Source organism: Cydia strobilella, chromosome 6 (assembly GCF_947568885.1).
Source record: "Cydia strobilella chromosome 6, ilCydStro3.1, whole genome shotgun sequence".
Classification (NCBI taxonomy): Eukaryota; Metazoa; Arthropoda; class Insecta; order Lepidoptera; family Tortricidae; genus Cydia; species Cydia strobilella.
Window position 1 is genome coordinate 6919760 of NC_086046.1, and position 53482 is coordinate 6973241.

At 36.3% G+C, this 53482-nt stretch overlaps 1 protein-coding gene across 1 annotated transcript; it reads left to right on the plus strand.

Moving 5' to 3' along the window:
- The first annotated feature begins 1103 nt into the window (after positions 1-1103).
- On the plus strand, positions 1104-44318 carry LOC134742406 (ras-related protein Rap-2b). The gene is made up of 3 exons (XM_063675546.1): positions 1104-1393; positions 28055-28487; positions 37332-44318. The coding sequence occupies exons 1-3, from the start codon at positions 1305-1307 to the stop codon at positions 37641-37643; spliced, it is 834 nt and encodes a 277-aa protein (XP_063531616.1). The 5' UTR covers positions 1104-1304; the 3' UTR covers positions 37644-44318.
- Positions 44319-53482: the final 9164 nt, after the last annotated feature.

Below are 53482 nucleotides of genomic sequence, written 5' to 3' on the forward strand. Positions count from 1 at the left end.
TCTCTTATCTGGAAGTGACCATTTCTTACGTTGTGTGTGTGTTTTTTTTTTGTAATCTGTCCTTACTTTATTATTACTTTAAATGCGATTAAAATATTTACTTAATATGTTTCTGAGAAATTAAACGATTTCTTTTAACAAGCACCCGGAAAAATATTACTACTTAATGTTTATGTTTATTAGATGGGGTCCCTTTGTTTGACATAATTATAGAAAGTCATAAAGGCCTAGGGGGAGTGATCCTGCCTGTGAAGCCGATGGTCCTGGGTTCGAATCACGGTAAGGGCATATATTTGTGTGATGAGCACAGATATTTGTTCCTGAGTCATGGGTGTATTTATATATTATGATTGTCATATTATTATATTAGTCATAATTCTGAAACCGTTACCTTTTCAGGATTTCCTCAGGTGATAACTACAGATAGGTTAGGTTAGGTTTGTTTTATGGCAATCCTGAAAAGTTACGCGTTTCTAAAAAAAGTGGACAAACAATATATTATGACTTTAAACTATATGGGAAACAAAAGAGACCCTTATTAGATACAGTCGAAGGCAAAAATATCGATCCAGACAAATGACTCAAAAATATGTGAACAGGACTTTATTGTCTAAGGTGTAAGAGCGTACACATATTTTTGAAACTTTGGAAATGTATATATATTTATGCCCTTGGTTAGATTAGATTAGATTAGATTAGATTAGATTAGATATATGTATTTATTTCTTAAAGAAAAAGGCACAGTATATTAGAAAAACCGGCCAAGTGCGAGTCGGATTCGCGCACCGAGGGTTCCGTACTTTTTAGTTGTTATAGCGGCAACAGAAATACATCATCTGTGAAAATTTCAACTGTCTAGCTATCACGGTTCATGAGATACAGCCTGGTGACAGACAGACAGACGGAGAGCGCAGTCTTAGTAATAGGGTCCCGTTTTTACCCTTTGGGTACGGAACCCTAAAAAGGGATAAAACAAAGGCTTTCACTAAAAGATCGTCTACTTAACATTAGAACAGTGTGTGACTTGACTGTACATCAAAGAAACAATTCTGTACAAGTAATGAATTTTTGGGAAAGTCGCTTCACGAATCCGTGACAAAGGCCTCCGTCCATATTGGATGCGTTGAAGTGCGTTATTATGCTTCTACGAGAGTACGGCGGGCACAGGCGGAGGCACGGCCCGGCGGCGGCGGCACACTCGCCGCCGGACCGCCCGGCGCCGCGCACGTATCGCCGCATGCGAGCACGCAACTTACGCGCCTCCAGTGACAAACTCGAAACATGTGCTAAGTGACCACTCCAAAATGAAGGGCCGACATCAATTCCGACGCAGGTTCAGCTTGCAACCGTCATTTTTAAAGGAAGAACACGAAGACGAAAGGAGGCCCCACAGGTATCTTTGAAAATTTGTTTATGTAAATGTGTTACACGCCGTAGAGGTATCTACGGCGCCTCGTAGCGCGTACACGTTTTGTTTGAGCGCGACGGCGCGAGATTAAAACTTTGGACGTTTAAGAAACTTAATACCCCTATTAAATATTATATGCAACACGCTTGCTACTTGATCCCCGCGAAGTTGGCAGCGTAGTTGAATGAGAATGTTTGTACTTTGCTAATATTTTATCCGCCTTTTTCCGCGTGGCTACTGTTATTATTTTTCACGTTGTAGTTAATAGTTTCTAGAGTTAGGCCAAGAAAAGTCTGCAACGATTTTTATAGCATACGCAGTGCAAGTGTTATTTATACGTCATAATTTCATAGAAGTTTGACGTTTAAAATAACACTTGCACTGCGTGTGCAATCAAAATCGTTGGGCGACGACATAACAGCGTGGCTACGTTGCGTCGTCTGACTTGGTGTAGGATTCGGCAAGTTGCCCCGGAACCGGCGAAATACCACACCCTTCGGCTAGAAGTCCGCGCTTGCGATGGTGTCCTGCCGGGCTAGCACATGATTGGCGCGAGAGTATCTCGCCGCAACATAGACTACCCGTCCCCCTTTCATTAATACAGTTAGTAAAAGAGGGATAGTCAAACTCGCGGCGAGATACTGTCGCGTCAATCGTCAATCGCTAGGCCTACTGCAGCGGCAGCGGCACGTGCAGTCGTGCACCACAAATGAACTGAAGGGCACATAGTAAGGCGAATGTAGCTGGTGCACCCTCAGCGTACATACATATACGAAGAGGTTGAAGAGATGTGGTTACCGACATTCATTTTGCTAAGCCTGTAGTCCTTTAAGGCAGTGGAGGACGTGATCATTGTGCAGGCTCGTCTTTGAGGGTCGTTCGTTATCAGACAATTTTCTTCAATTTCACGTCGTCCGAAATAAATGCGTAATGCTTAACGTTTTCCCATTGCCCCACTTACTTTGAAATTTGACGTAGATTTTACGATTAATTTCACGGCGTTTCTTTAACAAGAGTCTCTCGATAATTGTGCTTTCAGCTTTTTTTTCGTTTTAGAATAAATGCCCTATTTCACTGAGTAACTATAGAAGGATTTTTGGGGCTACTTTAGTACTAGGATATCATCTTTCACTGTGCTTATTCAGAGCTAAAACAATTAGACTTTTGAGAAATTTTAGTTAAAAAAACAAAATGCTAATGCAAAATAGGGTCTAAAATTAAAAAAAGTTGATATGAATCATTCCAATTATTTTTTCTACAAATTACCTAAACAAATATGATTCATTAAATAAAACTATGAAAACTGATTATATCGCGTATAATGAATTTATAATACATGCCGACGTTTCGAACCCTGCGGACAGCGTTCGGGGTCAACGGATGACTCAGGAAAAACTACAAAGTGCAAAAATACCCACATACAAAAAATAATGAACAATCATAGACTATAAACTTTAAGGCTGGTTGTACATGCAAAATCGGTTCATAAGGCTAGTGTAAGGTAACAGGCATGTGAAATTTAAAATTAAAATAATATAATTAATTGCATTTTAAGCAACATAAACTTTTTTTTTCTACTCCAGCTGCGGTATCATGGTCGCATTTTTATCACCATGTCATGCCATGCGTCACTTTCGCACTTACATATTTGTTAGAACGTGACAGGCATGGTGACAAATGATAAAGAGCCGACCATCTAAGCCCTACAGCAATCTTATTTGTAGATTAATTGAGATCGAAATCAACTTCATAAGAAGCGAGGCGCACGGGGCCCCGGCGCAGTGTTATAAGGATCCTTACAGCAGTAGTGTTCTTAGGGATATTCATACAATATTATTACATTATGCAACTGTTGTTTTTTTTTTCACTTCTAGGCAAAGATCTACAAAGTAATTTACTTTGATTTAATTTTTAACTTAAGGCGTTTGTCGCTGTCTTAGAAAAAATGTGTTAATATCTATAAAAAGGGACCTTATTGTCGATGGCGCCATAATTAACGATGCTCCGGTATAAAAACAATGCAGCGCAACGCTGTGCGGCGTACGCGCCATCGACAATAAGGTCCCTTTTCATAGAAAATGCCCCAAATATTGTGTGCAACGGTACATAATTAGGTCTTTCTCGTTTCTCTCAACTTCGTTTCGTTTTGTTACTTCGGCCCTTGAATTTTAAGAACCCTTATTATGTACCTGTTGCACAAAATACTTTTTAAAGTAAAGTAAAAGTATACATACATAATAAGGGTAGGCGTCAGTAGATAGTTATCTACATACACACGAATTTAATATGGACAAAAGCACATTTTGCACCCGAAATACGTATTTGAGTATAATGGGATAGTTATAAAACATATGATTAGTATTGGCTGTTTATTTTGCTTTTTCTGTAACTACCAATAGGCGGACTAATCGGCCTTTTTTGCCGACTAATTGCCGACTACAAATGTGGCCGGATAGTCGGCTTTCCCGACTAGTCGGTACATCCCTAGTAGAAACTTTATCGCAAAGACATACTTAAGCGATATCTTTTTATTTATTTATATATATTTAAATTTACAACTTACTAAACATTTACATTCTCGCCAAATTGCAACATTTGATGGCGAGATGAGATGGAGAGATCTATCTGCTTAATTCATACCCTTCCTAAAAGCACTTTTTTACATTCCAACTATAGTACCACTACTAGGTAGTTCAGTTTACCATAAGCCATCTCCCATAGCAGTCTGACACTTTCATAATCCATTATTTTTTTTGTTTCTGAACGAGAGGGCTTCACTACTGTTTTCGTAAATAAGTTTGCTTACATGAACCTTATACAAGTTTATGAGCAGAGAACTCCTGTGTTCGAAAGACACTGAATGTGAAACACTCACCAGGGCCGGACTGCATAATAAAGTACCTACAAGCTAATATTATTAGTGATTTTACATACAAAATCTGTGATATTGCGAAACTTATTGCATCTTGCTCATATAGTCTTAGCGATATCAAAGAGGATATAATAAGATAGAGCGGTACTGTCATAGTAAATTTTGTAACCACTGTAAATTCACTGCCATCTATAGACATACTTTAAAACTAAAAATGAAGATTTCTAAAATTACGTTAAAATATATTTAAATATGGATAAATGATTTTTTTATTTGCATTAATTATTTTTATATGATTTCGACCCATGTTCTTTAACGGATATGCGTTAAAATTATAAATAACAAACGAAACCGTCAACGCCCTCTATACGAGAGTTGGCCAAAGCTAGTGGCGCCATCTGATCGAGAATCAAATTTTCGAGGCACGTTTTTTCCTCAGACTGTATCCATCTATTACGGAGTTATATTTATCTTTGGTAAAGAGCGAGATAAATTCGCAAGTACTATTGCAGATTTCTTTAAATTCCGCCTATGTAATCGTAAAGGTTTGGATTTATTGTGTAACAGGTTCTACACATGACATGATGGGAGTCATAAACTAAAGCCTAAGAAAGGTCACGTAAAATAATCACGTATCGTATTTTTGCCAGGAATAGTTCCGTTAGACACGTTCAGCGTATCAGCATTCGGTGAAAAGATACATTACGTGCGATTTACAAGCCGTGCAAATTGGAAAAGGGGTTCTGGTTGATCCTTTTCATCTCACAATGCCGGTAAAGTCTACATATAATAATATTGTTGAATAACAAAGATAAGAGAATCTGTCTAATTTAAGTAGGGAAAACCGGAGTTAAATGGAACCACTTTAGGAATGAAATGTCAAAATGAGTTGAGTAGTGGGTACCTACGGATAAAACAATTAAAATAATATGTTATTACTGATTGTTGCATATTATAATGAAGTTATATTTACATATATTTATTAAATATTTTCATTTGCTGTTGGTTTCGAGGATGTACGTACTTTACTGTATATAACAAATTTAGTTTTTTATTTGTTTATCATAAATGCATTATTGTAAAATAGTAGTAATCTAATTGAAATGTTTTTTAATCCGAATACGACATTAATCCGAATACGGCGGTAATGTAATGCCAATGTTTTAGTAGCGCCACAATGGCCACAATGCAAAAATAAATATGGAGTGAGCCGCGCCTGGAAATTCTACAATCCACCAACAGTGATTAGGTCAACTTGGTTACTTTGTTTTATGGTACGTGTATATTGCGACGAAACATGTTTTTTTTAATGCAAAAGTCACTAATAAAATTGTTTTGTTTGTTCCCTAGTTGGTACTCTCTCGCAATACCCTTAATCCAGTAAAGGATTCATATAGATAGGAGGTGCAAGCATACACTGCTCGCCCTTAGAGTTAGTCAAAGGCGCCTTTCAAAGATAGCAGACACCAGAGAACTTGGGACGGGTACCGCCGTGGCCGGGTGGTCTAGTGGTCAGGACGCGGGTTCGATTCCCGTCTCGGCCACCGGTGGACTAGGTCACTTTTTCTTTAGTGTATGATATCTATTTCAGTTTATAAAGTCACTTAATCAAGCGTGACACGGTTTTACTACCAGAGCTTGTGTATCAGCAAAAAAATATAGTGCTTTGATCAGTTCAATCATATCTTGCATTGTCATTCCCCATTTGATGGAGAACAACACGCCAAGTTTGCGTGATGCGTCAGTGGCTCAACGAACTAGCCTTTTATGTTCTTAATAAAGCTGCCGACAACGCACCTCCTTTCAGCGACTTTTGATTATTGCCCTTTCATGCAGAATTAATGATTTTTTTAAAGGCGTCCGAGCTTCGACCGACGTAGGGCAATCCCTGTCAAGGTTTTGTCTCAAATTAGAATATCCACGTGTAAATTAATATACTTTTTTTCCTTTTCGGCGGAAAATGACATTTTGTTGTTTGAGCATTTTCATTTAAAACTGGACCATCAACGGGTCGTTAACGACCGTTACAAACGAGGTATAAATGCTTTGTAAAACTTAAATAAATATGCCTGTAGGCGTATTATGGATGGCTTTATCCACGTGATAAAATAACTGTCACTTTTTAACACAGCGGGATAGAAAGTGACGGACACCGTTTTATCATGCTGTCACGTAGACAAGAACAACCATCATATCCGTACTGATTTAATAAACTATCAAAAGGACTGTATTAAAAAGTTATTTAAGTATTTTAAACATGAAATTTCAAAATTAAAACACAGAACTGTAAACATAAAACCGCTCGCATACATAATCAAATATACTATAGCCCTTAGTTAGCTCCTAGTCATTAATTTGCATGTTAATTTGTTTTGTAATTGTACTCTAACATTATTTTTATTAGCTATGTAAGTTACTAACACATATGGGTGTATTATGCTAGAAATAAATGATAATTTAATTTAATTTTAATTTTTTAATTTTACCTAGTAACTTACTTACCCTCGGAAAATCTGACACACCGTAAAGATGTTCTAAAAAGTTATTATAAATCGCGACTACGTCCTAGACAGACTTAGATAATATAGTCATCGCAAAAATCGCATAGTATTTTTTTTAACCCTCTTAAGACTAAAAGTAAATAAACTTAATACATCTCAAGTTGAAACCATTCATGACAATATTAAATATATTAATAACGGGTCACTCTCGTATTTACTACACCGACAACTTTCGACTTAAAATACGTGAGTAATCTGTTATTTTATAATAATGTTAGCAATTTATGTCTTGAGTTCGAGTAATGACGACGCATTACACGTTTTGAGTTCTCATTACATATTAACCAATTTGAAACCCTGTATCAAGTTAAATTGAATTTCACTCTCGCGGCTTATTGTCGTTAAGAACGATTTGGTTTACTTTTGTCAAAACCACATCAATACTTCATATGAATATTTGAGCAAACATTAATAATTCAGTTCGTAGGTAAGTATATTTAAGAACAATAAATGAAGTAAAGCCTTATGTCATTCCCACGATTAATTCAATAAGACTTAATGAATCAACACCTTACACTGGCTTTTACGGCTGTTATGTATGTGAGATGAGGTAGATATAGACACAGTTGGCAAATTCTGATAATGTTGTAGAAATGTTAGTATTTAAATGTGAAAAATGATTTGTACATAGGTACAAATTGATGACGATTTAATGTAGTTTTGCTCTCGTTTGCCCATAAAACTCACTTTGTAGCGAGATGCGCTGAGATTTTTATGGTATAATCCGACTCGTCGAGCTCAAAGTAAGAAAGCATACAACTTGTCATGCACTTAGCTTGCGTAGGTAAGAAACAAATAGAAGGGGAAGCAACCTGTCAAGCGGGTATTTCCCACATTTCTTTCCACTTTTGTGTCCCATTTTGCTGTTTTTCATTGTTCAAGTTACAACAAAACTACCAATGAATAATATACTATTTATGTCTATAATACTTGCCTTGAAAGTATGTCCTTTTTTCCAAAAACAATGAAAAACTGGAAAATCCAAAATAAAAGTGGAAAGGAGGAAGCATCCACTTCATAAGTTGCTTTCCCTTAAGTTTTTTCTTACCTACATAAGGCTAAGGCGTGACAAGTTTCAGGCTTTCTTCCGGGTGGGACTATACTTTTGAAATTTGTTAGAGAAATGGGCCGGACTGTTCCCTTACTTAGTTATAAAATATACGCCAGGAGGAACTATAAAAAACAATACTGCGACCCAACCCGTTTACCAATTAGGATACAGGCAGTCGGCTCTGATTTAGCGCGCCTCAGGGCCGCATCTAGGTGTGAGTCAGGAGCATGGCTTCATGCATTACTTTCCCCCCAGTTAGGCACGCTGCTGGATAATGATTCTTTAAGGATTTCGGCTACCTTACGATTGGGTTCGAAGGTTTGCGAGGTGCATAGGTAGTCCGCAGGGCTTTGGTCTCAGCCAACGTTCCCTGCGTCCTGGAGCCTCCGGGTTTGTGCCGTTCGGACGGCAAAACGCCAGATGGTCTTACGTTGGTTCCTTGGCAGAAGGGTCGGTGCCTCTTATGGGACGCAACGTGTTTTAGCACTTTTGCCCGTTCCATCTGAATCACACCATCAGTACTACTGGTTCGGAGTATGCGGCCAAACAGAAGCATATAAAGTACTCTGCCTTGGAACCAACGTATGATTTCATACCGGTGGCGGTGGAGACTGCAGGATCTTGGGGTGCGGAGGCTAAGGAGTTTGTGTGGCAATTGGGTCGGCGACTAAGAGAAAGGGGTTGCGATCCTCGCTCCGGATTGTATCTGGTCTAACAGATCTCCTTGGCAATTTAACGGGGCAACGCTGCCAGTGTCATGGGGACTTTTGGGCCGGCTACGGTCCGAAGTGGGGACGGCCTAGTTTAATTTAGTTTTTAAGATTGACAAAGCCTGTTGCGGATTATATCATTTGGTAGTAGATGACGAAGACTGTAGCTGATTTGTTGTTGTAAGCACTTGACGAAGCCTGCGTTGCTGATCATGAACTATGTATATTTGCTACTATTGGACACTAAAATACACAGAAATAAAATAAAAATAAAAATTAGGATATTTAGGACTTGAAACGTCAGCATGAATAAAACGAGTTAGAGCATTCAAATGATAAGTAATAAGAGATGAACGAAATAAGTACAAAGAGAGATATTTAATGGCCAGTCGGCATCGGGCGGAGAACCTAAGCACCACGCAAAAGGTTTTTAAGGCAACTTCAAATTTCAATGCATTCTTTCATAAAAGATTTCCCTAAAAACAAATATTTGATCATTTTGTGCGCGTTTCAAATAGTACGTGTTAGTTACGTAAAGAATTTTTAAAATTGTTTTAAATTTATTAAATCACATTTACAAACGGGTCTATCGCGAATTTATTTTGTTACCTTTATTTACCGACGTTTCGACACAGGTTTCACTGGTCGTGGTCGCGGCTAACTGACGTCCCAGCAAAATGCTAAATACTTGATAAATGCTTGTGTTAAATTTGCTGTATATTGCACTGTACGTCTTGCATCTACCGTGGAAGTTTACAACTTTGCCCTTTCAACATAACTTTGCCCACCACGTCACAGATATCTGTAGAGACATTTGCGGAAGATTTTCTAGCTCTCCGAAGGTTATTTTGAACTGTGTATTTTTATTTGAATAATGAAGACAATATTAAATCATTTTACGGTTTAGACTCACTTGTTTTAGTCACTCGCGCGACATGTTTCGGAGAGCGTAGGTCTCCTTTCACAAGCACTAATAGTGCGAGCAGCGTTCACGCGTACTGTACGCAATAAACGGTCGTCGTGAACGCTGCTCGCACTATTAGTGCTTGAGAAAGGAGACCTACGCTATCCGAAACATGTCGCGCGAGTGACTAAAACAAGTGAGTCTAAACCGTAAAATGATTTAATGTTAGTATGTCTCACAACAGTTTAAATTCGATTAATGAAGACAACTCTTATTTAGCTACTGTTATCGTTCCATTTACAAGGCGACGCCCCCTACCGGCGGTGTAAGCAATAAGTACTTTTTTTGTGTGGGTTCATAAAACATCTACTGAAATTGCCTACTATCCTGCCAACGCTTTCGTAGAATGCGAGTTTAAAAGATCCTCATTAGTGCGTAACTACTTGTGCGTAGGCACTTGTGTTTGAATAAAAATTTGTTCTGATCTATTTTTACAAGCCCGTATATATCCAATGTTTCAGTTTTTTCATAGTAGTAACTTGAAAAAATAATGAATGTATTTTTATGTGTCTTTTTATTTATTTTCGTTATTGGGGAAAAAACAGATACAGGCCAATAAGATTTAGAGGCCACGTTATAAAAGTACATATAGCATACATACATCCTAAGACAATTCCCACTAGGAGGTCAAACAGTAGTTTTAGGATAGCATTGTGATCGGAACTAAATACACAGACATACACTATATATAAACCACTACACACACTACACACACTATATGTATTTGTATAAATTGTGTGTAAATAATAGCTAGTAATAATTTATAATTTTTATTTGTCATTTAATTTTTATTTTATTTATTTGTAATTGAATTTCTACTTTAAATTGTAATTTTTATTTGTAATTTTAATGTGTGTATGGACTGACTCGTCTGAAATAAAAGCATTTTTTATTATATACTTACACTAAAATTTAACAATATCTTTTTAGGGTTCCGTACCCAAAGGGTAAAAACGGGACCCTAGCACTAAGACTCAGCTGTCTGTCTGTTTGTATGTCTGTCTGTCCGTCTGTCACCAGCGGCCGTAGCACGGTCGCATTTTTATCCCTTGTCACCATGCCTGTCACGTTCTAACAAGTATGTAAGTGCGAAAGTGATGGGAGCTATTATTGCTTAATAATTATTATTATTGCTTATGTTAGGATGGTAGTTTCAAATTCAAGTTATACTTTTATGAACACTAAATTATACACTAAAATCACTACACCTTATAAAACAAAGTCCCCCGCCGCGTTTATCTGTGTTCGCTATAAACTCAAAAACTACTAAATGGATTTTCATGCGGTTTTCACCTATCAATAGAGTGAGGCTTGAGGTAGGTTTAAGTGTATAATTTGTAACGGTTTTGTGTAACCCGTGCGAAGTCGGGGCGGTTCGCTAGTTTATAATATAATATTCATATCTGCACATCTAAGTAGGTCAATGACCCCGCTAGCCGTTTTGTGTTAGTTCGACAAATTGGCGAGAGGCCAAAACAGGGCGTGCAGTCGAGATTATAGTGCGTGGTTTTGTAACCGAGCTCAGCCAAAACTTGTTTGAATCAAAAGTTGGCTTGGAAAACTTCGGATATTGTGACAGGCATTTTAAATGCATTGCGAGTGCGTTGCTCAATTTATTATTGAACTCTCTTAATTTACGAAAGTGTCCGCGTGAGAAATTTGTTCTCAATACATTTTCAAGCTGACAGCGACTATTTTGAGAAATTCGCTTATCGTATTTGCTTGCGGTTAGACAATTCTTAAAATCTAACCCCCTTATTCATAAAACTTTACGGACCTAATTTAGTTAAATTATGTTTTATCCCTTCCTTACAAATACATAAGTCAAAATGACAGATAAAGACAAACGACTTCATAGCTAATTCAGGCCAGTAACGCATTTATGAATAACGCCAGAATTATATACTTCTAATATGAATTGACGTAGAGGCACCAATGACCGACAAGAACCAATAACCGACACTTTTTGTTTTTGACCTAAGATAATACCGCCACGACCACGACCCAGAAATCATCCTGTATAATGGGTTTTATAGAAAAGTTATATTTAATTTAGGTTTTAAGTAGTTTTATTTCTTATTTCATAGGATTTTAATTAGAGAAAACGGTAAACCGTTACAAATTTACTGCAAACAAGCTGTTGACTACTCTACATTTAAAGCCTATTGTGCCCATATGACCGTATTGCAGGCCCCTAACAGATTGTCCACCTTATATCACACCCTAATACAGTATATACTTATTTATTAAATTTCGATACCGCTGCGGCTCTCAGAGTTTCATCCTCGTAGCAACGTACGCTACACATCATGAAACGTAGCCATGCTACAAAATTATGTACTACGAAGATACAATGTCAACAATTTTGATTATAAGGAACTTATAATAAACATGACATGTATAGGTATAGGTACCTTAAGTTATCGTCGCAACTTAAGACTTTATCTTAACCCTGTATTGTACCAACAGTAAAAGTAAGCAGCAAGTAATTTGAACTTTAAATATTTAAAAAAAACTATCGCGTTTTTTCAACCACGCTACTTCAAAAGAAATCATTTCCATTAAACCAGCTAAACATAAAGACATTCCTTTCGGCCCGCGCTAAATTTACAGAGATCAAACTCGGCGACTTCTGGCTTCCCAAAGGTCAAAGGATGTAAGGTAACTTTACTATTGAGCTAAACATTTTTTAATGGCGTCCTCAACCCGTTCCATTATCGTTCCACACGACTTGCTACCGACAATAATATGAGGCCACACAATGTGCTATTTTCTACCTGACGGAGTAATGACGGCGTTGCCAACCTAACAATTCGATGTAGGGATGACACGTAGGTACGTTACTTAAGTATTCGTGGAGAAGCGATTTTGGCTTGTAGTTCATTTAAATTAGCATTTTGCGGCGAATGCTCCTAAAAATAAATTTGTATTTTTGAGCAAAAAATTATGATTTTTTGTTTAAAACTTAATTCTAAAACCTAAATATTTGGATAAACTTTAAACTTTATATTTTTACTCTTGGTACAATGTCGAGGTAAGTCGACCTAAGTCACGACCTCACGACGGTAACTAGGTTTCTTATAATAAAAGTTGTTGACATGGTAATCAACTTATTAATGTTTATCTTCGTAGCACATAATTCTGTAGTATCGCTACGCTGCGTAGTGCAGCGTACGCCGCTACGAGATGAAAACACTGGCACGAGGTTCATCTTGTATCCTATTCATAAACTGCTAGGTATATGCCTCTTTTTTATTACGCCACTCTCGGATACTATAGAACATAATTTACAGTACATATGGTGCTACTTTACCGCACTAGTGTGATAATGAGCACATTACGCAACTATGTTGTTTTTTTACGCAACTGTAAAACGTTGTACGATACATGTGCGAATAGGTAATTCGCCACTCGTTTCGATTTTCCTATTATTCGCACTTGTATCGTAATGTACTAATATGTACCTAGTAAGTAACACAAAAAACATTATACAAAACTAGTTATATGACTGCTATTTAATGACTTCTGACCTAGGAGGATATAACCAAACGGAGCCGCCACGTCTGTAATTTGATGTACAAAAAAGTCTGCCGATTTTTGCGGGGGAGGGGAACGTCAAAATAGCCATGTCAGATAAACGTCAGGCCATACATTGTGTATGACCATTGGCCGACTATTATCGACAGAGGGGGAGTGCCAGTTAATGGCTACTTCGTTTGGTTGTATCCTCCTAGCTTCTGACTAACTAACATTACGATAATTTTTATTAAGATTTAAAATACTTTATTGAAATTCGCTAAAATAATTTTCAAAATTTTTAATAACTGCATCATATAGTACTGACGCCGTCAGATATATCAGAGCGGCCAAGGTGCTCAAAAAGTTCTGAACATGCATGCACTTTCACGTCTTGACAATAGAGGCTCCATTCAGATATGTCCGATATATCTGATGGCGACTGTACCTCGACACGCCATGAGGCCAATTCGAACTTATTTGATATTTTAATGATGTCTTTTAGTTATTAGTTACCGGTACTTATCTTTCGCTCGTACTTGTCCGTACAAGTATTGGCGCGAGCGAAACGAACGGGCGAATGATAACAAATCATTTTCATGTGAAACTGTATAGGTATGTTTGAATTGACATCTACCACTCATTGTTAAATTCTTAAACCATGATATCTTACTAGGTAGTTCTTTTGTACGTTGACCCACACATAGCTCAAGCTCAAGCTGTTCGCTCTTCAGTGGGTGGAGGTTGAGCGGTGAATGCATACTCAATAGCCAATAGATGTTTGTTGGCTTTCTCCTCGAAGTAAAGTATTTCTACATAAAATCAAAGTAGATGTACATATTTTTGAAAGCGGTAAATTTCCGTGCAAACGTGTACATTATAGCTGAAAAGTTCAGATTACCTATAAAAGAGACACCTGCTCTTTCTGATGAAAGTTTTTTAACGAACTGAGCATGTGTTCATAAAAAAATACAGAAATGTAGTGATTCTTTATGAATGTTTTAGATATTGATTTGAATGGTAAAACTGTTGATACTCGTCAAAAAATGTACCTAGTTATACTTCTTGTACCTACACAGTTTACACAATAAATATTTCTGATTTCTGATATACATTCTGTAAAACAATACATTTTACAGTACCTAGTCGGCTCATAAGTTCTGTCATATACATAGTATCAAATAAAATCAAAAGTTTAAGTTTATTCCGTATAATTTGTACAGCGTTTGAAAGCTTATAAACTAGAGAATCTAAATGTATAACATTTATTCAAAATGACCGCCATAATTATCTACACAGGCTTGAAGTCTTCGTGGCCAGTGAACAATGGATTCACGCACCACTTTCATGTCGATATTGGCCACTGCCGTAGCAAGAGATTTTTTCAGCGAGTCTAGATTTGCATGAGGTTTTGAGCACACCTTTTCCTCTAAATACTGCCATATTTTATAGTCTAAAGGATTAAGATCTGGGCTAGAGGAGGGCCAATCTTCATGCCGTATAAAGTCGATTTTATTGGAGGCGAGCCAGGCTTGTGTAGACTTTGCCTTATGGGCTGGAGCAGAGTCCTGCTGGAAAACCCAATGCTGGTTTAGAAACATCGTATGGGATAGTGGTTTCACAATATTAGTCAACACCGTGTCTTGGTACACTTTGGCAATAGTTTTTACTCCTTTCTCACAAAAATGCATACTAGTGACGCCCGCATAAGAAACTCCCAGCCAAACCATCACAGATGAAGGGTGATGACCTCTTTGAATACGGGGAATGCTATTAGACGCTTCTTTACTATTGCGAGCGTACACTCTATCATTTTGTTTATTACAGTTTTCTTCTATGTCAAACATTTTCTCGTCCGAAAACAGTATACAACGGTGCTTATTTTTAGCGTACTTCTTCAATAAAGCTTTAGATCTTTTAAGCCTTAAAGCTTTAAGCCGACCATTGAGAAGATGGCCAGTTTTTCGTTTATAAGCACGAAGTCTCAGGTCTTGATTAAGCACTCTTTTCACCGTGTTTTTGCTCAAACCCATCTGGAGGGCCATAACTTTTTGTTTCCTAGCGGGATTTCTGGCAATGCGTGCCCTAATTGCTTGTACAACCGCTGGAGTCCTAGCTGTACGCGGACGACCGCTTCTTTTCTTGTCATTTAAACTAGAGACCTCACTGTATCTTTCTATGGTACGATACACAAATCTTAGAGAGAATTTTAAATTTTCAAGTAGCTTAAAAATTTTAGTCGGCGAGTGACCACAACGATATAGTGCAATTATTGCGGTACGGCTATCTTTAAGCGTCCACTCCATGTTGAAGAAAACAGAAAATTGCAAAATTATACTACTCAAATATTTAATAAAGATTCGAAATTCAAATGCAGAACGGTTTTTGTTTTAGGAGTTCCAAATTTAAATTTTAAAGGCCAGTGACAGAACTTATGAGCCGACTAGGTACATATGGTGCTACTTTCTCGCACTAGTGCGTCAAATAGCACTTTTCGTGCATATGTCGAAAGTTTAAAGGGCCATATGTACTGTAAAACGTTGTACGATACACGTGCGAATAGGTAATTCGCAACTCGTGTCGATTTAAAACACTCCCTGCGGTCGTGTTTTAATTTATCGCCACTCGTTTCGAATTTCCTCTTTTCCGCACTTGTATCGTAAATAACTATTGCTGGTTCTTAAATAAATAAAAATACCATATTAAGTAAGTACTTGCAAAATGATCAGCCCTAACGGTTGTTCAAATACAATGACAGTTCACGGATCGTGGCCCCAGCCAGTCTTACAGCCCGTTGGTCCTTCAGAAACTCGTAAACCATCTCCCTAGCCGACTTCCTGCCCTGTGATATTTTTACTACATTGTACCATAATGATTTAACCAATCCAAGAGAAATGCGCTATACAGCGTGTAACAAAAATATTAGTAAGGATCCGTTTAAGGGCATATTCGGTATCGGGTTCTGATGAGAAAAACGTAAAAGTAAAAAAAATTTAACGCCAAAAAATTTTTTTTTCTGTGACGACCCCACAGGTTACATACTTAAATAGGCCTAAAAAATTTCAAGTAATATTCATTTTTCTTCTACTTTTAAATGTATCCCCACTATTTTTGTTACACCTAGTATTTAAGTTAAATACAAATTAATTTATCATAATTACACAATGAAAGAAAACTATGAAAACGGATTATATCGCGTATATTGATTTTATAATACATCCCGACGTTTCGAACCCTTTACAGCGTTCGTGGTCAACGGGGGATGTATTATAAATTCAATATACGCGATTCAATCCGTTTTCATAGTTTTATATAGAGTAACTATCGCGGTAACCGAAGACAATATTATAATTACACCAGTCAAAAAACAGAAATAAAAATGTGAAAAAAATACAACGATTAATAAATACCTAAAAACTTAAGAACAATTTAGCAATTCATCATTTAATTTAACCTATATAAATTAATTACCTATGCCCAGAACTAGTATTTACTCGTAGTCTGGACGCCGTGTGGTTACAGACTCTCCTTCCTACTGAATTTAATGAGAAGGAGGTCGAAGACGAGTCAATGGGCATATGTTAACCCATTTATTAGGTATTCAAACTCATATGCGTGATATACCTACTACTTCGTCGAAGATATTTTTAAAGGCATTTTTGCTTGCGAATTCGTGTAAGTCGTATGTTTTAGTGTAATCCTATACATATTTTTACAAGATGATTCCGGGGGTTAAACGATTCCGATGCATTAACTTTGGATGCGCATTGAAATTAAGATATCTTGCTTTCTAAATGCATTTATCTCACCATAAATCATGTTTAATCGACTAAGCACCTCTTGGAAAAAATATGGGCATAATTATATCTATCCTTCACAAACTTTCGTGCTTAAAATATGCATCTGGCTATTTAATACACTCAGGATATTTGTTTTATTCTCATCGCGTTAACCGAGATAAAATTTTAAATTACCAGAAGTACATAGGTATAACTACGATTAAAATATAAGCCTGCCTGCCTGTTGGTTTTATACCATGTAAGTAAAATAACGTAAGTAGTATAGGCACCTTTATTAAGTCAATAAAATATATTTTATTATCTTTTTTAATAATTATTTTAAGGCGCTACATTACATCGCCTATATTTCTTGAAATAGAAGCGCAGCGCGGAATCTAATCGTGTATCACTTAATGCCACTATTGACCACGAGTCATTTCCAGAAAGGTCAGTTTACTGCCTAGGGTGTGTAAATAAATTGAAGAAACATTACTTCTCCAATGCTTTTTTTTAATTCTGTAAGTACAGTCGTCATAAGATTATAGCGCAGGGACCAAATTTGAACAAAACCTTGAAGAAGACGTTAAAATGTGCATATTCAGGCATTCTGAATATACATCAAATTATTTTTATTTGCTACATATTTATAAACTTAAACATATTTCTTTAATAAAAAAAAATCTCCGCTATAAAATCATGGTACCTATCTACGAAATCTAAATAATTTTGAAAATCACAAACATGCCTTAAACTAAATATAAAATTGTTTAAAAACGTGTAATTATTGCTACAGTCAACATTTAAGTTTAGTGTAAATTATTATTCAATTTTTTTTGAATTACCTGCGTTAATAAAACCCAATTCATATTAGTTTTCTGAAGTGGTTTAATTTTAAGATCCTTACTCCCTAGCTTACCAAAATTGGTATAACTAAGCCATCCACACTTCCTGGAATATTTCGTGTCGTCCTTACCAAAATGGCGGTACCTAACAATTTTAACGAGCAGTTGGCAGTGAAAAGCCGCGTGTAACGCTATATGACACTACTATTAACGCTGATAGTGAGTGATATCTAATGGACGGGCCTTTCAGCGTCATTTGTTTCTAGTTAAAAAGCCATACGCTATTTTAAATGGGTCAGAATAAGATATAAAAGAGCACTTAAAGTTTTTGTTTTTATTTATTAACAGGGTGTATGGTTCTAACTTAGGTTATGTTTTAATCACGCGTTTAACTTTGATCTTAGTACCTATAATATATATAAGTAGTTATAATAATTTATCATTCATAACTAACAGAAACGATGCGATATGAAAATATTCTAATACCTATTTAATTTTCTAACAATTTTTATCCCATTACAACGCATGTTTAGCAATGAAAAGTGATTTCAAGCAATAAGAAAACCTAGTAACTAATGAATATTACTAAAGAGCCTCCGCATAAAAAAAAACTTATGCGCAATGGATTTAGATTGCCAAGTAAAGCTTCTTTAGTTACTTTAGATTCTTAAATAACAGGTATGTTACAGGTGGTTTTATTTTATTTATGTGTGCAGTGAAGTGTTTTTTGAACTCAAACCGTTGGGACCATTTTTACTTTTGTGTCGAGATACATTAATATTGAATAATTATCATCAATTAACGACTCGAGCACGGCTTCTAATTCTGCCGTTTATAACCACGTTAATTACTACTCACTTTATTAAATGCTCTGAAATCTTGCTAATAAAATATTAGACTTGTATATTTTGTGAAAGCTAAAAATATCTAGAAATGTAGGTTGCAAGAGTATTAAAAGAAAGAGCTGTATTCAGATGTTAGCAAAAATATGTGCAAGAACAAAAGATGCACGAATACAATTACAATTTTTTTAAGAAACACAAAATAGTGCTTCGAGTTAACCAAGACTTTCAGGAGAAAGAACTTAACAGCTTTTTGAAGAGTCGTCAAAGCATAAAGAATACAGGGGCATATGCAAGCGTCCAATTCATGGCCTAAATGACTGCTAACTTAACCAGCGACGGGTTACAGGAATCAATCACGTAATAACAAAAGGATACAAGTAAAAAAAATAATGAAAACAATAGTTTTGCAATCAACCCACACCAAAAACAGCTAGTATTAATAACCTAACGTCGGAGCTTACATGAGAAATTCGGCAATCCGAAATAACGATGTGCAGCTAGCAACATATGATATAAGACTAATGACAAGGGAAATTACACTAGTTTTTGGGAAATAAATGTGCTGTCATCGCCTATTGTAATAGAGGGGGGCCTAGAGGAAATGCCGCTCCCATGTAGTGGAGGAAAAATGAATCGGCGCCGGCAAGTCGGAGTTCGTTTGTAACAAGTAACATCTCATGCGTGCATGATGAGGCATTGTAACAAATGGTTATAAAGATTATATCTAGGTAGTAAATACATGCCTCTGCCCACGACTTTGACAGCAGTGGGGTTATACAATTTTTATTACTTATTATTGCCAAGCAGGCCACTAGATGGAAATCGTAGCTACAGGCTTGTTAGTAGCAAAATTCGCGCTTTGAACACATAATTATTAAATCACATTTATAATCGGGCCTATCGCGAATTTATCATTGGATTAAGTTTCATAATCCAAAATTTGTCCACTGAACGCCATTATTATCCTCGAGCTGTGCGAGAGGCGATTGAAATCAAGAAACACCCCAAAAATTTTAATACGGAAGATGGATTTAACTTACCGGCAACTTGGGGACCAGTGATCCAGAAGTTAAAGCCAAGGGATCTATCTTCGGATGTGTGCGTGGATGTTGTGAGTGTTGCGTGTCGAACTGTTGACAATAATTAACATTTATGTGTATTGGGTGGTTTGAAATCTGTTGTCTACCCCAAACTTTTTCAAACACTTTTCGTCGGGTAGTCACACAAATCTCTGTTTTGACATTTTGCTGGGACGTCAGTTAGCCGCGACCACGACCAATTAAACCTGTGTCGAAACGTTGGTAAATAAAGGTAAAAATAAATTCGCGATAGACCCGATTATAAATGTGATTTAATAAGTGTAAAACTACCTTACTTTGTATAAATATTTAACAAAAACACGCTTAGAAGTAAATCAGGCTTTTTAAAATATCCTTTTACTCGTAAAATATAGGTATTTGTGGACATACATTTTGGTACACCCGAGTTTAATGTTGACCTTTCAGCGGACATAAAAATTCGGCACATGAGACATAAAGGGCAATAAAGTAATAACGGTTTACAATTAATTGGTACCAGTGTGCGTCCTGGCGTGAATAGGTTGACTAATGGCCTCATTTTGTGAATATTAAAAACTGATTAGCAAAGGCTTTGATTAGGTATCTTTCTAAACAAATCAAATATTTATCAAAATTATTAAACAGAAATTTTAACAGCAAAATTATTAATGAAAATTTTCCCTTCCGGTTAGTATTAACAATCACAACTTACAAATCGATTTAGACCCACGTTAAAAACTTCAGTTGGGTACAATGAGTATTGGGATCCTCGGTGTCGACATCTCCAGTGACGTCCAATTCCGTAGCCACCTGGAAGGGAAGGCTGATCTGGCATCCAAAAAACTCGGTGTGCTCAATAAAGCACGGCGATACTTTACTCCGGGGCAAAGACTGCTGCTATATAAATCGCAAGTCAGACCCCATATGGAGTACTGCTGTCACCTTTGGGCAGGAGCACCTGGATGCCAGCTTGGACCCTTCGACTCAGTCCAAAGGCGCGCTGTACGAATCGTCGACGATCCCAAACTCCCAAACTCACAAGCGGTATTGAACCTTTAAGTCTAAGGAGAGACTTCGCCTCCTTATGCGTGCTCTACCGCTTGTACAATGGGCTGTGCTCTGAAGAATTGTTTGACATGATGCCAACCGCCGCTTTCTATCAGTACACCGTACTGTGCGGTTTAAGAGGAATTTCCTCCCGCGTACGCTTCGGCTGTGGAATGAGCTCCCTGCCGAGGTTTTCCTGAGGGGCTACAGTATGGGGTTCTTCAAAAAAGGAGTGTACAGGTTTTTAAAGGGTCAGCAACGCGCGTGTAATATCTCCGATGTTGCAGGCGTCCGTAAGCTACGGTAACTGCTTACCATCAGTCGGGCCGTATGCTTGATTGCCACCGACGTGGTATTAAAAAAATTATATATCGACGTTTAGAATGGTGGAGCAAAATTAATTTGTTTCTACCTGTTTATAAAATAATCGAAAATTAATACCGTAAAATGGGGTGAGTAGGGTTCGCGGGGAGAGTTGGGTTATGAATGGGGAGAGAAGGTTTGAAAGGGGGGTGAGATGGGTTTTTAGGGCTACTGCTACAAAAATAATGTATTACAATTTAAAATGGAGCTATAGTAATACTTATAATAAAAAAAAAAACGATCCAACAATCTTCCAAAATCACCTTTGTATGAAAACGCATCTCACCCTAATTACGAGGGACTACGGGGTGAGGTGGTTAAAATAAAAAACTAAAATACAAACGTCCGTCCTCCGGAACACTTATAATTTACACCATTCAGTTTGCATATGTAAAAATAAAACGTTATCGAGGTTTGAATGTCAGTTTTGCTCCTACCTACTTACCCCATTATACGGTACATTCTAAGCTGCCTGAAGCATACTGGAATCATAGCTTTGGATAAATATAATACACCTTGGCTATATACGCCGATTACTCTCGTACAATAGGTCAATAAAATTGATATGATGCCGCCCGCTGGCAGATAAAGCGACGCTCATAAAGAGGTTATTGTGAGCCTTTTCGGAGCTCACACACGAATATGCTTCGTTCCCGCCGACCATATTGTTACTCTCCCTAATAGGAAAACAGCATTTCTCAAAAGAAAAGCTCAAAGCGCTTGTAATTAGTGGGGTAGTACGCTCGCGCATGTTTTACATTTGTTATATTTTTATTTTCTTTGGAAAATATTTGCAGATAAATGCAGTCTTGTCAAGGCTGTTTAAATAACGAAATTCAGTTTAAATGGTCACTTTGTTTAATGTAAACAACAAAATAACGCCATTATTCAAATAAAAACGCTCGTTCGATAAAATAGGTATTTAGAAAAAGCAAAATTTAAGTAAAATAATTCGCGTAAGTGAATAATGAAGTCAAAAGTTTGTCAGTGACTTAACTAAGTAACGGTGTGAATACATAAAGAATGAGTTTTGTATCGTGAGATAGATACTTAATTAGCTTCGTGACATTGCAAAACTTGCATTTTTCCCGTCAGTATGTTTTCCCGGTGTGAGACAACCCAAAACAATCCAAATAGAGGATGGAGCTCTAACCTAAGCGTAACTTATACGTTATGTTTATGGGATCCTTCTTACTGTTATATTTACGGGAGAATATAATTTGCTTTAATGTCACACTGGGTATTTATTTTATGTGTGCTAAAGTGAAGTAGTATTGGAATAATTTATTGTGATTTTAATATTAGGTAATTACCTACAGTCTATACCTACTTAACAGCTTTATCATGCAAAAGTATGTAATTTTAAATGTTTTATTTTATTTTATTTGTTGCAGTTTTTCCATAACTACTTATGTATAGAAAAACGCCCTATGAATGTATTTATTGAAATTATATTTATAGAAAAACTGACCCTTAATGAAGGTTTATATTACACCAAAGATACTAGGCATATCAGCAGGCATAGCAACTCACTCGTATGTACCTGCATGTCCGTGTATCCGTCTGTGAGTTCATATTAACTTACATATTAATATGGACTCTTGGAGACTATGAAAGAAAAAAAACCGGCCAAGTGCGAGTCGGACTCGCGTTCCAAGGGTTCCGTACATTACACAATTTTTAACAATGTACCTATTTTTTATGTGAAACGTGAGATGTCTAAAAAATCCGTAGGGGTTGGATCAAAAATTAAGTAATGAAGTCCGACTCACGCTTGATTGCACATTTCTAATAGGTTTTCCTGTGATCTATAGGTAAAGAGCTATATTGTATAATTTTTTCAAAATTTTAGACAGTAGTTTCGCAGATAAAGAGTGGGGGGGGGGGGTTATTTTTTTGGCTATTTTCTTAAATAACTTTTAAACTATTTATTTTAAGATTACAAAAAAAATATTTGAGATTCTCATAACGAGCTCTTTCATTTGATATGTAACACGATATTGTTTTAAAAACTTTATTTTTTAATTTTCTCATTTACCCCCAAAAGTGGCCCCCATGTTTAAAATTCATTTGTTTACGTTACATGTCCGGCTTTGGGTCACAAACTTACGTATGTGTACCAAATTTTAACTTTATTGGTCCAGTAGTTTCGAAGAAAATAGGCTGTGACAGAAGGACAGACAGACAGACAGACAGACAGATAGACAGACAGACGCACGAGTGATTCTATAAGGGTTCCGTTTTTTCCTTTTGAGGTACGGAACCCTAAAAAGCAAATAAACTGAGTAAAGTATATACCTAACTCTTCTTTACCTAACCCAATTATGTAGGTAAGTTGAATATACTGTAGACGCGTATAAAATAATAGACAAAAATGTGCTTTATGAACTCATAGCATGTCCTTTTTTATTAGGTATACAAGTAAGGTTCATTTTGTACGAAACATAATTCGTTTCAATTGTTTTATTACATGAATAACTATCGCAGTACCGCAGTATCACATGTTAGTTATTGTGCAACCGTAATCCAGTGTAGATAAACGCAAATACTCGCGTATCGCTTCCCGGCCGCACATGTCACCAGGCTTATCAGTCTGCAAATATACCGATCAATATGCAGCACACTGACTCGATGCCTTGTGAAAAATACTGGAATTTAGTATATATAGAAGTACTACTACCTAGTTTACGACTATTATATATCTGTCATCATCATCATCATCATGTCAGCCGATAGACGTCCACTGCTGGACATAGGCCTCCCGCAAGGCTCGCCACTCCGACCGATCCTGTGCCGCTCGCATCCACCGAATTCCCGCGACCTTCACCAGGTCGTCGCTCCATCTCGTTGGAGGCCTACCGGCAGTTCGTCTTCCGGTACGCGGACGCCACTTTAGAACCTTCCGGCCCCACCGGCCATCAGTTATGCGAGCAATGTGCCCCGCCCACTGCCACTTAAGGTTTGCAATTCTGCGAGATATGTCGGTGACCCTAGTTCTACTGCGGATATCATCATTTCTGACTCTATCATGCAGAGAAACCCCGAGCATGGCTCTCTCCATTGCCCTTTGCGTGACCTGATATACTCGTATCTGTGGTTTCATCTAAATAACACTACATTTTCTTACGTGTTTATGGATAATGGACATAAGGCAGATATTTTCTGAGCGTTTTTTTTTAAATTCTAGATGATGGTGAGATACCATACTTATCTGGGGATTTTTAAATGCTCGCTCAATATTTTATAAAATCTTTAAACAAAATGCAAATGGTCTCTTCTTTTACTTCACAAAAGGGTACGCCACGTTTCGCAAAAAGATGGGAACAAACTTTATATTATAAGTAAGTTATTTCCTGCTCATATTCCTTCTTCTTCTTTCTTCCATATTAATAGCTTCTAAAGTAATCTCTTAAAATAATTCTACACGAGTACTTAAAACAAATCAGTCTATTTTCCATTCGGTTAGGTATGTTTACCGCCCAAAAAATACTTAAAAACAGTTTTGATGAAGACCGTTTCATCTTCATATACATTTTGTAAGGAAGATGTCTGAGATAAAATGTATCATTAGTGTAGCTGACCGATTTAAGATTTTTTTACAATATTTTACTTATTTCATAACGATTTGTTGTCATTGAACCATAATAGAACCAGCGAGCTGTGATCATGGAAATTGTGGCGTTTATGCAAATTTGAAGCTTTTAAGCATGCAACGCCCGCAGTGATTACTGTTGACAGAAACGTTTCAATTAACCCTGTTGATTGCTCCATTGTCCTTATAACATCGCAGAGGTACCTAATAGAGTTCCTGTCACAGCTTGAATCCCAATATGCTCGACTGATGAACAGTTCTCTTGGCTTTTGTTTGACTGGAATATAGTTCATTTTTAGGGTTCTCTAATTAGTTGACACCTATGACTATGACAGACGTAAATTGAACATGCACCTGGCCGCCGGTGTGGTGCTCCCCGTGAACCTCGTGAATTCGGATACCTACCTGAAGAATTGTGCCCTGCCCGAGTCCTGTGTGCGGATCGCAACTCCCGGAAAGGTTAGTGGTGCTGTCTTGACGATCTGAGAAATATTTCCCAAAATTACCTACTTGCCCCTTTGCTAAACACTATATATGTAGGTACTCAGGTCTACAGCTTCTTGAAGCTGTAAAAAAATTACCTCTAAGTTAACGTAAAAATAAGATACGGTCGTTTATGCCATAATTTATAATTTTAACCCATAAAAAATGTATATTTCGACACTCTCAAGGGAATCAAAATGTACAGGGTACTTCTCGTTGACCTAAACCTATGAAATTTGGCAAGTAATCGTCTTACACTACACAAGTACAGGGAAAAATCTGAAAACTATAAAGTAAAAGATAATAAATATAAATAAAAAGTTAAATTTGTGCGGAACCCTAGGTGGGCGATTTTTAACTACAAAATATTGTAGGAAAGACACTATATAAAAGTTCTTAATGAATTCTTAATTCCAAATATGATGCGTTTATGTTGAAGCCTGGTTTAAAAAGACCCAAAGTATAGGTACCCCCTTATACACATATATGGAATAGACATGCTTTGCATTGCCTAGAGTATAGTAGAGTAAAATAGCTGCCAGATAAACTGTCCAAGGTTTATCCTCCAATTGAAAAGGGCACAATGCAACCATTTTAATTTTAGACGCGAAAAGTATTGCACAGATAAAACCCGCCATTTTGTGGCACAAAGCGCTTTATGTTTGATGAATGGTCGTACGATCGTCCCGACTTACCTGCAATCCTGCGAACTTCGAGCCTTTTTTATATAAAATTCATGTTGATTTTGGCTATGGAATGCAATTAAAATATCGATTCTTTTAGGTACTTCCTGACTGTCATTGAAATTATTCACTTGATTTAATAGTAAAAGAAAAACCTAGAAACTATTGTTGCGATCCCTGCAGCGCCCTGTGTAGGTATTAAATATGTTTGATTAGTAAAACCAGAATAACTGTATTTCAACTTAATATTTTATAATCGGAACGAAACGATAGGTTAACCGGTACGATGTTGGAATAAATGCACTATAGAATGACTAATAAATGCTTATATTTCGAATTTTGCAACAAGCTAATTTGAATAAGGCAAGTTAAACTAAAACTATGGGACCTACGAGTAGCAATTATTCAATTCTATGCTGTTGGAAAGTCGGCAAAGGGTAATTAAACGAGGAACTTGGAACCAAACAAGTTGTAACTGTTATTCCGGGATAACCGAGAAATCCCGCTAATGCTTGCGGTAGCCTCTTGAAAATTTAAGGGGAAGGTTAACTTTTTGGCGTTCTGTCTACGTTATTATAAGGGCCAAACACTATCAGTAAGAATGACTACCTTTTAGCAATGTCATTACTAATGACAGTAAAATGATTGGGACAAAAGAAAATTTTTACGAAACGAAGGAGTGACAACATTATTTGTTACATTCGTTATGATAGTGTGTGGCTATACAAAAACTTCGATAACTGGATTGTATTTTCTCTAGTGTTCCCATGAAAGTAAATTCTCGATTTACAATAATGATAGTTATATAATTATAACATATATATGTTACCGTATACACCCGTTTTAAATGAAAACGCGCTTTCACTATTTAAAACTTTTCGATGACCCGTCTGGCCTAGTGGGTAGTGAACCTGCCTGTGAAGCCGATGGTCCTGGTTCGAATCCCGGTAAGGGCATTTATTTGTGTGATGAGTACAGATATTTGTTCCTGAGTCATGGGTGTTTCCTATGTATTTAAGTATTCGTTGTCTGAGTACCCATAACACAAGCGGGCTTACCGTGGGACTATCAATCTGTGTAAGAATGTCCTATAATATTTATTATTTATTTATTAGTAGTAGTAAACACTTTATTGCACAAAACAAGTACATAACACAGACAGAATACAGTAAATGTGTACAAAGGCGAACTTATCCCCTTAAGGGATCTCTTCCAGCTAACCTTTAAGTAACTGAGAGAGATACATACGAAATGGTAGTCAAGCTAAGATAATATGTACATGAAGGCAAAACTTTAAAGAAATAGCTATATTATTATTTATTTATTAAAACTATTTTTCGCAGAGTGCACTAAGAAAACTAGTTTTAACTAGGATTATTCATTTTCACGAATTATTCAACATTAATTTCAGTTAAGACTAGTTTTGATTAGGGAAAACGCGTTTTCACTGAGGCGATACAGAAAACTAGTTTTAACTAGGGAAAACGTGTTTTCACTAAAAACGAGTTTTTACTGTAATGTATACAATAAAAACAAGGCGGCAAATCTAAACTTTTTAACATTATGGAATTTTTCATAAACGCCTTTCAAATCTAAAATACCGTTTACGATTGTTTCTCCTTATACTCCTTCAAAGATTTATTTGTTCAACATAGGTAAGTTATAAGATGTTAAATAAAGATTTCAGTATCATCATGTCCTTATCCATCATTTTGAAGTTTATTTGTTAGAAAGAGATAATATTTGTTATTCTAGACCGAATTTGATTTAAGCAAATCATCTGTAACATTACCTCCAGTAGCAACGTTGTGATATTTGAAATAATTGAGAAATCTGCAAATCATTTCTTCACTACGCTCGTGTAATTTTAGAATTAGGAATAAGTACAAACATAGCTTTAACAGTACATTGTTAGACAATTAGCTAATTCGCAGCCCGCCTCTAGATAAGGAACCGGGTACCCTCATTGTTTATCTATCGCACGAATACATTAGTCGCCCTTTTTGCAGAGTTTTATCGAAGGACGTCGCCATATTTCCAGTTAACTACGCATGACCGATTTGCATGATAATCATTTCCAGGAAAAACGTGGCCAACACACCAAATTTGTGAATTTATTACCTAATAACTTCACGTGACACTGTATTCAATTTAAATTTGTTTTTTATGTAATGGCTTTAAAAGCAGAACTCTAATTTCACCTTAAAACTTGAATTGCCACAAAAAATTGTCTTCAAATTATTTGAGATAGGGACCTCATCGCAGCTTATTTTGTTACAGGACCGAGCGTACAGAAGAGACAGTGCCCAGTAGCGCCAACCTCACCAACAATGCAGTGCGCCATAAAATTGTCGTGCTAGGGGCCGCTAAAGTTGGCAAATCGTCACTGATAACACAATTCCTCTACAACACGTTCTCTCCTAAGTACAAACGAACAATCGAGGAGATGCACCATGGAGACTTCAATGTCGCTGGAGTTAGATTGACATTGGATATTTTAGACACATCAGGAGCTTATGAATTTCCTGCCATGAGGGCTTTGTCTATGCAATCCGCGGATGCCTTCATCCTAGTATACGATATCACGGATTCTGACAGCTTCGCAGAGGTGCGGACGTTACGGGATCAGATTCATGAGACGAAAGCCAGCACGGCCGTGCCAATAGTGGTGGTGGGGAACAAGGTAGACCTAGCGGAAACAGGAGCAAGACAGGTAACTTTCATACTTAGAATTATAATAGAAGGTAAGTAATTGAAAATTATTAGATCAAAATCTCCTATTAGTACATTTGTGTAATAGAAAAAACATGAGGGATTTCTAAGGAGAACGGTTGTTTTATGCGATTAGCGCAGCCTTGAACGCATGAGATCACGGAATGTATGAAACATGACAACGCTGCGTTCATTCGCGTAAAACAATATACGGTCATTAGATTATCTGATTTAAAGTGTCATTTTTCTTACATTGCGTTGATCGCATGCGTTCAACGCTGCGTTGATGTATAAAACAACCGTAAAAGCGCGCGGATTAAGAGAAAATATATTTATTTACCATAAATGTGACCGTTCCATAAATGTGACGTTCTCAAGTAAAAGATACCACATTATCGCTTACCATAAGGGTGAAATTTACTTGCATCTCTATACGAATAACCTGTCAGAGCGTCCTTGTGGTAAGCGACAATGTGGTACCTTTTACTTGAGAACGACACAAATGTGGATCAACGACTACATTACGAGTAATTAACCATACCATATGATAATATAATTATATTTTTTGTGGCATACATTTTCAGTACTATAAAGTAAAACAAAACACTCGGTCAAATAAAACACTTGCACGTTTCGCAACAAATATTTTAACCACGCAAAACAAAACATTTCAACTAAAAATAATTAAAGGCACCGATGTAATTTAAAACAAGACATGTCTTATTGAGCACGTTCAGAAACGTGTTAGGTATTTACTTTCTCGAAAGCAATTTGTGATTGTGATCGGATAAGACACGTGTCTCTTCGCCACGAGGACAAGACATTTACAGTAGAATAATTATTTTACAATGTCACAATAAAATTTGAGAAACCAATGCCTAACAGTTTCGGAAACTTGAAATATAAATATAAAAATTGGTGCGTACCCTTTTCAGTCTACTTGCTGAGAGCGTAAATGTTAATGTACAAAGTTCCGCGTAAATAATACAGTAAATGAAAATGGGTAGGTATTAAACTACAACGAGCGACTACGTAACAAGCGGGATTAGTTGGGCAACAAAGTGGTACCAAGAACAAACAAGTTTAGTCCAACGTCACGTCGTGTCTCCAGATCCCAGAGGCCCCGGCGTCTCAGCCACATACGTGTATGAGCTAACAAACATCGATCGGAGTCAATCATTTTTAGAGCGCTCGGCGCGCCAATATTAGTGTTTACATTGTTGGTAATAAGCACACCATTAAATTATTCCCGTAATTGATAAATTAATTCTACAATGCTTCAATATAATAGTACACAATAGCGTAATAAATTAATTTGATAAATGAATTGGTAAAGTTTAGTTACCGCAAGCAAGTAGGTTACATCAACTTATACATAAAAACAGCTCATGCGTTGTAAGCTGAGCACATAGAGAACAAGACAAATGCAAACAATGGGAGTAAATGTTTGCCGTAGGTATAATTTAATACCTACGATATTACCCAAAGCGTCCATATTTAATTAGTCATAAATACCGATTGAGCGGAAAAGGGCAAGGACCAAATCAGTGTTTCAGTGCACACGTAGGCCCACTATATTTACGTGCCGCAAGCACGTGACTGAAAAGGCGCCTATTAACATATTTTAGGCATGTAGGTAGTACTTTTTATATTTTTAAGAATAAGCACGACACGCCTAGAATATATTGAAAGGCACCTTTGCAAACTCGTTAAAATGTAATCCTGTATTCAGAGGAACTTGTATTGATATGAATTTAAGTAAGTAAGTAAACACTTTATTGTCTGAATTTAGTATTAGTACCTATTATTTATTTACGTATTTATTATACATTTCATAATAATATGGTATCAGTATTACAAATGGACCCTGATTATACCAAATAAAAAAATATAATTAAATTAAATTTATTATTTATTTCAAATCCGTAGATCCATCTGTAGATCCATATAGTGTTAGTAGGGTTTGAGATCCGGATATCCGAAATATCCGGATGTCCGGATATCCGTCATATATTAGATCCGGATCCAACGTCTCATAGGATCCGGATATTTCAGATCTCACGAATCCGTTAAATATGTAACTTAAATTATGGTTCTGTAGCAGAAACCATTTTCGAATGAATATTATGAATGATTTCGTACATTTTGTCCTCCATAATCAAGCTAGGTATAACTCATGTCATGCGATAACTTCATAAAATAAATAAAAATGTCGCTTAAAGTAGGTAAACAAACAGTAGTAGGTACTGTTACTACTGTTTGTTAACAGTTTTTAAAACTATCTGGTTTTTAATACCTCCTGACTGGAATAACGGTAATTATTATTACTTATGTTTGACTGCCTGGAACCCGCTCGGCAGGTTCTTTGTTCGTAGTCGCTTATTTCCTCTACAAAGCAGGAAATCGCTGGAATCGGCTACGAGCGTAGCGTTATGAAAACGTTGGCAGTCAATATATTAAAGTAATTTATTGTTGCCAGGCTTTTGCTCTGTCGCCTTCTTTGAGTCGTCTACCTAGAATGTCATTATTGCTTGTGCGTGTTGTTATCACAGTTTTATTGTGTCGGTTGCAAATAACATGTGTTATTGACTAAGTAAATAATATTGTTATGTTATTAAGAAGCGGTAGCCGAAATTTCACGATTTCGCTCAACTTTGGTCGCTATTTTGCAGTAACTAATAGAATTTCTATTAGTTTTATTCATATAATGGAAGATCGTTGTAATGCGGTCTCAATGAATGAGCTATAAGTTTTCATTAAAAATATTGATAGTATGTATGTAGGTACTTGTATTCGTAGTATGACGTTGTTTGCTGAATTCTTGTGAGATGCGACCAACAAATAGTTTTAATTTAATTTATTTTATTCATAAGCCAGACTCTTTGCGGTGAGTATGATGTCGCTTTAACATACTCGTATGTTGTAGATAGACAATGCCAAAGCGAATTTTGTTATTAAATTTTCAATGCTCCATGCACCCCAATTTAATGCAAACAGTAGAAAGCCTTTCTCTAGGTCAATCCTTTTAGCGTCCGAAGTATTATAGCTAGCGGAAATATGGAAGTGTGTTTGGGTCCAGTTGCAATTTGTTGGCAGTATGGGCGGAATCGAATTTCCTGTGTGAGCGCGGGCACGTCTCGGACACGGCCGTCATGCAACTATGTCAGCTGTCACTGTGACGGTTGCATTTGTGTTCTATAACAATGATATGCGCTTAAATATAGGAGGATATAACCAAACGGAGTAGCCATTAACAGGCATTCCCCTCTGTCGAAAATGGTCTTACACAATGTATGGACTGACGTTTATCTGACATGGCTATTTTGACGTTACGTATACATTTGACGTTCCCCTCACCCGCAAAAATTGGCAGACTTTTACAGCAAATTACAGACGTGGCGTCTCCGTTTGGTTATATCCTCCTAGGCTTAAATAGGTGCTGCCAAATGAAGTGCGTTTTTTTGTTACTAAATATACTCGTTTTAATATAAATTTCATATTAGCAAATCGTTTTGACAGTTCTTAAAAATAAGCTGATTTGACTAGACGTAGGAAAGTTGCCTATCGAGTAATACCTTTTCGTATTATGGTAACTCGTTGGCATTTAAGTATTTTATATATTTTATCTTACTGACATACCAGTACAAACGATCACAAATTGAATATTACAAAACAATTTTTTATTTGTTTTTCATATTGAAACAAAAATTGACTTATGAAGGAAAATGTGAAAAAAATATATCGGTTTACATAACTAAAAAAGTTTACACTAAATAAAATTTAAACAAAAAATATGAATTTGATTTTCATATCTAACCAAGCTCGTGCATCGGCACTGGCACATCTGTGAGCCACTCAACCGTTTTATGCCGCTTATCTCTCATAAAAGTTTAGTCGTAAATTCCACAACAGTAAATGTTAATGCTTGGAACACAAAACAGTACCTACCTGCGGAGTTCCGCCGCAGCGTCCGGCCCGCAATGTCGGACGCCGCTGCCCGACGTCCGAGTAGCCAATATCCATTCTTAGTACACCTCTACGAACGAATTGGATGTTTAAAGTACCACTTCATGGCAGATTGAAGACAGCTAGCTACCTCAATCAACAGAGTACTTTATCCTAGCTTTTGTAAAAACCCGTCGAACGTTTCAAATATTTTGTTCATATGTGGGATGTGGGTTCTTCTGTTCATTTGTTATCATGATTATGGCTGCCCAACGCAACTAATGTTATTTTTTCTGGTTTAATGAAAATAATAGCACAGTTCAGGCGAATTTAGGTCTAACGCGTCCCAACGTTTGGTTTTTTTCTCTGTAATTGTTGTAATTGTGTGCCCCTTTTACATTTTATTTCTTTCTTTAATCAAATTTTCTCTGATGTAACTAATTACATGAACCTTTTCATCTTTTTAAACCAGTTTTTGTTAAGAAAGTTAGCAGTGTTTCTCAATTAACTTTGTACTTAGTTCATAACAACTGATCGTCACTCTAAAAGACACGTAATTTCCGACCTTGAACCGAAATAACTTGCTCAATTTCATGATAGAGCAGATCCTTATGATAGCCCGAAAGTTTTCAGCAGATTTCAATTAAACTTCGTGTAGGTACACATTATTGAGTTGAGGCCAGGTAACCTTGGCGTGGTTTCGAGAAAGGATATTTTATAATAATAGTCCTTTCTGAAACTTTCAATTTGTGTTGTTTGGTTTATCTTTTCAATTATGAGGTAGCTATATAATAATTAAGATATATACATTACATATCTATATTTATAAAACTAAACGTAAAGCGAGGTTTAGACTAGCAAGAACTTGCATGCAATTTTCATTACATTACATTACATTGCGGTGTTTGATAAACATTTTGAATGCAGTTTACCTTAGTAGTCAGCAATGTAACGTAAATTGCATTGCAAGTTCTTGCTAATCTAAACCTCGCTTAACACTGTAAACTATAGATATCGCTTATATAAAAACAAAGTAGCGTTTGAATCACATATGATATGGTGCTGCTGAGTCCGTCTATCAGTGGCCTTAGGAAACTGCTTGCGGGTTGTGAGACGTATGCTGAGACGCATGGATTGCAGTACAACCAAAAGAAAAGTCAGGTGCTAATGTTTAAGGCTGGAAGTTACACTTTAAGCTCGGTACCCCCGGTTGTACTGCATGGAACCACACTTTCTGTTGTGGATAAAGTGAAATATCTAGGTCATATTACAACGCAAGACCTTAATGATGACCTAGACATAGAGCGGGAGCGCAGGGCATTGGCTGTAAGGTCTACATGCTCGCCCGCAGGTTTTCTCGATGCTCAAGAGAGTTAAAAATTGTGCTTTTCAAAGCTTTCAATTTAAATCTGAAATAAATGTTTTCAATTCAATTCAATTACGCAAGAAAAAGTAAAAAATACTGCCTACATAAGATGCTGCTTCATCTAACTGAAAAAGTTTTCCGCGCTACACATATGAAGTCACGAAATGTTCTGTCTTTTTATTTTTTAGCACACTGACGACGAAGAATAATATCTCCGGTTTCCTCGCAGATACGAGTAGGCATCTGTTGCTCTCGTTTGTCTTGTCCACAGATCAACTACCTAGTCTACCTAACGAATGGACCACAATAGAAGACTCACGGCTACCATATGTTGTCACTCTCAAAATAAATGACTAGTAGGCACCTGTGGGAGCGCCACCATACACTTTAGTCAAGTAGACTTATAACATTGATTTAAACTTTTACGATTTATTACTCATTATTATTCACGACGGGACTTAATCGCGTAAAATAATTGCGGCGCGCGGATTATCAGTTTGTCAGCTCGCTAGTAAACAGAGCACAAGATCTGTGTGACCCTGAATATTTAAAGAGCGAGATGTCGCATATTCAGGAGGTATTTAGGTGGAACGGGTATAAGGTGAGAAAGTGGCAACCCAGACGAAAAGCAAGAGTGAAGCGCCCTGATGTCTCCAGGCAACCGGCATTTTTACCTTATGTGAAAGGAGTAACAGATAAAGTTGGCACTCTGTAAAGACGGTATACACCCCTTTATCCAAAATTGCAGGAAACCTGAGGTCATCGAAGGACGTTATGCCGTTCCAGTCACCTGGCGTTTACAAGATCGATTGCAGATGTGGTAGTTCCTACATCGGGGAAACGAAACGTACCATAGCGGAAAGTTAAGGAGCATATCGCAGCTATCAAGAATCGTCCTAGGTGAACAAGTCTGCCGTTGCTGAGCATTTACGAGAGTCAGGGCCAAACTACTGGATTGAGAACTGTAATAGATGTCATATATTAAAGAAAAAGTAAGTGACGAAGCCCTCCAGTGGTGAAGGCCGGCACTGGAGGGCTTCGTCACTTTTTCTTTAATATATGACATCTATCACAGTTTTTAATTTATATATAGTAGTGTGACTACTTAAAAAACACAAATCAAAATATTTAATAAAATAATTTGATTTGTTCCCAAACTTGTTTACTGGATTGAGCTTCTACTACTTTCTAAAGATAGTTTTATAGTAGAAAAATCCGAAAAGCCATTGAAATCAAAAACCATATAAATTTCAATGGAGACGAAGGTTTTAAGATCTCATCCACATGGAACCCAATCAAATGTAAGCGGAAACAAATATCGCAAGTTGAAAAATCTAATATCGTGAGTGTCGTGTGTCGATCCGGTGACATTCCTAGTGCGCAAAACGTTCAAATTAATAAACAAGACCAAGTGCGAATAGTTCAAAAACTCGCGCTCCTAGAAGATGTTGATGTCAATTTTAGCCAGTCTTCTCCGAGACCACGGGGACAACGCCGTCCTCGAAATGTCGGAGGCAAATTTAAAACTTATTGCGTCAAATAAGTCCCGTCGTTGTCAATAACAATAAGTAGACTTAAGTATATAGTTGAATTTTGTAGGGTAAATGTGGGCTGTTGTTGTATAAAGTATAGAACGCAACTAATTAGTAAGACTTCCGATGCAGTTTCCTACAAATTAATTAGTGGCTGTGGGATCCCAAGTTTTCAAAATCGCTTCACGATGGGATTAATCTAAGGTTAATCTATGATCTTGCCAAATTTCTCGACGTCGCCACTAGCACCTTAGGAACTTAGCTCGTAAAACTTCTTCCAATAAATCTCCCGGGAGCTCATTAAGGTTCAACGTACGTTGAGTTGCTGACGGTGACATGCTAATTATGAATCAATTTCTACTTGGCAATAATTCTTCGGAATCTGGTATTTGATGATGTTGAACATTGATGGATTTCTAGGAAACTAAGTTCGTACATTTCTTCCGTTTGGCTCCATTTTAAATAAAAAATGTGATAGAAGACTGAATAGGAATTTAATTTTCCGACAAGAGGTTTTAATTGCAGCGCTCGTCCACGTTTTTATTGAAACAGAAACAAAAAACCGGCCAAGTGCGAGTCGCACTCGCGCACGAAGGGTTCCGTACCATTACGGAAAGAAAACAGCAAAAAAATCACGTTTGTTGTATGGGAGCCCCATTTAAATATTTATATTATTCTGTTTTTAGTATTTGTTGTTATAGCGGCAAACAGAAATGCATCATCTGTGAAAATTTCAACTGTCTAGCTATCACGGTTCATGAGATACAGCCTGGTGACAGACAGACAGACGGACAGACGGACAAACAGACGGACATAGGAGTCTTAGTAATAGGGTCCCGTTTTTGCCCTTTGGGTATGGAACCCAAAAAATGGGCGCAATACGACACGTGTCCATAACAAATGGTAACGAAATTGTCGTTGTATGGAGGAAAGCATTCCTCTGGTAATGCACCCCTTACAAATGTTTTTTTTCTGTAGGATTTTTATGAAAATATATTTTCTAGGTCGTATAATAGGCCACGAAATAAATGCCCAAAAAAGGTATAGAAGGAAATGCTTGGAACACAATTTTTGACTTCGTAGCTTTGTTTGGACTAGTTAGGAGGTGAATATATCAAAAGTCCCCGGCCATAACCCTGGTGCTGGCGGGGAGAGGGCGGTTTGAAGGTTCCATTTTTCGGTTTTTCGATTATATCTCGAAAACTATGCGTCTGAGCGACTTGGCCACTTATAGAAAATGAAAAGAGATTTAATTTGTTATAAGTTTTTTTCAGTTAAGGTTTTCGATATCTTGTATAGTTTTTGAGATATCCTCTCTTGAAGGTTTATTTAGGGCTCTCATTTTTATCTTGATTATCTACATCAGTGAAGCTGCTAGGCCGGGTTTGGGATCGTTTTCGTATAAATCGGGGGTGTTGAATTCATTTATGGTATCAACATTGACACCATTCCTAAGTAAAAACATATAAACTTTAAACAAATAACTTCTTTTTTAAGGTTTTTGTAGTATTTCTGCATATTCTGTTAACCTTTTCGATGCCATGTCAAACACAAAAGAGGTCACCGAAATGTCAAAACAGAAATTGAACTTTATGCACATGCACGTAGGTCTATGTTGCTCTGTGGTCTGTGACGGATTAATCGGTCTTTGGCGTTGGACCTGCGGTGCCGAAATATCCGTCATTGGCGTCCAAAAGGTTAATGGTCTTATTAGAATTTTATTTAAAAAATCTGGCTAATATAATTTCATGTTTTGTGCAACAATATCTTTACTGGATCAATATTGCAAATATTGTGTCGTGACCGTCGTATTAAAAACGACGCTATGTCAAATTCATAAGTAGTTTACCGAATACCCAAACATTTGTTAAATACGAGGACAAGCTTCGCTTTTCACTTAAATCCATATGGTGGACATGGTCTGAGCTCTAATTCAGATTACCTTCACAATCTTGCTCTCAATTACCATTAAGATATATTTAAGATTGGTTTTCTTCAACAGGTTGATTTCCACACAACCGAGTCCGTAGTCACCGTCGACTGGGAGAACGGTTTCGTCGAGGCTTCAGCCAAAGACAACATGAACGTGTCCCAGATCTTCAAGGAGCTGCTGGTGCAGGCCAAAGTGAAGTACAACCTGTCCCCGGCGCTGCGCCGGCGCCGGCGCCAGTCCCTCCCCACCGGGCCGCAGGGCGCGCCGGGCACTCCCCCCACCACCGCCCCCCACGTACCTTCGCCCGCGCAGCTCGCGCACCTTCAACAGATTAGAGAACGGCATGCTAACAGCAAACGCAACTCTTGCGTCATTTCTTAAAGTTTGAAACCAATTTGTAGGCTCTCAATTTTAATACAAAGTGTGGTTACGTGGTAACTACCTCAAAAAGGTTCTTCACCTGTCATGGCCTTTATTGACAACGTTTGTCGCCGTAAATCACAAATACCTACGTTTGTCTGGGTAACGACTTTTCAAAACCATTAATTACCTTAAAATTGATTTTCATTTGGACGTCCATTGTATTATTACCTAATCGTGAATTTAATTGTAGTCCCCACGAGGTGTTGGAAACTTTTGTTCAACGGCGAGAGTTTACCCCTTAAAATAAAGCTTACTGCTTATTATCATTTATAATTATAATTGTGTACGATTTCAACTGCGGCTACTCATAGAGTACTTCTGAATGTCTGCCAAATTAAACCAGTTTGACAACTAGTACTGGGTTCCCTCGAATGCGGCCGCGTTACTTATAGCATTTACAACTGGAGAAATAATTTAACAAAACTTAATATAAATGTTTTTGTTCATTAATTACTTTCAATTAACGTTAAACATTCTCTTTCAATGAACTGATTCCAAGTAAAATGTCAGTAGGTAAGTTCCTAAGCAATTTTATTTAATATTTTCAAAACTTTATTTATAGTACATATAATCTGTGGATGGAATCTTGTCTAGAATTTATATCCGTAATAAATAACTTAAAGATAATACCGGTACTGCGGTAGAAAGGGTTTCCGAATAAATTGAAAAACAGTTACAGGAGCTACTGTTAATAAGTGGTTTCCAATTATATCATCAGGTATTTACGACGTTGACTGTACTTTAATATAAGTTTGTACCCCTAGTAGATTTAAGCGCTGGGTGGCCTAGCGGTAAGAGCATGCGACTTTCAATTCGGAGGTCGCGGGTTCAAACCCCGGCTCGTACCAATGAGTTTTTCGGAATTTATGTAGGAAATATCATTTGATATTTACCAGTCGCTTTTCGGTGAAGGAAAACATCGTGAGGAAACCGGACTAATCCTAACAAGGCCTAGTTCCCCCTCTGGGTTGGAAGGTCAGATGGCAGTCGCTTTCGTAAAAACTAGTGACTACGTCAATTCTTAGGATTAGTTGTCAAGCGGACCCCAGGCTCCCATGAGCCGTGGCAAAATGCCGGGATAACGCGAGGAGGAAGAAGAAGACCCCTAGTAGATTTAATGTATCTGTAAATCAAGGAACTAACTATATTCTTACTGCCCAGTACCACTGGTAAATTTTGAAAGCACATCAAAAAAACTGTAATATTTGTTTTTCCTGTAAGACAATGTCCAATTCAATTCCCCTGTTTAAAAGTAAAATACATTCTCATTATAATGTTGTAATATGTCTAATAACGCCAACGCCAAGCGAAATTTTTACGTAAGTTTAGTATATATTTCAGAGCAATGGATGTAAAAAATACATGTTAGATAAGAAAGACGGTATCTATGACTGGATTATCTGTAAGTTGAATGTACGAGTAGGATACAGGAGCTGTAGGAGCTGGGGACCTCCAGTTTTTGTAGAGAAACAAAAATCGACTGAATGTATTATATGAAATACACATCTGAAGTTTAGTGTGATTTCTTATCGTGAATAGTAAGTAGTTCGTGTTGTCCTCTTGCATAAAAATTAAAAATAAAATAATAAGTAATCAACTTTATAATCAGATGCTACAACAGCGAGAAAAGCCGTAGGTTCACAATTGTTATTTCGTTCGCTTAATACGAGTACTTGTGCTTTATCCGAATAATATGATTAGAGCAAAGCCCGGCTATATTATAATTAAATTAACAGATCTAGCCCTGCGCCTCATGCAGGCAAAAGATCGAATCGGAGAGCGGCAAAATCGATGCGATGTTATGCGACCGTTTATATTTGTAAAAACGACGACTAGGTACGGGATACGAGCATCCCCGTAAATTGTATAACGGGAATTAATCGCGTATTTAAGTTTTAAGAGTTACCTCCGACGTTTCTTCCCGCGACGCCTCCCGACGTTTCCCGTTTTACAATTTAGTAATCGTGAAAGTTTAAATCAGTGTATTGTAAAGTCACGCATCGCGTCGCTTAATTAAAAGCCCGGTATCGATTTTAGTCGCAAAAGTGTAAAATTGATAGATTTATAAACAGAAATAAATGTCATATATTAAAAAAAAGTGACAAAGCCCTCCACTGGTCCAGTGGTGCATCTATTTCAGTTTATAATTTATATGTTACTACTTATAAATTATAAACTAGCACTACTATGTTACTACTTAAAAAAACAAATCAAAATATTTAATAAAATGATTAGACCTTCGGTTACCGCGATAGTTATTCATGAAATAAAACTGTGAAAACGGATTATAACGCGTATATAATTTATAATACATCCCGACGTTTCGAACCTTCACAGCGTTCGTGGTCAACGGGTGACTAATAAATTGAAAATAATTTAATTTGTTCCCAAAGTTGTTGATAGATTTAGTCTGTGAAATTGTACACCTTTTGTTACCTAATAGAAATAACAAGTACTGGTTTATATTAGCACATCTTCTCATCTTGCCGTTTAATAGTTTTTTTTTTGAAAACAGACTATATTTGTAATGTTTTTTTTTAATGGACGTTTAGGTAAACGCGCGTAAAGCACTGATTTGAAAAATGTAGTCTATTAAAGGTGGAGTATAAGACCGACTTATTTGTAAATTTCGTAAAGTTTCGACTGCTAAAAATGGTAATTTTGTATTACACATATCCTATAGATACTCCACATTTAATAGACTACATTTCTGTTATTATGACTTAGAAGTAGTGTAAATGAAAGTTAGACGAAATCAAATTTCTCCAGAAATTACTTCAAAACAACTGACAATTTCTCTGAAAATCGACATAATTTCAACGTAATTTTGATACTTAAACAATAAACCACATTTGCTGAAATTGTTCTTATACATAATTTTGTATAACTTACCACCATAATTTTCTGATGAATTTTTAAAAACTGCCCCTTCTTCTGGTCAAACCAAATTGTCAGTAAATAAAAACAAAAAAAACTATAAGTACTCATCCTTTTCTTTTAGTGTAAGACTAAGATAGTACGATTCTCTTTGTCTATGTTTGAAATGAGACAGTTCTTTGAAAAACTATATTACCGGTGACGCACGCTCGCGACCTCATTATTAAAATACAAGATCAGGAGACGTGCTAATAGAAACCAATACTTGTTATTTAGATATTACGTAACAAAAGGTGTACAATTTCAACGACTAAATCTATCAATTTTAATTTTTGCTCTAAAATCGTTACCGGGCTCTTAAGACAAAGCTAATCGCTGGTGACTGCTGCAGTGTCATTTCGTTCATTTTCCGGCTGCACCTTAATTCAATAACCTTAACATACCGTTACGTTGATACGTTGCTGTTTTATAAAACTTTTTTGTCAGGTGTTTTTTTTTATATCTATGCTATGCTATGCGACACATTTAATTTTACTTGTTGCATAATTGCATAATGAGTTAAATTAATTGACGATATGGGTGAGCTTTTACTACATTCCAGAAATTGACCGTTAGCCATAATTTCTAGTTGTATTAACTAATATTGATACTAGCTCCCACATAAATGGGTTTAACTTTGTACGTTACATGTCAAATCGATCGTAATGTAGGTAAATTGGCGTGTCGGATGACATGGTACGCATCATGCAAAGCTATGTTCCCTTGGATGTCCGACCGCGATATCGACCAATAGAGATTCAACAATAAAAACATTGCAAACATGCAACAACCGGGATGCATATTCTGAAACTCAAATATATAGATGTGTGTAAAATATGCAACCAATTTTGTGAAATATTTGCAATTGCTGCCCGCAACTTTGTCCGTTTACTTAAATGGCGCTTCCATAGAAACGTTGGTGATAATTTTCAGGACAAATACAAATAATCTATAAGTATCTATGAATCTAAGTTAATGTATGTTATAAAATTTGACGTTTTATTTCTGAATAACCGTGGATCGCGGGCCTGGCGAACAAATAAATATTTACGCATGTACACTCGTGGTATTTACCATATTTTATATTCTAATAGATACGCCCCGGTGTCTTTTAGTAAGTTATTATATTAAAACAATCACTGTATTGGAATATTTTTAAAAAGTGTGGCCACCCTATAATATGAAATAACTTTTGAAGTTATGTAATATTATATGTAAAGTTCATATATGTTATTATATTCAAAGTTCTGTAAATTGGTATGGACGTGGGGTACCTTTTCTCTGCAGCTGACTACCACAAACAGCTAGCTAACATAAGACTACAAAAATATAAATGGTAAGTTAAGACCTATCTGTCCCTTGTAACTAGTATAATCTACCTCGTATTCATCATACAACCTACTTTAAATTTACCTGATATAGTAGACATTTATTTCAGTTTTGTATAATATTCTATCTAAATAGTTAAGTTGAAATCCATTCAAAGAATTTATAAAATTAACTTAGTATTTCAAGTTTATTGATGTGCCTTTTTTAACAAAAAAGGGATCCTTAGGTTCCAGATGTAACTGTTAATTATTTTCTGTTCTAATAAAAACATATTTTACATACTAAATTAATTTTTAACAAGCAGAAACGTCTGCGATCGATGCTATTAAGCTTAGAATAAATTTAAAAGTGGAAAAATTACTGCCTTGGGTGAGACTTGAACTCACGGCGGTCTCACGGTCTTTTTCCACTTTTAAATTTATTCTAAGCTTAATATTTTACATACGTTTAAAAAAGAGCGTTCCCTTATTTTACCGACAAACTAGGTGTTTGCCGAATTTCATTTCACGAATAAATAAAATAATGAGTACGTACTAGATTTTAGCATTTTTATAATATTTATATTATATAATATCGCTAACTAATTTTATTTCAAATATAAGAATTCATCTGACATTTTTCGTTTAGTTACAGCTGGTAAATATTTTGTGAAACCTTTATTTGGATTTTTGGAATTACATACCTACGTAAAAAAATTGTAAAACGATAGTACATTACTACAGTGGCTGGGAAGTAAGGGGTTGCCGGCCGAATGCATATAAACGGCCGCACTTTGTGAGGCCGGATAGTTATGAGGCCGACAACTCCTTTTCACGCCAGGGTATGTATGGTGTTTTTCTCAAACATGCTACGAAATAAATAAATAAAAACTTCACGAAATAAATGTTTTATTTCTAGGGAAACTTAAAGTAAACACAAAATATTACTAACACGTAAGGGCTGTACCGAAAAAAAACTGTAAATTTCAAACGGCTGTAATTTTATTTCAAAGCAAAATGATGACAGCTTTCTAACCGCAGTTAAAAGTCCTATTATTAAATTACATATTCAAATATGGATAAAGCTGCCACAGAATGCGCTAGGAAAAAGCTTCTTATCACTCCTGCAGAGACTTAATAATATTAAAAAACTGATAATTATTTAATTAAAAGTAGCTTCATATTCTAGTAATCCTACATTTCAAAAATCCTTATCAATTGCATCAGTTTTTTTCATTTGAAGTTTACAGTTTTTTTTTCGGTACACGCCTTATATCTTTATCACACATTTTACACGTCTATTTTTTCGCCTTGTATCCATCTGACTGTCGTTTTAGCCACATAGATAAGTTAACATAGTTTTTATGTTGATCTTATTCTTTACATACATCGTTACCTTAGGTAAGCATGGAGTATAATTCCCACAGTGGTGACGATTTTATAGTTACTTTCAGTGCTTTAAAATATGCAAATTTGTTTTAACTGTGGGCAGTTTTCTTAGTTTTTTAATTTATAAAGTTACCATTAGCAACCAATACACTTTGCCTTTGATTTTAGCGGCAGCAAGTTATTTAAAGTAAATTCTGCTTCCGATGTCAATTTCGTCAGTATCACGTCTCGGGCGTGATACTTCGCAGCCTAATATGAAGAACATAATATCAATATTTCATTGCATGTTTGTGAAAAATCCTTTTTCATCACACTCGCTCAGTAAATGTGGAATTGCACGCAGGCTTAGCGGGAACTATAGAAAAAGCGTTTTCCCTAGTGAGTTATGAAGTTTCTAGTATTATAATTAACAGTTTTTTGTCTTTATACTTCATGTTTGTATCGCAAGTGTGATAAAAAACATTGTGTGTAACTCGGGGCGTAATAATATTGCAAACTCGAGTCTATAAATCGCTCCGGCAAGCCGTCGCGATTTATCTATACTCTCGTTTGCAATATTTAACTTACGCCCCATATTGCACATGTTTAAGACGATTGTCGGCAAAATAAGGGTTCCACCATAAATATGACATGTATTAATATATTATCTAACGAACTATTTCAAGGCAAAATAAAAATCGACATTAGAATAATATTATGATGACAATCATTATTAAAGCAAGGATACAATTTGCTTATCTTTATACCTACGTATAAAATATATTTCTACCACTAGAAAGCCAATAATAACAAAATATTGATGTTTATGAAATATAATATTGTATGCTGTATAAAATACATGATTGTCCTATTTAGCACTGATGAGGATTTGAAATGTGTAGGGCCCTTGTATAATACAATTTTCGGTATATTCTGTGTTTTGCATATAATACTTGAAACAGATGTTTTAATACGACTACTTAAGGAAATAATACAGAATATTATAACATTGTCTTTGAATAAACATTAATATTATACTTCAGTACTGCGTTTTATAATGACAGAATAACTTCCTTTCTTCATTTGATAAAACTACGAATGATACTAATAAAAATAGGATAAAATAGGATCACCATTTTAATTTTCATTGCAACGAAATGATACTAACGATATTTTTGCAGCAGCAGCTGGCTGTTACTATTATTTTACACAGGAGCAAATTTACTTTAGGACTTCATGGTTTTTTCAGCCATATTATAAATATTCAAGAAATATTTTCCTGTAATATTGTATCCGGTCGCTGCCCCAAAGGTCACGGCGAGCAAGTATGAACGGGATATCAGCTGGCGGCAAAATGGCAGCAGATAAAGCTCTGAATGCCGCATTTCTATCGTGTTTTTCTAACTTACTTTAACTGTAATGTTGAGGTAATTTCATTTACATTTGAACGCAACAAAGAGTATTGTGATATAGAAAACTTGTAGTAAGTGTGTATGGGTACGTGGCAATGATACCTACCTAATATGTGTATAAAAATTAAATAGGTAGCGTAGTAGCATTTTTATGAGAACGAGCTAGCCTGTTCACTGACGACGGGGTTTTAAAGAAGTGAGAATTAACATTTGCTAAGATCAGCAACGCATAAGGAGCGTTTCATGGCACTCGACGTACAGTATAAAGACTGAAAACCGGTGTTGCTTAAATCCATATGTGACGATGACCGCCCCCGATTAGAAAATACGTATATTTGTTGCCACTTATTTTATGAAAAAAAAAACAGCTAGTTAAGCACGTTAGTTTCTAACAAAGTCGCTTACTATAAACCATAGAGTAACTGATACTAGAGCGTTACTGTCATAGTAAGTTTTGTAACCCCAGTAAATTCACTGCCATCTGTCGACACACTTTAAAACTAAAAATGAAGATTTATAAAAATACGATAGAATGTATTTAAATATAGATAAATGATTTTTTTATTTGCATTAATTATTTTAATGATTTTGACCCATGTTCTTTCACTGATATGCGTAAAAATTGTTAAATAACAAACGAAACCGTCAACGCCATCTATACGACTGTAGGCCAAAACTAGTAGCGCCCTCTGAACGAGAATCAAATTTTCTTGATTTTCGAGGCACGTTTTTTCCTTACACTGTATCCATCTATTACGGAGTTATATTTATTTTTGCTATAAACTGAAATAGATGTCATATATTAAAGAAGTGTGACAAAGCCCTCCAGTGGTGAAGGCAGTGATGGCGGGGTGGCCTAGCGGTTCAAAGCGTTAGCCCGGATTGCTAAAGACGCCGGTTCGAATCCGACCTTCACCACTGGAGGGCTTCGTCACTGTTTCTTTAATATATGACATCTATTTCAGTTTAAAATTTATATATAGAAGTGTGACTACTTAAAAAAAACACAAATAGAAAATATTTCATAAAATAATTTGATTTGTTCCCAAAGTTGTGTAAAGTCGCTTACTATCGAACAGCTCGAATCTGTCCCTTGAGTTTCAAACCTTTTAACGACACATGGAGCGAACTAAAAAAATTCCGGGATCCGTTTATCTTCCAGTTGAATGCGAAAAGTTTTGCGATAGTGGGTGACTTTGGCAAGGATTTGTACTATCATTGCTTACAGGCAAGTCGAACACTCAGACATCATTATCACGTTACAATCATCATTAGTCATTCAAAATTTCAACTTCATTGGATATTGATATGATACTCTTCTTAAACATTAAATAATTTCACGATTTAAACTCACTCGTTTTAGTCACTCAAACCTCTCGGGTGTTGTTGTTTTTTGTTTGTGTGTTTGTTTTGATATTTTCCCCTCAGCAGCTCGAACAAGCCTACTGGAAAGTGCGACTTTCCTCACTCCAGGGAGTGAAACAAAGTAGCTTTTTAATTTAGTGAAGGCCATGAACTGCCACTTCATACTGTTATTACATTTTTTTTTGTTTTTTTTTTTTGTTTCTGTATTATTCTGTCTAATTCGAATTACATTTTAACCTTTAATATGTTCTCACTACTCAGGTGAAAAATTATGTGTGCAACACGAGAGCAAAGTGATTTTACATCTCGTGTTTTTGAGTCCCTCGCTACGCTCAACATTCTAACTTAGAGTCACTCGCTTTGCTCGTGATTCAATTATATGATCTTTCGCTTTCTCGAGACTCAAAATAAATACTCGCAACAAAAACCAACTTTCCTCTCTTGTTGCACAAATACTATTGTTAGTATGTCTCACAAAAGTTTAAATTCGATACTCATCTTGCTCGCACTTTGGTGCGTGTTGTGTTAGATAGTCCCACACTAACATGTGGGCGATAAATTGTCTATAGGTAGTTTTATATTTTAAATCAAGATAAGATTATCTGGAAAATATTGCTTTAAAGCGATAAGACTGCCTGTTGTTTACCTCTTCTTTGATTGCTGTATTCACTGTGCTTATTGTTTTTTTTATTGCGGTGTGCAATTAACAATATTAAATATTCAAATTTTGAATTGTATAAGATCACTTAAATTCGAATCTGGTTGACTTAAGTATACTCGTCTGTTCTAAGCGATTGAAGTTATATCTAAGGAACTTCGCAGTCTGATTTTACTTAGCCGAGTAGAAAGGGGTATGTGATGAAGCTGAAAGTTGTATCGTTATTGTGTAGATATATGTAGTCGTAGGAGTATTGCTTTGTTGGTATTATTCGTATTTTTATAGGACAGATTTACTACTTTAGGTTACTACAGGCCACCTCATGGTGTCAATGAGATGAGGTAAGTTTGGTATTGCTTATGGAGTTTACGAAGTTTTAAAATTAAAAAATATGTATAAATAGAAAATAGAGAAATTTTGGTAAATATGCAGGTAAAGTGAAAATTGCATTTAAAACAAACAGACGGAGACAATGTACATACAATACCTATAAGCTCGTTCTATTTTTAAACCATGAAATAAAATATTAAAACTAATTGTATATTAAATTTATAGTACACATAATATAAGAACTTGTTTTAGAACTGAAAAGCAAAACAGTTATTCTTATTTATATTTCAATTATTATTTTCTTAATGTGCAGTTTCTTTGATGACCAATATGAGTATCAATGTAATAGAAAATATGACGCAAATGTTTCTTATATAAAAATCCTTTTCAGCGCGTAAGAAAGTCTCAATATAATTTTCCCCTCCCGAAAATCTTACAAATAAGCACGAATCTTAAATTGTCGGCGCGCTTAAGACGTTGGGCATGGTGTGGGTCGGCGCGGCGCGGCGTGTGGCGGTCGCGCGGGCCGCCGGCACTTGTTGCGCAGCCCCGATCGATACACCGCCTCCCGTGCAGCCGACACCTTCACTCTATACACTCACCATTCACCGCGACAGCCTCGACCACCCATCCCCTATCCAATCTGCAACTCATCTGAATTTCCGCAATCTTCCGTTTCCAATAACCTTCATCATTCTACGACTCGTCGCTCGGTCCCTTTCAATCGCGAGGCAGTAAAATATTATATCGAATTTTGGCAGAAATATATTTTTCACCGTATATAAATCAGGGGAAAGATACTACGGGCTACAGTAATCAGGTGCTTAGTATTGGTATTAGTCGGATGTCAAAGGACGATTTTTAATATGAACTAGTTCATCAAAATTTCCTAAACCGTGTAATTTCCCCATCACCACACACGTCGCGCCAATAAAAGCAGTTTTCATTAACACTAAAACAATTGTAAGAAATTTTTGTAGGGCTGGGTAATGAAATGGTAACATAAGATTGCACCATAAATATTATTGGATTTGAGAACACGATGACCCAGCGCTGGACCAGCGAGATGGCCATGCGATGGTTGAAAAAGCAACTACACGATTATAAAGTTCTAAAAACTTAATTTTTTCATGATGAGGCCACGTATTCGTCTTTTAAGCAAAAAAAAACGTAAATTGTATACAAAGCCCACACCTTTGATGTGCGGACGAAAAATCGACACCGTGGCCATCCCATCGCCATCCCGCCGCGCCATAAGCCATCCGACACCACTACCCTCTCTACATGCTGGCCCATCTTAGTGAGCCAGTATGATGGCCCATCGTGTAGTGTAGATTGTAGAGGAACCATAAAAACGACGGGAAAGCGATAAACGAACGTATTCTGAGAACAAAAAAACCAAATGCACAAAAGTAATAAATTAATAAAACAACGAAAACTTAAAAACAACACAATTTATGATTCCGGCTAGTGTCCAAGGAAGTAAAAGAAATACAATATGGACAAGTGTGAGATGAGACAGTCCAAGAAAAAAATTAGAGAAACTCATTAACTCTATAAGTTGAATACGACCAAAGATGAAGCCTATCGCTGTCATATACAGTCAGCAGCAGAAGTTGCTTAGTGGGCGAGGTGTTCAAAATTACCTTGACAAGCTCTTATTCTCTTAACAATAAAGTTGCGTCAAGATCATTTTGAATACCTCGCCCGCTTAGCAACTTCCGCTGCTGACTGTACGAGCGCCTATACAATCCAGGCACTACTCTGGTTCTTTCAAATCTTTATACTAGATTAATATGTTTACTATAAAAGTGTTTTATACTTTAAATTATATAATGATACGAGTGAGATGCACTAAACCTTATATTTTATCAAATCCTTATCACATCTAAATTATAAACACTTGAATGCTCGAATCACCGCCCTCAATACTGACTCTAAAACTGTATTAAGACCTAATTGTAACGTATTCTGGCAAATAAACATTTTCTATTTCTATTTCAAAAGACCTAAGTAGAAGTCACGGATAGTGTTTGCTACAAAACAAAGTAGAAAATGGTGCTACACCGCGTAGTGTAACACACCTACGGAGGAGTTTTCCGATTGTAATAACATTTCACTAGACTTATATTAACCGGCATAATAATAAATAAATAAATAATAAATAATAAAGCCATTTATTCCATATTTCACATAAAAACGGTAATTACAATTCTGATGTGTTGTTATTTTGGTTGTTAGTTTCTTTTTCCCTAGGGTTAATGTTAGTATGATTAGTTTATATATTATAAGTTCAAATGAAATATGGACCCCTTATTGGGTAAAGGCCTCCTCCATCTTATGCCATGTTTCCCTGTCTTTGCCTTTATACATCCAATTGTTTCCTGCTATGTCTTTTATGTCATCAGCCCACCTTCTTTTTGGTTTTCCAATTTTTCTCTTCCCGGCTGGCCCCTTCCATTGTGTGGTTGTTTTGGTCCATCGTTTATCTGTGTAACGTGAGATGTGGCCAGCCCATTTCCACTTTAGTGTGAGTGCATGTTTTAGCGCGTCAGTAATCTTTGTTCTATTTCTTATGTCTTGGCTTTTTACTTTTTCTATTTTTCTAATATGTAGCATGCTTCGTTCCATTGCCCGCTGAGTGCATTTGATTTTTTGTTTTACTATATCTGTGTACACCCAAGTTTGGCACCCGTACAGTAGACAGGGCAGAAGGCAGGTATCAAATACGGTTTTTTTCATGTGCAGGTTGTAATTTCCTTTCAGAATTTCTTTTAGGGACCAGAATCTATTCCAAGTAACGTTTATTCTTCTTTTGACTTCTTCCTCGTTTTTTGTTTTTCTAAATGAAAGTTCCTTGCCCAGATATTTGTAGTCTGTCACATATTCTATATTTTTTTCATTGATTATGATTTGTCTTTCGCGGCTGTTAGTCAGTATCTTTGTTTTTTCCGCATTCATTTCCAAGCCAACTTTAGTGCTTTCATTATCAAGTGAGATCATCATTTCTTCTAGGTCTTTTGGGGTCTCCGCTAAAATGACAATATCATCAGCAAACCTGAGATGATTTAAATATCTTCCATTGATATTAACTCCTTTTCCCGTCCAGTGTAGGTTGCGGAATACATCTTCAAGTACTGCTATAAATAGCTTGGGCGACAGGGGGTCACCTTGCCTGACTCCACGCTTTATATTTATTTCCTCTCCTCTGGTTTCTAATTTTACCTTGCTTGTGCTGTTTGTATAAATGTACTTCAGAATGTTAATGTATTTTTTATCAACATTTGTCCTTTGCAATGCATTCCAAATAGAATTGTGGCTAATACTGTCAAAAGCTTTGCTATAGTCTATGAAGGCCACATACAGAGGTTTGTTGAATTCATAGTGTTTTTCTATTATTTGTTCCATGGTCTGTATGTGGTCTGTAGTGCTAAAACCTGATCGGAAGCCTGCTTGCTCTATTGGTTGCAAGTTGTCAATGGCCGGTGTTATGCTTTTTAGCAGAATGGATGAAAACAGTTTGTACAAGCTAGGTAGTAGACTGATAGGCCTGTAATTTCCTATATTGAGGGGATCTCCCTTTTTGAAAAGTAATACAATGTCTGATGTGCACCACTGTATTGGTACAGTTTCTTCCTCCAGAACCATGTTAAATAACTTTGTCAGATGGTGTATTATAGCGGGTGCACCTATTTTAAGAGCTTCATTGCATATTCCGTCAGGACCAGGACTTTTTTCGGCTTTTAACCTTTTTATATGGTCAAATACTTCGGTGTCTTCTATTGGTTTGGTGGTGCTTGTTTCATTGCTGATATGTGTCTGCGGATTTGTAATATCCTTGTTCTTATTACTGTATAAATTTCTGTAGAAGTTTGTTGCGTGATCTATAACATCTCTTCTTGATTTTGTTTCTCCTGATTCCGTTTGAAGTTTTTGTATCCATGTTTTGTGCTGGTCTAATTCTTTGAACGCTCTTTTAGTGCTTCTATGCTTATTAAGGTTTTTCGTGATGATTTCGTGCCTATGATTTTTATAATCTTTTTTGATTGACTTCTTAGTTTCTTTAAATATTCTGCTTAGTTCATTTTTCATGTCTTTGTCCTTGTTTTTTGTGTGGAAAAAACGAACTGATCTAGTTCGTTTTTTTATAAGTTTTTTTGTTTCCATGCTGAATATTTTGTGTTGACTTGTTTCTTCCTTTGACTTTTTTTCTTTAATATCCAAGAATACTACAATCTTCTAGAACAAACATTGATAAAAAAAAAAATTAACCGGGATATAGACCGTGAATCATTCAAAACTCTAATTGTAATAACATTTTATAAATTTGATAATTTGTAGGGACGTATTGTTTATAAAAATGTCACTTTTGACACTTAGCTGATGTTGGATTTTTCGGTAAGTAGCAAATATGCTTCTTAGAGGCGAAACAACAATGTGTCCTGATTAGCAATGAATGGATTAAAGGTTTGAAAAATGCATACCTACTGGCTTTTAAATATTGTTAACATCCTTAACAAAAATGATAAGAATTATCAAAAGAAACGGCCAAGTTCAATTCGGAATTACGCTCAGTACCTACATATTTTTTAAAGGTTTTTTTCCTTCAAACCGACTCACGCTTGACCAGTTTCTAATAAGTTATCGTGGAAAATATTATTTAATCACCCTTTACTCACTTTTCAGATAAGTTCAAAATTGTATCAAAAACATAATTATACTTATGGCATAACGCGACAATTTGAGGGAAATGTCATAGTATTTTTCTTATAGCTTGACTACGGTGACAGATGTGATTTCAATATAAATTTTGCGTTTTAAGGTTATAAATTGTATGGAGATTACGGCAGAGCTGTCACCGCTATAAAAATATTATAGACATGTTTTCTGTAATATCAATAGAATAATTTTACTAAACGTGTTTGTTGTTCTTATGACAAAGCCTAATCGACTTTTCGTTGATACTCAGACTTATATACCTAACAGCTGTAACTCATCTATCTGTCGACTGAAACTTAGCCAGATGCTGCCGCTGGAGGGATAATAAGAATTAACTTGTCACATTTAATGTATGAGGATCATACTTTTGCTACTAGTTTCCTTTGTTCTAGCTAAATTTAGTTTCCATTTAGTATCTGAACACGCCTTTATTGTCAAGGCGCTATAGTGCTTGTTCAGATATTTTTGAGCACCTCGGCCACTCCTATATATCAGATTGCGACTGTACTAAGAGTATATAACTGTACTAAAATGATAAAAGAAGTAGCTTATGCGGAACAAAAGAGCAAAACTAAGGAGTAGAATCGGTAGAAGTAATTTTTTTTCTAAAACAATAACTTAAAATTTCAAGTTAAGTTAAATTCTTATACTTATTCTAATTTGCGTTATAAAGACATTCAAATTATTTTTGAAACCACGTGGAACGTCACATATCAATATTCAATAATATATCATACGCGAACGAGTATTGTTAATTTATTATGACCCAATAGCACCTAATATCTGAATGTCGAGAGAAAATACGTTACAAAAATCTATTCACCATTTTCGGGTACCATTATCTTCCAATAGCGTGCAAAAATGAATGCTTTCATCGTTCACTCGCACTGACTCGATCAGTGTACAAAGGTTGTTCTATGTAACTCAATATTATAGTCAATCTAGCGCAGATCGCCACTTGCATGAAAGAAGCCGCTGAACCGGCAACATTTCTGCCCAGCGAAGTATAAACAACCAATACGTCTTAAGTTTAATGAATTAACGCATCTAACCTTGGTCATTCGAGCGAATAAATCTTTCATGTTTTAGAGGTTAGCCCAGGTGCTACTGTTGGCCGTCAGCTTTAATGCTGAATGTAATACATGCGGGCTTTTAACTACAGAGGCAGTGCAATGAGGGCTAACGCGTATGAATTCGCCGCTAGGGGCGCTAGTGTAGATGGTGGTCTTTTCCATAGTTCGAAATGTCAAATGTCACTTGTCACTTCAATGACAGACAGCTTTTCTATAGTCTTTTGGACCACCATCAACAGAGGCGCCATCTAGTGAGTAAATAAACGATAGCCCTCATTACCTAACCTCGTAAACCATTTTGTCTGGAACATATTTATGACTATATCATATACGTAAATTAGACTTACTTTAAAAATTGCTATTTCATAATAAATTACCAGAATTAAGTGGCAGTGGGCGGGCCACATTGCTCGCAGAACCAATGGCCGATGGGGCATAAAGGTTCTCGAGTGGCGACCACGTACCGGAAGACGCAGCGGGGGAAAACCCCCGACTAGCCTATAACCCTTCGCGCCTACATTTTTTAAATTTGCTCTGCACTAATGGATACAATCTGGCAACACTGGCGGACGCAGCGCAACATAGAATGCAGCGCAACATAGAATGCAGCGCCACCAGTGGTAAAAAATGCAATTACTTCACGATTCGC

What these genes read in the sequence shown, in the direction of transcription:
- LOC134742406 (XM_063675546.1), top strand. Translation starts at nt 1,305, where the DNA reads ATGAAGGGCCGACATCAATTCCGACGCAGGTTCAGCTTGCAACCGTCA. An exon ending in GACGAAAGGAGGCCCCACAG is followed by an intron (nt 1,394 to 28,054) that starts GTATCTTTGAAA and finishes ATTTTGTTACAG; the next exon opens with GACCGAGCGTACAGAAGAGA. An exon ending in CGGAAACAGGAGCAAGACAG is followed by an intron (nt 28,488 to 37,331) that starts GTAACTTTCATA and finishes TTTCTTCAACAG; the next exon opens with GTTGATTTCCACACAACCGA.